General features: G+C 40.1%; 1 protein-coding gene across 6 annotated transcripts; it reads right to left on the bottom strand.

Moving 5' to 3' along the window:
* Positions 1-17,186: 17,186 nt before the first annotated feature.
* grhl1.S (grainyhead like transcription factor 1 S homeolog) lies at positions 17,187-46,017 on the bottom strand. 6 transcript variants are annotated; one of them, XM_018265933.2, is made up of 16 exons: positions 45,854-46,017; positions 36,740-36,926; positions 36,439-36,509; positions 35,979-36,336; positions 34,044-34,120; positions 33,063-33,219; positions 32,611-32,722; positions 30,868-30,962; positions 25,232-25,390; positions 24,696-24,783; positions 23,318-23,457; positions 23,046-23,086; positions 22,471-22,559; positions 21,253-21,338; positions 20,208-20,272; positions 17,187-19,885 (listed from the first exon to the last, which is right to left on the bottom strand). In XM_018265933.2, exons 1-16 carry the CDS (start codon positions 45,871-45,873, stop codon positions 19,771-19,773), a joined length of 1,860 nt encoding a protein of 619 aa, XP_018121422.1. In that variant the 5' UTR covers positions 45,874-46,017; the 3' UTR covers positions 17,187-19,770. The 6 variants fall into 6 exon arrangements, with proteins under 6 accessions (XP_018121422.1, XP_018121425.1, XP_018121427.1 ...); XM_018265936.2 differs by having other exon boundaries at positions 24,732-24,783; positions 45,854-46,016; XM_018265938.2 differs by having other exon boundaries at positions 36,282-36,336; positions 45,854-46,016.
* Positions 46,018-63,252: the final 17,235 nt, after the last annotated feature.

Raw genomic sequence — 63,252 nt, 5'->3', positions numbered from 1 at the left:
CAGGTAAGTAAAAATAGTCAATGGGGGTGCCTAACTTTTGGCACCCCAATTGTAAAATACTATTCCTTCTCCTTTAACTGATAATCAAGTTGAATAGTCTCTGAATGCTGTTTCCTATGGTTGGTGAAAAAAGTGCTACCCACATGAGCTCACGCTCTGTTTCCTACTCTCTCCTCCCTGCTGTATGTTTTATTTTTCCTTTTACGTATTGCGAAACTTTCTAGTGCCACAGCCAACTGCTATGTTTTTTTCACGCCTTGAAGATTAATGTGGCAGAATTGGGTTAGATGTTTCTGCCCTAAATGAGCACCTTAATAATATATGTCACTGCACTCCATGCACAAAGAGCAACCAACTACTTCATTGCTTATTTAAAGAGAATTGTGAGCTTTTAGTAATGCTCAGAAGTGTCGGCACCCAAATTTTTTTTGTCACATCAGATTTTTCCCCAGCAAATTTTTGCGTGAATTTATTCACTGGCTGCGAAAGGCGGAAAATTTGCCACAAATTCGCACTGCCGAATTTATTAGCCCATCACTAGACTTTACATGAGAGATGTGTTAAGGCAATGGGATGTTAAAATGAATTCAAGTCCATGGTATTTAAATGAGCAGCTTCTTAGGGGCTCATCGCTCAACTGCTAGATAATGTGGCCATAACTGGAAGGTTATATTGCACTGATATATATTATAGCCCTTTCTGTCTACTGGTCATATCACTACTTCAAAGTAGTGGCCCAAAGAGCGATAGGCTGACCAAGAACCCCCATAATGCACCAGTAGAGGTCTCCAGCCACCATGTTTTTTTTAAAATGTTCCTTATTTTTTTCAGACATTGGTGCAACCACATGAGAGTTTGGTTATGTTTTGATATGTATGCATTAAGGTGGCCATACATGACCTTTCGATCATCCCACCAATCATACTATGTCCCCAAAAGATGAATATTGTGTAATGTGGCTAGAGCTATGGCCAGCTACCACTGTTCTGTTTGCTATGGCCAATGGTCTGAATGATTCGAAAGTAAGACAGGTATTGGTATATGAAGATTCTTTTGTCTAGAAAGAGAAGACCACCACAGGACGGCATGTGGAAACTGGTTCTGCTCCTTAATGGTTGCCCAATGTGGTTGAAATAGGCTTAACTGCACTACCAATTGAGCCAGCTTTAGACTGAAAGATGCATAAGAAGTCTGCTATAACAGAGAAACAGGTCAATTCGCCCATCATTAGTCACCAGTATGCACCAAACCCAACCTGGTGTAGAGGGCTTAGATGCCCATATCCGGACCCAGCAGTAGCCTAGAAGGGGAGCCTGTGGCTGTAGCCTAGGGGCCCCACATCTCATTAATCTACCACTGCCTGCAGCATAAGGTAGTAGGGTAGTAGAATGAGGGCTCCAATATGTTTATCAAGGACCTGCACTGAATAAGGCAGATAGAAGCAATAGGAAAAAGGAGAAGATTCCCATGCAAACAGAATAATAGCAGGGCCGCCATCTTGGAACTGCGCTTTGATGAGAAATTCAGGGAACTCTGAAAAAATTTGCAAAGTGGTGAAAAATTTACAATGCATACAAAATAACTCCAGCACACGTAACATGCTCAAGGGATTGCTCCCGTGTTTATGGGCGTCTGAATAATTTTGACGTGCGACAATTTTAACGAGTGACTATTTTTTTGAGGCAGTGAATATTCCCACTTCAAATTTTCGCGGCAGTTTCGCTAAAGCATTCACCGTCTGCGAAATCCAGGAAATTCACCTTGAATCCATGCCTGCCAAATAAATTTGCCCATGACTACTGGTGACGTCTCTAGATCTGCTGACATCCAGACACACGCACACCCCTTGCCTGCCTTCTTCTCCCATCAGATCTGCCCGACCAGACCCATCAGTGCAAATAAAAATAAATATTACAAGTAAAAGAGCAAATAGAAATCATATATCGAAAAAAGCTAGATGGGCCCCTGATCACATCGGGCCCCTAGTCTATAGCCTAGGGGAGCCAGTTAATTTATCCACCCCTGGCTGCAGGGCTGATCAGTTCTAAGCAGTTCTGCATCATGCATCTGAACTGGCTATTAATTTAGCCCTAAATTATGTGCATAAATATAAAAACTCCAGTTATAGCAAGTATTCTTTTTTCTTTTGCCAATCAGCTCTAGGATATTGGTCTTGAAAATATTTAAAATAAAGTCAAAATATATTGTTTTGTCTTTTAGCATTTTTTAACCCCTCTAAAAACAGCAGAGCATGTCATGGCAAGTAATGGTATGCAGGCGCTCGGCATATGTATTCTTTGCATTGAGTCCCAGCCTGGCAAATCAGTCTTGTTGACATATAGAATGTAGGTAAAAGTTCACTGCAATGGTGAGTAATGCTCTTAATAATACAATTATAAATCAGATTGGTAAACACAGGCTCCTATGATTATATAGTATATTCCTGAAGCAGCAAGTTGGTTTTGGCAGTCACGAAAACACCAGTGTTTTTCCAAACATGTACAAACCTTCCTCCAAGGAGCCTGCGTGCCTTCCTGCTATGTGTTACATAGTTTAGCAACCAATCAGAATGCAGGATTATGCAGGGATAGGGTGTTTGTAGTGCGTGTAGCCCCAGGCATTGTCAGCGGCTTCTAGGAACCCAAACATAAATAGGTTTAACATGCATTGCAACCCACAGCACTCTTGTGACAAATAGCCATTACAGGGAGAATTTGAGAACACAAAAACATTTCGTTATCTGTTATAGCTTGCTTCTGAAACCACAGCAATTCCACTATGTGATTCTTTATGATTATGTCCGTGTCCCACTTGTTCTACACTCCGTTTCATTTTATGATTTGCTTTGGGGTGTGAGATTCCTGTAAATCACACACAAGTCAATGCCTCGGCCCATCCAGACAGCTTATAGGTCTGTGAATGGTGCACTCCTGAACAATATCTGGCCAAAAATTGACCACTTATCCATCAGTGAGTCTAGAAAAATCCCTCTTGGCAAGGGCTGCATCGACCCATTGGTGTGTTTTTTTCCAGATGGGTCTGCATAGGCTTACATTATGATCTAATCACTGTCCCATGGGACATTATTAATTATATTTTACAGTTTTATTGGCTTGTTCTGTCCCTACTGCTCGTCTGATGTCACTTCTTTCCATAAGCAGAATGAAATCACTTTCTGCATTTTTGTCAATACCTCCTAAGAGGACTGTATATATATATATATATATATATATATATATATATATATATATATATATAAATAGCAAAAAAGAACCGCACTCACAGGACTTGATTTGGTGCAAATAAAGTGGTTTTATTCCGACGTTTCGGCTCTAACACTCGAGCCTTCTTCAGGAAATGAAATTGGTTCATTTCCTGAAGAAGGCTCGAGTGTTAGAGCCGAAACGTCGGAATAAAACCACTTTATTTGCACCAAATCAAGTCCTGTGAGTGCGGTTCTTTTTTGCTATTTATAGTATTACATAACCAGCACCCAGGCAGTTGACCCAGTTTTCGAGTGAGTGCTCCAGCTTGCTTGTTATATATATATATATATATATACTGTATAAGTGGGACTAAAATGAGAACTATGGATTAGCCTGCTGAGGGGTTTATCACTTCTGCTATTTATTCTAGCTATTAAAGCTATTCTCTGTTAGATTGATCTGATTGTTTCGGCCTTGGTCAACAACAAGGTCTTTGTAGAGACCCATTAGAAGAGAACCAAATGGGCGTGTTATTCCTTGTTCAATGAATTCTGCCTAATAGATACATAATTGGTAGATAGGTACATAATGAAACATTTTATTTTAATTTCATTTTCATATTAGGAATTTTCTATTATCTTCTCTCCAAACCCATGGGAGCATGTTGGTTTTTTGGGCTGGCTGGCCATGGAACTTCTGAAAGGAAAAAACACAGATAAAGAAAACCAAAGAAATAAAAATAGTACTGAGCAGTTAATTTTCTAGGCAGTTATGACACACTTCCAGACAGGCCTGATATATTTATATATATTTACATATATACAGTATATATACAAACTACAAAGGAGTTTTGGAACTGGGTTATGTTGTTTCTGCAGAAGAACTTACAATTCTATAATGATGGGAATCTTCGTAATCTGCCTTTCTTGGCTTTCCCTTTGGCGGCTGTGACTGCTTCTCACTGCATTGCTGGACCCTGATGCATGGCTAAGGTAGAAACAGACTATGGAGTAATGCTTCTTGGGAGGTGCAGTTATCTGCAGATATACTGTACACACATAATTTGTTCTTTGCAGTCCCACGCTCTCCTTTAAATATTCTGTTTCTGAGCCGGTGTTGCAAGGATAAAGGCCCTAATGTCGGTCGAAAATGTTGGGCTATCTCCTACATTGCAAAAGACTAGTCGTTATGAAACATTGCCATGCCTGATTCAGTGCCAGTCTGTAAAACCACAGACCACAGGGCCTATAGGCGTCCTCCTCTCCATCATCTTGTGTGAAATTCAGAGGTGCACAGTAGGAGCAGAAGGATGCTCAGTGCAGAATCCAAGGAGGGCAAGTTCTAAGGAAATGGGCACTAAGTGATCATGAGCCCATGACCCCTCACATGTTTCTCGTGATTAGCTTGGTGTTTAACCTCTTTATATAAACTCATATAGATCACTGCTGGATACTAATGAAACTGGTCCACTGGGAAGACCACAAGGGCCTGGGTCTACAGTAGCACAAATTAAGGGGTGTCATGTGGCCCATCTGCTTCTACTTTTTAATTGGGCACTCTGGAGATTTTTCTGCTTAAATCTCTTCTGTTCATGTCCCATGATGGCCCTAGTGTGTGCTTTGTGAATGTAATAGGGACCTTAGATTATAAACACCACTGGGGCAGAGACTGATGTAGATGTTTACTAGTCAGCACTATATAAATAAAGGATAGATGCAACATTTTTACTGTTTTTAAATAGACTCAGCTCCACAAATCTTTCACAGCACCTTCAGAATCCCATAAATAGCTCCCTGGCTGTGATTGGCCAGTGTTCCTTGTCATTCGTCATTAGATGTATGAGGTTCCTCTGCTGAAACATCCTGTCCAACCTAAACATCCTGTACATCCAGGACACACAGCAGGGCAGGAAACCACACAGAGACAATCCATCAGGGAGAGGTCACTTCCCTAGACCTACAGCCCAAAATGCAACAGATTGTGCGCCTCCTCGTTACTGAGCTGCATCATTATGTTCCTGTTCCTCAATGCTGAACAATGTGCAAATTTATAACTCCAATTATTCTCATGTTTTACTAATGTGCAAATTACGTTAGAAATTAACAAGGATATATAAGAAAAGAATTTTAGAAGTTGCGCTCAGGGGTAGCGTAAGGTTGCGAAGTTGCGCTAGCGTTGATTCGCTAAGCGAAGCAAAGTTACGCTAGCGATGGTTAATTTGCATACGGCGCCAAATTCAAATTTCAATGGAGGAATATGGAGCAGCACTACAAATGCCTGGGAAACCTTCAAAACATCAAATAAAATTTTTATTTTGCCCTACACATGTGCCCACTGTATAGTTAAGTTGCCATGAGTTAGGAAATGTAGGGGGGAAGGAGGGGAGCCCCAAAAATTTTTTCGATCTTTTTCAGCCTATCACCCATAATATAGAAAAAACGCCAGCATTTTTTGGGACTTAAAAAAATTTGAACTTTTTTTGAAGCAATCCCTATCTACTCTATTGCGCTTCGCCTGGTCTGAGGTGGCGAAGGAAGTCTAGCGTAAAAGGTAGCGTTCAGTACACTGCGCGCGTTAGTGAATTTGCGTAGTTACGTCCGTTGCGCAAATTCGCCAGGCGTAAGGGTGCGAAGTAACGCTAGCGAAGTTACGCCAGCATTTGTTAGTGAATTTGCGAAGTAACGAAAATGCCCAATGCTAGCAAATTGACGCTAGCGAATTCTAAGCAAGTTTGCAATTTACATTGATTACACACTTTCTATGGTTTTTAAGTTATCTTTATTAGGGATGCACCGAATCCAGGATTCAGTTTTGAAATCAGCCAGAATTTGGGCTTTTTCAGCAGGATTTGGATTTGGCTGAATCCTTGTGCCTGGCCGAACCAAATCGGAATCCTAATTTGCATATGTAAATTAGGTGCGGGTAGGGAAATCACGACTTTTTGTCACAAAAGAAGAATTTTTTCCACTTTTTCCTTTCCGGACCCTAATTTGCATATGCAAATTCAATATTCTGCCAAATCTTTCACTAAGGATTCAGGGATTCGGCCAAATTCCAAATAGTGGATTCTGTGCATCCCTAATTTTTATATGTGCATTGCTAATGAAAGCAGTGCTTGTCTGTTAGTGATGTGCAGGCCGGCCCAACACCAACAAGGTTTACCCGTGGGTCGGTCAGGTTTGTTCTGACTTTGGCACACCATTGTTGGGTCGGCTCAGTCAGTAACCAATCAGTGACTTAAGGGGGGGGGGGCATATGGAACATAACTGTTGCTTTTGAATCTGAGCTGAATGCTCAGAATCAATTGCAAACTCACTGAAGTCACTGACTAACTCAGAGTTAGAGAGCTGAAAAGCAGGAAGTAGTGTTCTGGCTATTATGTTAGACATCCAGTCACTCCAGCCTTTATACATTACATCTTTGGCTAACTAACTATATTAGAAACATTTTTTATTTTGCACAGCCTATTTACCCAGTTTTTATTTTTACACTGAACTGTTCCTTTAAAGCCAAACATGATGCAGCATCTTTTAGGTGCATGCCTATTGACCACATAGTGATCCATCCACAAGGAGGATGTGAACATATCATTATTTAGACAGGAGGCCTACTGGATACATGAGCTTGATTGTGTGGCCCCCAGGGGCCTATATGGCCAGTTAGCATTAAGTTGCTTCCTGTGGTGGTTTTTTTTCCCATTTTTTCATCCTATGATGATATATAAGGTATTTGTTGGAATTAATTTATATTGTATGAAATGATTTAACAAGTAACATTTTCTTAACAGGGTGAATTGGTTACTGTATCTTTCGTTTTGAAATGTATCAACCAGATGGACTGAAAGACTTTTATTTTGAACTCTACACTTGTAAATGCACAACAGTGACACCTCATGGTGAGAATGTTCTATTTATTTGGGAGAATTTCACATGGTTAATTGTTAATAAATGTATTTACTGAAATTCTATTGGCTGTGGAAAATGAGATTGTATACATGGATTTGTGAACACATGCACTTTATCCTTGATAAAGGTCCCAGACGGGACTGAAACGTTGAATGCAGCATGAAGTAAAATAAAGACAAAAGCACATTGAGGGCTTTAGCACACGGGCAGATTCGGGGAGATTTAGTCCCTGGCGCCTAATCGCCTCTTCTGCGGGGCGACAATCTCCCCGAACTGCCTTTCCCCTGCCTTCCGCCTGCTATAATGGGAAAACGCCAGCGCCAATGTACTCGCAGCTCTTTGATTTCCGAATGTCGCCCAAAGTTTCCTTATGAGGCGCCGTGAGTGAATTGGCGCTGACGTTTTCTCATTATAGCAGGCTGAAGGCAGTTTGGAGAGATTGTTGCCCCGCAGAAGAGGTGATTAGTCACCAGGCGAATAAATCTCCCCTAATCTGCCCATGTGCTAGCTCCCTTAATCACAAAACCGGAGTGCTCGTTCTTCTATGAACTATATACACATTTATTAACCGTGCACCCAGGAAACGAACGGTTAGAGTGCAGACACTTTGCAGTAATATATATATATATATATATATATATATATATATATATATATATATATATATATATATATATATATATATATATTCCACACAAAGCATTCAAAAAGCGGGGTGCTCAGTCCAAATGTTTGTATAGAAGAATAGTTTCAGAACGGCACACCCTATATATAAAAATGTACAACTTTTATTATTAATACAAAAAAAAGCTAACGTATTAGTAATTAACGTTTTATATATATATATATATATATATATATATATATATATATATATATATATATATATATATATATATATATATATATATATAGTCATATTATTAACCGGCCCTCACCATCAATTAATCAAATCCCGGGTGCTCCTCGAAAGAAAGCAAATAGATACAGTTAGGAGCACTCACGGGTATCGTGATAAAGAAGTATATTTTATTGGAGTGTTACAAACTACCCCACATCAACGCGTTTCGGTTCTCTCTGAACCGTCGTATATATAAAGCAAAAAAACTTCCGCACACATAGGTCTTGATAAGTGAAAAAAAGCTGGTACATTTATTTCAACATTTCGGCTTACAAACTCAAGCCGTCATCCTGCCGAAACATGACCAGCTGCCCCTGGTCATGTGACTTGTGCCTGCACTTTAGGAGAGAAATGCTTTCTGGCAGGCTGCTGTTTTTCCTTCTCAATGTAACTGAATGTGTCTCAGTAAGACATGGGTTTTTCTATTGAGTGTTGTTCTTAGATCTACCAGGTTATCTTGTGTTAGGGAGCTGCTATCTGGTTACCTTCCCTTTGTTCTTTTGTTTGGCTACTGGGGGGGGTAAAAGGGAGGGGAATGATATCACTCCAACTTGCAGTACAGCAGTAAAGAGTGATTGAAGTTTATCAGAGCACAAGTCACATGACTTGGGGCAGTTGGGAAATTGACAATATGTCTAGCCTCATGTCAGATTTCAAAATTGAATATAAAAAAATCTGTTTGGTCTTTTGAGAAATTGATTTCAGTGCAGAATTCTGCTGGAGCAGCACTATTAACTGATTCATTTTGAAATTTGTTTTTTCAGTATCCGTTTAAACAACAAATTCTGAGGATACCTCATCAGGTCACCAAAACGCCACCTCCTTCTATAAAAAAAAAAAACAGGAAGGATTATCTGAAATAATCTGAACTCCACCTCCTTTGTATGCAAAACAGCAGGCTGGGAAAGAAGATACTTTTTTCAATCTACCCTGTAGGCATATGTTCACCCAATGGGCTGTAGGTGCTGATTATTATGTATGCCAGTTAGTGATTGGTTTGGCTTTGCTGGGGTGAAGGTGCCAGGAAAATAACCCCACACACTTTCAAAAGCAGAAACAATATTTATAAATAATTACACATGGCAAACAATCCAGGATTATCCACTATATACATTTATATTGCAACACACTAAGTTTCTGTGTCAAAAGCAAACAAAGCAAATTTCCTGAAAATTCTGTGTTTGTTTTCCTTGGCATTTGTTTAATTTCCTAGATTACAGGTTTACTAGTTATCAGTGAAGGTTATTGCCCAGAGATTACAGTTTGGGCATAGGGCATAGTCCTTATTTCTAGTACACAGTAAGGCTTTAATGCTTTGTTCTGCTTGTTGCACCATGCCCAGTATCTCTGTGTCCAAGATAAAAAAAATAAATTTCACTGACCTTAAAGTATATCCCTCTTTATAGCACTAGTTCAATCTATAGGGCTTGTGCTTAAAGGACAAGGAAAGGCAAAAAAATAAAATCCCATTTTTACATTCTTTAATGAAAAATAAACCTTTCTCCAATATACTTTAATTAAAAAATTTGTACAGTTTTTATAAGAAACCTGTATGCAGTGAAATTCTCCCTTCATTTACTGCTGTGGATAGGAATTGTCAGATGGTCCCTAACTGCTCTGCAGGGAAACAATCATACTTATGAACAGCAGGGGGAGCCCCCGCCTTACTTACCAGCCATGCAGAATTCAAGCAGCTTTGTTTATGATGATCCCTAAGCAGCCCAGACCACACTGAGCATGTGCAGGGTCAGGCCAAGATGTTTAACAAAGTTACAAGATGACAGCCCCCGGTGGCCAACTTTGAAAGCATAAATCATTTGATTAGGCTTGTGGTGCAGTAAGTTCATGCTTATGTTTAGTATACAAAATACAGCATTTCTAGCCTTATTCTATTTTAGACTTTCCTTGTCCTTTAACATACTGTACTTTTTGCCAGTTGTCTAAAATATCTATGGTTTTTTTGTGATTTCTTGCACTAAACACAGCAATGTCTGAGATTGAAACTAAAGTCACATTCTACTTCCTGACGAAGTACGAGCACAATTAAATCAATGCAAAGTGAGAAGCCTCTGTCCTCTCTGTTATAAGCATAAGCTAACGTGCTGCAGCTGGGTTACGGTAGGGGTTTGTTTATACAGGGCTTCTCAGTGGACATATGATTTGTTTTAGTTGTGCTTGTACGTTTGAACAGGAAGTCGTTTTCAGGTTTTACCCTGTTTTGAGCAAGAAAAACATAGATATTTAATTGCATAAATGTTAAAATAGGGCCCCTTTACCAATGCACTGGGGAGGAGGGTGGCATTTCCATAGATTTTGAGCCAGTGCACAAAACTGTTTTATTATAAGACAATTCCTGTAGAATCATATCAATACATCTAAAGGGAAACATATCTATACATCTGTAAGCAGAAAACAAAAGTGTACCCCAAGTGGCCCAGTCTAACACTGCAAATCAGCACCAGATTCATTACACTTCTTTTTAGTGGGCTCTAGTCTATTATACTGTTCTTGTACAGATTAAATGCATACAAACTTCATCATCAACAGAGACCAAATAAGCTCAATAGTGAAGAGAAATAAAATGTTGGCGACAGTGGCACCTAGTGGCTAAGAGAGAAAAAACTTTCAAACGAGTCTATAAATAGGAATTGCTGTAGTGAATTTGTGAATTAACTTTAGTTACAATCGTTCGCCTGAGAAAAAGAAAATTCAACTGGCAAAAGGGAGCAAAACGTCTTTAGTGCTGAGTCCTTTCGCTAGCGAATTGTCCTATATGCCTGTTAGTAAATTGGAGATGTCCTTGCAGATTGTCTTTTTGGTGAATTTTCGCTAGTGACGGCCACTTCGCCCTTTAATAAATTTCCCCCAATGTCTTAGTTCTTACATCTGATATGTTGTCTTTGAGCTATTTGTAATAAAATAGACATGATTTGCAGATCACCTCTTTCTCTTTTTGATTTGTATCCCAACTGCTTTGGAAAAGCTTTTTTATTTTATTTGTTTCAGGATTTATGAGGTGACTGATTAGTGGACTTCTGATTTCTGAATAAATCTGTTACCAGATGGGTAAGTAAATTTGTAACATTGTAATATTTATGAAGTGCAGTACATGCTATTTTAATTTCAACCACATGATGGCAGTGTTTATTAAGCTAAAAAATGATGGAGAGCCAAAAGAAGCTGGAAACATGGTCTGAAGAACCACTGTTGGATGACATTAAGGGGTTTAAAGTGAAATTTCCATGTGCTGTTTTAATCAATCTCATCATATAGACATTTCTTTAGAGAGACTCGCCATGTGAATGAGGAGGCTCAGGTGCTCTGCCCCAAGCCTTTAGCATAAGGGAGCGGACACCAATCACTGTATTGTTTTGTAGGGTAGGCACTCAAAGAGCAATCCTCCAGGCAGTAGTAGTAAAAAACAGGTCTTTTTATTGAGGTTCAAGCGTGGATCACAGCCTTACGCTTTTCGTGTTCTCACAACACGCTATCATAGGCTACTGATGAATTACATCTACAAGGTAAACTTATGTGCACCAATCACATTTGAATTATAATCATCTAATCAGAAGATATCCTGAAAGGCCTGCTAATCTGAGTGGTTCTTTTGTTAAAACATGGGAGGGAAATAGGAAGGAGGGCAAAGACAGCTGACTATAATGATGAGGGTATTCAACAAAAATAACTTTAATCATAGTGACACAAAAATGACAAAAATACAAAACAACAACATTAAAAACCAATTGGTCACATTTGGTGTTTTTGCTTACAAAGAGAATAAATTATATCTTATCAGAACTATTTGTTGGTTTCCTTTTTTGCACCTGTATGTCATGTCATATATACTGAGCTTCATTTAGAAACAACAGGATACGTCTTATTCGTTTTTCATTCCGTTTGGGAATCTTGTGCCCAGAATAAATATCCACTTAGTTTCCTGGTGTAGGATTTTTTTACTTAGATCCCTGCCTGTTTTTTGCATGAAAACCCTCTCAATACCTTGTATTGAGAAGGAATTTAAGCTACCTGAGTCACATTTAGAAAAATGTCTAGCTATATTAGTTTCAGATTTTGATATTATGCTATTGATGTGTTCCCGTGCTCTTTCCTTAATACACCTACTGGTTTGACCCACATATTGTTTCCCACATCTTGTGCAGGAAATTACATAAATTACATTCTTAGTATTACAATTTATATATTGCTTTATTTTATACTGGCGTTTTGTAGTATTAAGAGAGAAAGGTGTCTTCAACCATGATGTATTGGCAGGTAACGCATCTCTGAGCTCCACATTTGAAGCAACCTACTGTATTTAGACAGTTCTTATTCTCATGTTTAAGGAATCCTGCTAGGCAATAAGATGTTTTTCAGGCTCTTAGACCTACGTGATACAAACTGACACCCTCTTTTTAGTATTACAGGGTCTGTTTTTAAGATCATCAAATTTTTCTTAATGATATTAGTAATCTTTTTGTATTGGGGGCTGTATGTTAGGACACATGTAACTGTTATTATGTGGTGCAAATTTTTTCTCATAGGTAGAGAAACTACCTTGTTCTTTATATTTATCAAAAAGTGTTTCTCGTGGTGTATGGCTTATAAAAGCCATTTTTAGATTGTCCATTGTTTACCCACGGGCTAAAAGTCTATTTCTTAATTCACAAGATTTTATATTAAAATCAACATACTCAGAACAAAGGCGTCAGAGTCTGAGAAATTGTCCTGTAGGTATATTCCGAATCAGATGCTGAGGATGAGATGAAGAAGCACATAAGATTGTGTTTGCAGTACATACATAGAGGTGATAATATTGCCTCTTGCTGCTGATAATTTTAAATCTAAGAAGACTATACATTCGGGATGTATACATTGTGTGAATCTCAGGTTCAGGTCATTTTTGTTCAAGTACTGGAAGAATGTTTCAAAATGATTGTTATCATTTGAACATATCATTATAAGATCGTCTATATAGCAGCCATAGAATTGGATATCTTTATCAAAAGGGTTGTTCTCATGATATATTACTGCTTCCTCCCACCATCCCATATATAAGTTGGCAAAGGTGGGTGCGAATTTCACTCCCATTGCTGTGCCACACTTTTAGAAAGTATCATCAAAAGTGAAATAATTAAAACTTGTATAGATTCCAATAAAACTTTTAATGAGGATGAATAAGTGCTGTATTTTTCAAGGTGATAGGAAATTGCTTTAAGTCCCAAGTCGTGTGGAATACACGAATAAAGGGACGCTACATCTATAGTCACCCAGGAGTAGATGCATTTCCAAAGAAAGTTATAACTAGTGTGATCATGCGAGAGCTGTAGTGGCTGTAAAAAGTAATCAATCAATTCTAAAAGTGTCTCTCCCATGGATACTATCCCTGATATGATGGGTCTTCCTAGAGGTGGATGATCTATTTTGTGTATTTTTGGTATGTGATAGAAGATTGGACAGAAGTGAACTCTCAAAAAAGTGGCTGTGTTATCATATATCAATTCTTTGTCCCTGGCTTTGAATCCTGAAACATTCTTTTTAGATTATATGTGAGACACTCATAATTAATCTCATATTTTAGTTGTCTCTCTGCTTCTTTCATATAGTCACCTTTAGTAAGAATTACAATACATCCTCTTTGTCTGCCGACCTAATTACCATCTCCTTGTTTTTCTGAAGATTCTCAAGTGCATGCTTTTCTTCAAAATTTAACTTGTATGTAATGTTTTTGTCTTAATCCTGTTGTAATTGAGACAGCTCTCTCTATATTTGTTTCTGGAATAATTGTATTGTGTTGTCTCGAAGGTCTACAGGAAAAAAGTATGATTATTGTTTAAAGGACCAGGAACACTAAACATGTTTATGGAAAAAATCCCTTCTACCCACCTCCCCTAACACATCTGGCCTTGATAGGTTCAACAATCTTTTTTTTTTACACCTAAATAATGTGACGAAATTCCTCTTCCGGTTGTACTGCTGTTTCTGATAAAGGTGATAGGGCGACGAGCACTTGAACCAGCTGTTATATGCGTGCTACTATCTCCTGATAATCTGCTATTTCTCTGCGAGCAGTGAAGGAGTGAGTGCATTCGCACTGACTTTGTTAGGGCTTTCTGCAGTCCCTGGAAACCAGCGGAGTTCACAGGCTCCATCTTCTCCTCTTCGGTACTCTTTGGGAAGCAAGTGCCGTATCAGCGCATGCACAGTTGGAGCAGTCTGCCGGCCCCAAACAACTGCACATGCGCGTAAGTCACAGATATTGCGCCAGAAGAAGACCCAAAGAAGATGGCTGCCGTGAACTCTGATGCCCTGAATCTGCACCGAGGGGTAAGTAAAAAGTTTGGGGCATTTACACGGGGTAGCAGCTAGGCTGGTGGGGGGAGGAGGTCTATATGGGGTAGGGTTTTTGTTTTTTAATAAGGGGTTGAATTCTCCATTAAAGCGGGTGAAGCTATCACTGATGAAAAGGAGAAAGATTGCATGCTTAACTTTAAAAGTTGTACTGAACACCAATTTATTTAGGATCCCCTACACCCGACTGAGTGGGTCTTACTTTCAGCAGTAAGCTTTCCGTAACTGTTCCAACTAGGTCTTTCAAAGATTTGGACATCGACTCCTTGAACCAGTCCTTCATAGAACTCCATTGGTCCTCCGCTCTTTTGCCAGACATAGCCTCCCAGCACTCTAAGCATACTTTTTTTGTTATGCATTGCAGGGTTGTTACATATGGAACATTCTCACTCGATGGACTTCCTGGAGTGATGACTTCATCTCCTTGGTGATCTATAATGGACACTATAATTAGTACTCCTGAAGAGATCACAAACACCCCCCCTGGAGGATGACCGAGATCTGCGGCTCTTCAAACTCATACTCTGCAAGAGAAGAGTCAAAATAAGTAGCCTTAGGATGAAACCCATAAGTAAGACAAACTACTTACATATAGGCTCCCCAAATAGAACAATCGGCTCAAGCTGTAACTCCTTATGCGGCAGAACCAACAGTACACTTCTTTTCCGGCTCTTTAAGACGCCAGATGATGTCACCGCATTGCCTCTGCTTGTTCTTTATGGCGTCTTACCGCAGACCCGACTTACTGCGCCTGGAACATCTGACTGCGCCTCCACATGCCTTAATGCACTCCCATGCCTGGCTACAAGGCCCGCTGGCTAAGTTGAACCGACAGTTTCAGTGGGAAGAGAGACCCCACCGGAACCAGGGGCCCTATCCATCCTATGCGAGGACAGGAAAAAAAATAAATGGGGTAAGGGGGTTGGGAAGGTGTTTTTATTGCATTTCCTGTCCTTCTGCTTTGCGAGGGATTAACCCATTAGTAAATACTGCCATGCAGAACACAGGAAAATGCTGTTGCTGAGAAAAAAACAAGAATTGTGTAATGTAACAGGTGCCAGAAGTTGGTGGACTCCATGCAACACAAATGTGCAGTAGTTCTCAGTAACACTGATTATACAACTCAATATTAGTTCAGTCATTCAAAGGAAAGCAAAATTTTAAAACATTTGTCAGTTAAGGGCAGAGACACATGGGAAGATTCAAGGAGATTTAGTCGCACGGCGACTAATCGCCTCTTCTTCGGGCAACTAATGTAAATCGCCAGTGGGATGGCACTCTGAGTGCTTTGTTTTTCCGATGTCGCCAGAAGTTGTTTGACGAGGAAACTTCGGACCACTTCAGAAAATGAATCGCTCCTAGTGCCAGAAAGAAGAATGCAGACACTGCTATTTTTGGAACAGCCTAATATTCGCTTTTCTTAATTTTCTGTAAAGGAAAGACACAAATTTGCTAAATTTTTCTTCATGTTTTGATTTGGAATAGAATGTGCAATGTTCCCAATTGAGCGTATGGAAATAAAAACGATTATAAGGATTTTGAGCTGTATTAATTTTTTTAAACACACTGCTATTATTCTGAACACAACGGTGACTTATCTTATTCCTTATCGAATATTGACGTGAAAATTCATAAAGAGCATTATTGGTGTTATAAAATGCATTGTGAACCCATAGTGATGGTGCTAGCTAGCCCTGATATTCAATATAAATTCTTTTATACATCTCAAGTGACCCCCACAATGCAGCTACAGGTTGCCAGTCACCAAATGAAGCAGTGTGTGCCATTTTCAGCTACTGTTACATTGCATGTAAACACAGTTCTGGCCTTTGTTTACCGAGCTTTCCTTCCATACCACCTTCTAACTGTAAAGTATTTTACTTCCTAATGTAAAAATACTTCAACACCCAATTTAATTTACTGAAGTTTTTTTTTTTTTATAAATAATTGTTGCGCACCCGATTGAAAATCTGAACGACTTGCAATTTAAGGTGGCCATACACAGGCGGATAATGCTGCCGATATCAGTCGTTTAGACCAATTTGACAGCTAATCTGCCCGTGTATGGAGGCTTCCGATCGATATCTGGACATGATATAGTTTGATATTTCTCTCGACCGACCCATTGGAGCCCATAGCGCTCATCGTAATTCGATCGTTCGGCTACAGGGCCGAATGTTCAGATTACCCCAAATATAGCCCTGCCATTCGTGGCATATCGTGGGGGAAAAGATCCGCTTGTTTGGCAATGTCGCCAAATGAGCGGATCTTATAGTTTATGGCCACCTTTAGGGCAGTTAGGGAAGGGGCTACATCACCCCCTGGCAAACTTCAAATAGTTCTCTGCCTAACACAGGCTGTGTTCCATTCAAGGGTCTTGCTGATGTTCTGGGTGCTACCCTTTGAACTTTGGCCTTTTTTCCCCCCTGCACTTTGAACACTTTGTTTGGCTTTGTGAATTACCTCTTTTGTGTTTATTAATAAGATTGAGTAGTACCAGGATATAGGACACATTTCACAATTTCTACATCTATATCACTAAAACAAGCCATGGTTTGGGGGCTATTTTATTGCTTTCTCAAAAGTTAAGTTGTTTGTAAGCAAATTGTGTGGCTACATTTAAAAGGCCGGCAGTGGATATCTCAATTACTTGGGTCAGGATTGATTTTTAGCATGTTGCCAAGTCTTTGCTCATTTTGATTGGACCAAATGCTAATGTTTTCTGTGTCTCTATACATTATACTCACATGTTTATATTTTAGTACAAATATTAAATGATAAAAATAAAGCATAGACAAGTGAAATAAAAATTCAAGACCTCAGAAAAACTGAAATATAAAATGTATTTTCGCCAGTTAAAATTTATACAGAACCAATAAAAATAGAACATGAAACAACACCTTACTATACATATATAAGCTAAGACTACAGACCCCCAAATCCACCGGCTCAGGAGTTTCCCTGAAGCCCCACCAACTGCTCAGATATTCTTGTAACAATGATGGTCCTACAACTGGAAAAGTTATCCGATTTATTGTTCTTATTCCCACTCTTCAAGTACTAGATATAAAGAGATCCCATCATAAGAACAGGTACATTAAAGCAACATGATCAATTACCATATTGCCATGTGTTTGCTTCCTTAGTGTTCAAACAGCCAAAAACCCAGCTTTGTCTGAGGTTAAATAATGGGTTAAAAAACACTGCGTTCGGAGACTGATACAATTACTAATCATTATTGAAAACCTCCTTCCCTACCAGTAATACATATAGATATCTCCCTAGCCATTCCTTACTTATTTTAAGCAGCTTGGAAAAGAAATTATATTTGTATATAGAACATTTTCAAGTTCTGTCCCTGAAGTTCAAGAAAGTAAAAACTTGCAACTTAGAGTAAACTAAATATATACATAAAATATATTCACACACAATTACAAAACATTTTCCAGAACAAAATAAGTGTTTTCAAATGTTTTTACACTATCAAGGGAATATATTACAATAGATCTGCCCCCTGGGACCATTTTTGGGGATAATCAGTTTTAAAACATGTTCTGTAAAGACTTTCTGCAAATGGGTCAACACCGTAGAGGAAAAGTAAATGTGAAATATGCGAGGGTATTTTTGAAGAGTCCTATATTTTTAGTTAAATTCCTATGTATTGGTATTAAAAGTCAATCTGCCAACATGATTATCAACGTGCTGATCCACCCGTGGGTTTCTCCATAAAACACTCACAGCGGACAAGGCCTGGGGGCTGATATGGGTGGCAACACAAGTATTATTATTATCAACATGTATTTATATAGCGCCAACATATTGCGTAGCACTGTGTATGTCCTACCTGGGAACACTGCTTTTGCTTCATACAAATTTGTTGGCAAATACCAATTTTAATGAATTATGATGATTGCAAACTACTATAATACGACAGTAGCCTGCAGTATGGATCAAATGCATCTGTAAAACAGAGCTATGGCTTCTATGACAGCAGAAAAAATAAAATAAAGGTACTTTGTAAACATTGCTCTTCCAGAATTGGCTTGGTAGCTTTTATATACAATAGGAAAACACAAGAGGTCAATGGTTTCTATGCATTCAGGCAAAACCAAACATTATGTTTAATGATGCAGAGTTGTCCATGATTAATATGTTGGAAATCTACTTTACTAATTAATTTATAATGGTCTTTGCCACTTTTTTTTCCTCTAATGAGGAAATCATTCAGATGGCAGCAAGATAAAAATGCCCCTTCCCACCACCCCCTGAAATAATTTAATAAAAAGAAAGCTATATGTAAAATAAAAGCATATTTTCCCCCTTAGACTTCACTAGATTAATACATTTTAAAATTAAAGGGAAAAATACAAGCAAGACTCTATCAAGGCTTCATACTTCCAATAGTGGAGGTTCCCAGTGTGTGGTTTTAATGAGGAGCATCAGCACAGTAAGGTCTACCTAAACCACTGAGCCATGGAAAGAGACTGACTGGTGGGTTCTTCTATGTGAAAGCAGCACACCTCCTTATGTTATCATTGTAACCATACTTTAGCAACATTGAAATAAGCCAATCAATGCAGAGAATCTCTTCCCCCTCCTTCCCAAAACAGGAGTTTCCCAGAAGGCATGCTGTTTGCCAAACTTATCACAGAGCTTGCCTATCTGTGTCCTATACACACACATCCCAAAACTTCTATATATTATTTATGAAGAATATGAAAATATATTTACACATTTACAAATACAAAAAAAAAAAAAAAAAAATGTATTGCACGTTCTATTTACATTGCAGCTTCATGGCCACCAAGTTGCATCACAAAACCCGCATTTTTGTTCTTCACATACAAGGCACTTAGTTATAAGTTGCATAGAAAAAAGAAGGAACAGCCTTGGCTTCCCTGACACTGCAAGACATTGTGGGTGCCTCTGACAGAGCGAGGGCCCCATCCTGGCATGCACAGATGGCATTCATTAGACAAAGAGAAGGATAGACTGAATCGTTAGCCTGACTTGGTTTTCATTATAGGAAAACAAGATAATGCATATTAAAAGTTCATAATTGTAATATGCCAAGAACTGCTGCTCAGAGGAAAGTCAACTTCCTGGTTGGGAAATACTCTAGTTGATAAGGTCTCTTCTCTTCACCAGCTCACCCTATTCTCACTGCCTGCAACCCATTTCAGCAAATCTCAAGTGACACTGAATATTCTCAGTCTGATGGTGATTGGTCACTTTTGGGGTAAGCAGTTATGACATTGCCCGGACTTGGTTTCTCCCAGCAGGCAAGGTCCATGAAGCATTTGGAGGCTGTGGTCAATGGTTCAGCTTATATCACCAAGCCTGGCTTTTTCCCAAAAGCAAGTCACTTGTTGGTTTAAGTGTCGGTCCATTGGGGTCCTTTAACGAACGCCTAAATCTCAGTGAGTGTCAGTTTGTAGGATCCACCTGACTCTTCAATCTGTAGCTGGAATGTGTCTTCATTGGAGTAGTGCTTTATTATATTGTCATCCATGTTGACCAGGATTCTAAGAAGAGATGATACTATTAGACCTAAATCTTCCATCTACTGGACCCCACCATCTCCACTGTACAACTAGGCAAGTTACTTCAATCAGCCAACTGGGGACCTAGATTAATATGCCAGGCAGCCTTTTCCTTGGCAGAAGAATTAAATGCCTTCCTGCAGCTTTAGTTTTTTATAATCACCAGACCCTGCATCAATTACATATTTATTTCATACAGAAAACATTCTGCCTTGTAATATACTAAAATAACTTAAATCAATATTTAATGGTGAAATCTACATATTTACACACATTCGGCAACAGGCAACACGGAGTCACTTACCCCTTTTTACATTTTTTAAAAATCTTTCCAATTTTTTCAATGGGAACTTCATACTTGTCAGAGACCTAAAATACAAATATAAAAAATCAAGACTGTAACTCCAACACTTTCATTCTAATAGAATGGTGTTCATAGTTGGAAAATAATAAATAATGTGGTGGGGTGTTGGAACCCAGTACCACTGAACGCTAACACCCCACAGAATGGTGTTCAACTGCAGACAAACTCATTCTGATGAATTGACACAATGTAATGAAGTGACCCATTTATTAAAGCAAGTCAAACGTTGGCAGAGAAAATGTTAATAACCTGGATACAATTACAACTGCCTTCAGGATTCGCCAGCTCGATATTTAATAAACCTTTCCCAGAATGTTCACTTAGTCTGCACTTTTGAAAATGCTTCACCCATTCGAATTCTGCAAGATCATTTTATTTATACAATATTTGAGAGTTTCCGTAATGGCACATGCAGAAGACACTTAAAAAACATCTCATTGACCAATATGTTAAATGCTTTATCTCTGTGCAATCTGAGCCACTCAAAATAAGCACCTGAGAACATTGCTCCTAGCTGGGCATTTTGGGGCAGTTCCTGAATATCTAAGGATTCATTGACTACAGTAAGCTGGGTGAGACTTTGCCATATTAAATTTCTTTTCCCCACAAAGATCCTGCAAAAGGTAGCTATAATGCACTGGCAAGATTGGCACAAATTTGACTTAAAAAAAAGTAACTAATCAGTTATCTTCCCAGGAGAGGAGCAATGTATAACCATAATGAAAATTAATAATTGTATCTAAAATTGAAAAGGTGAACTTTAGAGCAGGTTTATAAACGGCACTTGCCAATATAAACCAAGCCAAACAATTACTTTTGGACAGTCTACTACAAATCATAAAATAAAAGCAGTTGCTGATTGGATGCTATTGGCAACTGCACTTGAGCAATGAAGTAAAATCAGCCCCATGTCATTGCAATGGGAGCAGTGAGTAAGTGAAGCAAGTGAGCGGGACATCACTATATACTGTTGGCCAATACTTACAGCCTCCATTAATCCTTTCAGTGTTGGTGTTTTGAGCATTAGAGCATCAAAAACTTCCTCTGTCTCCCTCCTGACGTAGAGCAAAACTGAAAGAAAGTGTTTAATTAATATCAGTTATAAAAAGTCTTCTTACCCAATTACAAGATAATGGATGCCTGGGTTTTCTCGTAGCCTGTATTGATACCATAAATAAATAAATAAATAAATACACACACACACTTTGAGAAAGGCTGAAGTAGCAGCCGAAACATTAGTATGTGCCAAATAAAGCTATACTTATAAGTCCTGAGCATGCGTTTTTTTTTTTCTAAAATGTGTTAATGGAATTAATTGAAAACTGCACCAAGGCACCGCAATACTTGTTTTTGTCGTGAATGCCGAAATTCCCAATATATATTATATTATATATTTTTATATATATATATATATATATTTATTTTTATATATATATATATATATATATATATATATATATATATATATATATATATATATATATATATATATATATATATATATATATATATATATATATATATATATATATATATATATATATATATATAATATATTTTTATTTTTATATACATATATATATATATATATATATATATATATATATATATATATATATATATATATATACACAAAGTTTGTACAGTGAACGCACTCCTCCCGGTTCAGATTCTGTTGATGGTGGTGCGTTGGTCAAAATTCCATGTTACAATTCAGTAAATGGACCCGCACTCGTTCTTAAAGGTGAAATAAATGTGCTTTTATTCACAGGTTCATTTCAGTGAAATAACCTGTGAATAAAAGCACATTTATTTCACCTTTAAGAATATTTCCCTTTAATATATATATATATATATATATATATATATATATATATATATATATATATATATATATATATATATATATATATATATATATATATATATATATATATATATATATATATATATATATATATATATATATATATATATATAAAGTCTATAGTGGTGCACTCGCAATATAGGCAACTGCCTGGGTGCTGGTTATAACTGGGGATTTAGAACCTGTTCTAAAAGCTAAAGACTTACACACTTCTTATGTGATGCACCTCTATACAGCACACAGTAAACATATGAACTGCAGCCCAAGTGTCCCAGCTGCCGTATCATTTGCAGCAGTAGGTTACTGCAGGTACATTGAAGAGCAAGACAAAATTACCTCTTTTTGGTTCATCAACCCGGGGCAGCTTAGCAGGGGGTGCGGTGAAATCCTCTTCAGGGGAGAAGGGAAGTCTCTTCATTCCAGGGCTGGTAAGACAAGAAAACACATAAATTGCAACAGAGCTACAACCTGTACAATGAAAGAAACAACATTTCTATAGCTGCCTTGTTATAAAATGAGTAATTGATTTTGATGCTCTCTCTCTCTGTGCCCCAATGAATTAACGGAGGTTACGGTTAAATGACACAGCGTATGGCTCTCTCCTCTCCTAGCAGAAGCATATTCTGCATTATCAGCTTAGGCTCAATCCTTCAAATCAGTCATAAATAACCTGCAGCCTCCAGCTGTAATGAACATCAACTTCCCAGCATCCCCTGACAGCCTGGAGCTCAAACGTCACCTGGAGGCCTGCAGATTGTAGATCTCTGCTCTAAGCCTCAACGGCAAACATATATGCCAAAACTGGAATTCCAGCCCACATCTGCAAGGCTATGTGACGGATATCCCTTCTCCAAAGAACTCCAAAGCCAATTTTAGAGCTACTGCTCTGGAAAATACAAAAGGGTTATTACCTCAATTCTCCTTCCATGTCCTCAGGAGAAATAGGAAGAACCTTGAGAAAGAAGAAAAGGAACATTATTTTTGGTACAGTTTAAGAAACAATTAGGATCATGTACTATAAGGTGGTCCAGGTATGGAAACCCACAGCAGCCAACAAGATGTCTTTATTTATACAGCAGACCAGTAAATGTTGCCTGCTGATTGGTTGCCATGGGTTAATGGAACTTATGACAGGCAAAACATTTCGGTGTGGAGTGAACATATAGAAGAAATTTACGCTTACATGGGTGGTGCGCTGGAGGTTGGCAAAATGGACGTCTGGGATAAACAGGACAGGCTGAGTGTCCAGATCCATCATGGGCTTAAACACAGTGAAGTCGGTCCTCTTGTGAGATGGTAGAAGCCCCACCTTAACTTCTTGAACTGTACGAGAAAAGAAAAGGCTCTTGTTAACACGTTCTTTATAACAATTACTAAAAAAAAGTCAATCCCAATGCTGTCCCTACAGGCCATGACTTCAAGCTTATCAAAAACTTTGCACTGCAGATGCCATTAATCCACTTTAGTGTACACCAAGCACAGACATGGATAAATGTTCATTGGTTAGGGAAAATGACCCGCCCCCTCTTTTTTTGGACATTCAGTTCAGTTGTTCCATCGTGCAGAGATGGATTCTGGCACTTGAAGTTCCTCCGATTTCCATAGGTAGGGTGGTGAACAGATTCTGTGGAAAGCAGAGTGCATTCAAGACCCAAAATCCATTACGTCACAGTGGAACAAGGTGAGGGAGTTGTGGGGAAAATGGTTCCTACAAGCCAGAGGCAGACCATCATGGCTTCCATTCAATCATCTCTCAAATGGTTTTGGAATAGCATGCACAGCCTCAAGTTAACGTAATAATAGTCTACAGAATAAAAATGGAAAAATTAACAGTTGTTGACTCCAAACCAAGAAACGGACAGGATGAAAACAAATATTAAATAATCCAGTTTTGTAGTTATAACAGTGTTTTTCCCCCATTAATAGATTTCCTTTAAAAAAAATGAATCCTTAAATGAGGATGCAAGCATTCTGAAGCTGCTTATATTGTATACATGCATGGAGCTGTACTGGCATGTACCATATACAACTGCAAAACCAACAACGGCCACTAGGGGTGCTATGTATTTTCCCAGGAGACTTGTTAAATCTTTAGGCAGAAGTTGTGCATTTAGAGTAAGCTATAACCTATTTAAAAGGAAAAATAAACCATGTTCAGGAACGGGGTTTATTTTCTTCTCTAAGGCTTCCTATACACATACAGTACTGTAAGTCTCTTTAGTATTATTTCTGGATTCACCTTCAGTTATGTCTGTCTTCTGTGAAACAAGTGGATTCATATATTGATTATTTCTCATTACTTCCATATATTCCAAGTATTTATTAGCAGCCAGGGTATCAGCGTGACAATAACAATTCCCGTACATACAGAAATAGATCTACCTGGAGAAACACAACCAGGCTATAAAAGGAACACCTCTCCCTCCCATACTGTGAGCAGCTCATAGGCCTGGGCCCTATCCCTTCAAACTCTGCTGATATTGGCGCTGCCCACATTAAAGCTGAAGAAATAATTTCCTGTAAGTGAAATGATTTCCAAAGCTTCAATCATTTTTACTTACAAGTATTGATCTGGGAGCTGGGCTCAGAACACTTGCCTTTTCGCTTGCTCTGTTTACGTTCTTCGTCTCTTATTTTACGTTCTGCCCCCTGCAACACAGAGAGATACAGGTGAGGGATACAAATCACACAGAAGGGAGGATAAAGAAACCCCTGGATGCTCATAATCTTCCCTATAGTCAATACAATTGAGTTTTTATTTGGATGGCACTTTGGTTCCTCCATTACTCCAGTAGAGCAGACAGTGCACAGTTGTCGCCAGACCTATTTCCACAGGCAGAGATGGGCACCCTGGAGCCTTTCAGAGCCACCCATGCCTGCTGAACATCCTGGAAATGGATATTTAACAAGAAAAAGGCTAAAGGTAACGTGCCATTTTAAGATGCTGGAAAGAGCTTACATGGCACAAGTAGTAGTAGCATAACTATAGCAGCCGTCACTAAACCCAAGAAGTCTCTACAGGAACTACATTGGCTCCAGTTGGCTTATAATAGTACAAAATGGCAGCGCGGCCTCCAGGGACCAGCAGGAGCCTCACCTTGTCACAGAAGACTTTAATCTGGCAGTAGGCTCTGTGCACTGGCTTGTTACTCCTATTGTTGTAGCTGTAAGTGTCAATCTGAAGGTTCAGAGGCAACCCTTTCACTCCTTTCTGGGAGGAGAAGTCTGTACTCAGGCAATTCACCGATATAAACACCTGGCAAATAAATAAATACAATTGGCAACTATAGCCAGCATAGAAAATAAAAATAGTCTGTATACATTCTTCCAATGGGAAAGGCAAATACAACGGGTATGGTTTAGGTCATAGTTAGCAAGGTTTAAAAGCGCCATAATGAATGTGCAACAACTATGCTAGTGAACTGTGTTATTAAGAATATATTATTTTTTTTAATTTAAAAATATATAAATATGATAACATATACAATAAATACACTTTCTAACTTCTTGAGTGTAATGCTTCAGATAGCTTTAATTTGAGGGGGGCACGGTCTCCTTTTGGATCAGTCACAGAGCTGGCACCTCCATGTATAACTCAAAGCATTGCAAAACACCACATGAAAGGTTCAACCTGTGTACAACAGCGTGTATACCTTACAACAAGTGTAATGTGTACCATGTCAAATATAGAAGTGCAATTCATTAATTAATGTCTGGCTAACCAAAATGGACTCCATTATTTTACACGATCACAGACCTTGAATCAACTGCTCCAGGCAACGGGACAAGCTCGAATGGAGAAGAATTTGTGGGGTGTTAAGTGGCGTGAAAAGCGCTCGACACCTACATTACAAAATATTTATTGTACATCTTTATAACTGAGCAGGATATCACTGGGCGTACTGTGCCATTAAAGCCGAGATATTCATTGTATTCTATATACACAGCTTTGTAAACTACTAGGTCTGTTAGGAGATGCTGGGATTTATAAACAGAGGTTGGATATTCTATTCGAACTTATAGCTATAATATTTTATTAGAAAGGCATTTAAAAAAGGTGCCAACATGTATCACAGAGCTGTACAACAGAAGCACATTCATGAAATATTAGAAATCGGTTGGACCAGGCACAGATAATGGACTCCGCACATCTTGTGATTAAGCCTAGCGGTGGGCGGTGTTTCTGGGCACGAGAAACGAATGAATGGCCGGACAGAGGAAGAGCGATTGTTTGGAAACAGATCCGCACACACTCAACTGAATGAATTCGGGGAAGATACCCCTTTTATTATGCCACCAGTAATTCAACGTTTGGGGGGGGGGGAACCCTCACTTCATCAGGATTCAATTTGGACAGAGGAAGAGCTTGATACAAAACTATGGGTATGAGACAGAAAAACAAAGGCCCAGATGTATCAGCATCTAATCATTGTCCTCCCTGGCACAAATTACCATATAATAGGCTTGTTGCTGCATCTCTGAACATCAAGACCTGTATTTCAGAGAAAATACCGCAGGTGTGACCCACCCAGATGAGAATATTAGGCGTCGCCTGCTTCTGTGGAATTAACAAGTCAGGTATTCACCTGACTCCGACAAACACATATGGGAGAGGCAGCACTTGTGTGACTGCATGGGGGCGAGACTACAAAGGCTCTGGCAGGAGGATACATAGTGGTGAGAAAGTTAAGGGAGTTTTGAAGACATCAGCCTCTAAAAAAAAAAAAAGTTAAAAAAAGCACTAAATGGCAATATAGTAATATCTAAATATATATATTACACATCAGGCACATCAGCATTTTAGAAAGCCTCTGCCAAACAGAGCACGTGGTCTGAAACCTATGGTTTCTGTATAAAGACGAGTTAGCAAAGGGACTGGGAAAAGGAAGCTTAGTGAGTTAGATGAAACAAATCCAAGGCACACCAATGCATTACGACCAATATCTGGAAGACCATAATGACTAGGGAATAGTTGGGTGATCTCGTCAATCAGGGGGACTCTGATTTGCCCCAACACAAACACATTCCAAGCAACTACTACAAAAGCTAAACGCCAGGTAGACAACAATTTTTTTTTCTTGGTCTACGTCGCCTTCCCAGACGCAGCATTTAGCAGAAATAATGTTTTGTTTCAGTTCGGGACTGAAGAATGAGGAGGAACCGGGTTATATTGTTTTGCTTTTGTTGGACAGGACAGAAAGAATCTGGTGGAACCAGATGAAGATGCTTTAACAGATTGCTCCTTTGGGTTGGGCCTACTTCAGGCCAATGGCTTCATACCTGTAAATGTCATTTTAAAAAAGTGACTTCACTAACCAGTTTTACCACTTCTTGGAGGCAATTCAGAGGTTAGATATGTCCAAATCTCTCATCAATATCATGGATATGTACAGCAGGCTTCAAATTTCGGCAGGCAGATTTCAGAAAGACAACATGTTCTTTTGGGGGGAGACCTGAATTGCTGTCAGGTGGCCTATTTAAAAGAGCCACATTCTCTACTGAAAATGCTTATGGTATTGCTGGTGGTACAGCTACTGTGTTGTGGAATTACAACTCTCAAACCAACAAACCGCCAACAGTCTTAGCGACCCTGCATGGAAGATACAGAACTAGTTTGTTCTTACTCATGCGTCAGGTCTATGTAATACAAACAGAGCCCCTCTGGTCATAAGAAAATGGTAGGGAAGGTAGAAAGCACATCTTTGGTGGCTGCTCTTAGTAAACTGTAACACACCGAAAATATACAGTGCTGCTGTCCCCCGAGGCAGGGAAGGGTCGGGTTATTTGCTTTGCTTAATCCTGCAAGCATAATGTGTTTTGGCATAATTCCACGCTGGAGGTAGCGTTCTGCTGAACTCTTCCACTGAATCCTGAAGCATGCGATTATGGCCTTAGTGTGATTTGGTTTTTCTCTACAGCTCACGATACAGGGCCTGGATACTCCCTATTAATTGCACTTTCCAAGTAGCTTGACTTTAGGATGAGGGAAAGGATTACAGTCTTACATAGTAAAATTCTGCTCAGTGCAGTAATTTTGTGTTTCGGGGGGGGGTTTATGGGCAGAAATAAACCCTAGAGGGATCCCATCACCAGAAAATAAAATCCTTGGCCTTAGTACAATTATATATTTAGTTTGTAAAATAAGCGCATTAATGTTCCATCATCTTGCGGACTTTGTTTCTATGGACTGGTTATCCGGAATGATCGGGACCTGGAGCTTTCCAGATAATGGATCTTTCTGTAATTCGGATCTTCATCCCTTCAGTCTACTAGAAAATCATGTAAACATTAACCAAACCCAATAGTCTGGTTTTGCCTCCAATAAGGATTAATGATATCTTAGTTTGGATCAAGTACAAGTTACTGTTTTATTATTACAGAGAAAAAGGAAATCATTTTTAAAAGAAAATTGGAGTATTTGGATTAAATGGAGTCTATGGGAGATGGCTTTTCCGTCATTCGGAGCTATATCGTTTCAATCTCATGGGACGGAGGCTTGGGACCCAATATGCAAGACAATGGGCACAGCTGAACTCTGTACATGCCTCGCTTCACCTACCCTTGCCTCCTAGGACATTACCCCAAATGTTATTTATTTAATTTGTGTCATTCTCCGGACACACCTGTGTCATAGCTGTATTGATGCAGACCATATTTTCACACAGTTTACCAAAAGAACGTAAATGCAGTATTTGCACGTCACTTGCACCGAGCAGCAGATTGGTTAAAAACCATTGTACACTGTCAAAAATGTCCCACTTAGCCCAAAAAAAGTGAGCTTCTCCTTTAAAAAACGTGCAGGCGCTCCGCCAGGATTTCTTATGCACTTATCTGCCTTTTATTCTTTCCATAGAATAAAATAATGGGAACCGAAGCTGAACAAATCTTCAGTGTGTTTGCTTATAAATTCTCCCAGACATTCAGCTTGTGGCTTTCCTTACGTAGAGCTGTCAACATTGGCTGCCGCCACTAATTGTGAGCTTTATGCCACCATTCATGGGCGACTCCTTTTCTCCCAGGCCCCCGGACTTGGTGTGTGTTCTACCTGTTCCATTGTTAGAAAATATTCCCACCAGGTCTATCCAGAGCAGCTTCATTCAGGGAAGAGTGAGACGCATATTCTGGCCCCTGTGTACATAGCCGGCTTGGAAGAATATGCTTCATTATACCTCAAACAAACCAGCTCCATGTGAAAGAAAGAAATACAAACAAGGAAAAAGAAATATTCCAAAAGGACTGGTCTGGGAAAAAAAAAAGATCTTTCTGTTCCGTTGTATTAGGGGAAGGTGTTTTAGGCAAATGCCTTGTTATCGCACAAAAGGTCTCTTCATTACAGCAAAAGCCCACACATTGTTTCTTAATAGCCACATCAACAAGGTAATGAGATATCTTCCCCTGCGTTGGCTCAAAAACCTCCATTGACTGAAAACCTTCTACAAGGTAAAAGGTGGCAATTAACCCACTCATGAACGTTCATTTTCAATGTTGCCGAGTTCCCCTGGAATAAACAGATGTGGCAATGGGGCAACAATGCTTTCAATGGCTTCACTTGCATCAATGCCCCTTTAAACCAAGACACATATTGAATCCACATTCTGCATGGATAATTAGCAATCAATTTAGATGCATGCTGCATGGCTTCACAGAAACCAATGCATCTGAATGTACGCATGTATTCTGAATAGTGAATTCAACCTCTGCCTAGTTTCAAAGTGGGTGAAAAATTTTAGCCCAAAGGGTATTCCAAGAAAATTTTAGTTAAATTTGGTTTCGTTCCCTGATCTAATGTGGTACAGGCGGCCTGAAGTCCATGGGCCAGTGCAACTCTTTTCTAGCAGGTTGTGGGCCTGACTTTTCCCACAACCCTCCCAGTCTGTAACTAAGGTTGCCAACCTTTTCTAGAAAAAAATACCGGCCTTCCTATATATTTATTCTTTATTAATAACATTGGGTTCAAACATAATTTTTACAGCCAGACCCATAAATTACCGGTGGCTCCGTGGCAACCCTGTTTGTGACCTCAACACACACCTGCACCCCCCCCAAATGTCTGCTGACTTTCCTAGATATACTCGTACCTACCCGGGTAACATCAGCAGGTCTTGCACAGGATTTTAAGGGAGTACTACATGTTGGGTCAGATCAGAATTGGTACCGATTGTGGGCCGACTATTTGTTGACCCACAAATTACTACTGGATTCTGTCTGCTGCACATACAGGGAGAGGTTTGACAAGCCGACGACAGGCCTGTTGGGTGTGTCACCATGAAATCTACACATTTATTAGCTGATCCACAATTCCCAGGATTCTCAGTCAGACTGTCTGGCTAATTCTTATGCTTAGGCCACCGCTGTGCAGGGGGAGGCATATGGGCTGATAGCAGGACATTTTTGATTTTTTGGAAGGCATCATAGATTTCTTTGTATAACATTTATACAACCTGTCGCTTTAATTACGTATATTGGATAAATGCGCTGCTGCTTGAAATAATATTAATATACATAATATTTACCTCCTTTTTTCCCCAGGGCAGTGAGGTGGAGGTTTACGCAACTAAATAGTTAATAAGCATGTTGTTTGTAATTAGTCTGAAGCTGGATTCTGATTATAGATTCATAAAGGGAAAACATCGGAGATAATTACAGCGTAGGCCGTTAATAAATGCAGCACGCCCAAATCTTTCATTTCACAAGTCACAGAAGTACAAATAATAAAGGAGGCTGAATGCTTACCTTTCCTTCATCATTCAGGTCCCAGGTAAAAGAAATGGCGTTATAGGCAATCTCCTCGATGTTACTGATGGTGTTAAAACTCTCTTTGTAGTCGGCTGAAAAAAACAAAATAAAAGAGGGTTAAGACCAAATGGGAATCTGGAGGATTCCACATGCTGAAATACAGGATCCCAGACAGCTGAAACAGGAGGGTTGAATATTGCGGTTAGCAGAGCAGGGGTGATCACTGCTGCCTTGGTCCTGACCCCTTGCACTATATTATATAAATTATATATTTTGCCCATGTCTGTGTGGGTTTATTCTGGGTACCCTGGTTTCCTCTACACTCCAAAAACATATAGGCAGGTTAACAGACTTCTGATTAAATTGACCATACTGTGTGTGTGAATGTGATAGAGACCTTAGATTGTAAGCTCCACTGGGGCAGGGACTGATGGAAATGATAAATTATCTCTGTATAGAATATCTGGCACCTGTACTACTTGGAGTGAGACTTAAATTGAATATAGAATAATGGACATAGATTGCACACAGTATAAGAGACTTTAACCTTTAAAATTGACAGGACCCCTTCTATTAAATCAGCACGGAGAACGCTACAATATAGAGTTGTGTTCAGAATAATCGCAGTCTGACATCACTAACCTGATCAATCACTGTATTTGGTAGAAATTATATTTCTACATGGCAAATAATTAACTAGTAGTAGTAGCAGAGTAATAGAAACCAACAGACCCAACAGTCATGACATGCTGCGGATTCTGCGTCATTGAATCATTCATTGAGGTTTGTTCCAAATAATATCAGTGTAGAGTTCAATTAGTGAGCTCATTCATTCTGTGAAAAAACAGGTGTCAATTTCAGCTCTTATTTAAGGAAGGAAGGAGCAAATCCCCTGGATCTTAATCCAATAGAAAACTTGTGGGATGAAATCATAGATGTGGTTTCTTAGGCAAAACCAAGAAATGTAGAAAAATTGTGGAATGAAACAGGTGCCAGAAGTTGGTGGACTCCATGTAACACAGATGTGCAGCAGTTCTCAAAAACACTGATTATACAACTCAATATTAGTTCAGTCATTCAAAGGAAAGCAAAATCTTGAAACATTTGCCAGTTTATGCAGTGAATGAGTTTGTAAAGAAGAATGCAGACACTGATATTTTTTGGAACAGCCAAATATTCCCTTTTCTTCACTTTTAGACAAATTTGATAAATGTTTCCTCATGTTTTGATTTGGAATAGAATGTGCAGTGTTCCCAATGCATTTGCATGTATGCAAATAAAAGCCATTACAGGTATGGTATCTATTATCTGGAAACCCATTATCCAGAAAGCTCTGAATTACGGAAAGGCCGTCTCCCAAAGACTTCATTACAATCAAATAATCAAAGTGATTTCTTTTTTCTCTGTAATAATAAAACAGTAGCTTGTACTTGATCTAAACAAATATATAATTAATCCTTATTGGAAGCAGAACCAGCCTATTGGCTTTATTTTATTGTTAACATGATTTTCTAGTACACTTAAAATATGAAGATCCAAATTACAGAAATACCCTTTATCCGGAAAACCCCAGATCCCAAGCATTCTGCCATTTCCTTATTCAATCCACATACAATAACTGGGTTTTAGATATTTAATTAAATATGCATTTGGTCTGATTTCAAGGACTGGTAACTTTCTCCCACTCAGGCCAACAACTTCAGAAACTGCAGTAAAGCAATATCTTAGTGAGGGGCTTACCTATGTCTATGCATCGTTGCTTTGCCGTGTGCTGCCGTGAATGCCAGTACTTCCAATGGCGGAGCTGATCCTCTCTGCTCTTGTCATCAGCAAACACAACCATAACCACACTCTGAAAGGGAAATACAAAAAAGTGTAAGGATATAGAATATTTTCAGTGTACACAATATTGCTGCTTTACATTTACAGCTAGAAACAGGAGCCGCTATATTGTACACCTACAGCCAGATTCCCGGGCCCCAAACAGTAGACAACTGGATAAGGAGAGGTGTCAACTGTGTAGTTTAACAATTCCTGATTTTAAATTTGGGGGGAAAAAAAACACTTCATGCTTTATCCGAAGCGATCACAGCTGCAGGACAGTTTATGACATATATGTACAGTAAATTATACCTTTTTACTATTTCCATCACAAAGAAAATAAAAAGGAGACAGAGAAAGCAATCACTTACTCTGACTTTACTGATTGGATGGTGTATTCCTTTGTTGCCGCCAATCTCCTTTAGGGTTATGGGGTAAAACTGGCCTTTGTTCAGATAGGTCATCGTGCTGTCCCCGGGTTTAGGCCTAAGGGATTTCGACGCCTCAAGGGTATATTCAAAGTTATTCCTGGTTAAGAAAATAAAGGATATCATATTAATGGCAACGGCTACTGCCCATCTAGAACACACAATGCCCAAACCCAGAAAGCAATTGTGGGGATAATATTACTATATTTTCATATATGGCGGAACAGGAGTATTCTTCATAGATCTACAGATGTATGAATTTCTCCTTTAATGGGCGGTTCACCTTTAAAAGGAACTTTTTAGTATGTTATACAATGGCAAATTGTAAGCAACTTTTCAATTGGTCTTCATTATTTATTTTGTATAGTTTTTAATTATTTGCCTTCTTCTTCTGAGCATTTCCAGCTTTCAAATTGGGTCACTGACCCCATCTATAAATCAAATGCTCTGCAAGGCTACAAATGTATTGTTATTGCTACTTTTTATAACTCATCTATTCAGTCCGTCTCCTGTTCATACAACAGTCTCAGTGCATGGTTGCTAGGGTACTTTGGACCCCTTCAACCAGATTGCTGAAATTGCAAACTAGAGAGCTTCTGAATTAAAAGCTAAAGAAAACTACAAATAATAAAAAAAAAAATGTATATTTTAATTGCAAATTGTCTCGGAATATCACTCTCTACATCATACGCAAAGGTGAACAACCCCTTTAAAGGTCAAACTTAAAACATACTAAACAGAACTTAATTTTGGATCATCAGTGGGTTCCCATAACCATAACCCCCTCCCTTAATGTAAAACGAAAGCACCCATCAACTTTGCCTCTTGTCGACATACAGGGGCCGAGCGGTTGCTACACAATAAAAGTGAAAGCAAAACACAATGATTACAGAGACACGCGTGAAACAGGGTTTAAAGCATTACCCAGCAACAGAATCAAAAACATAGTCTTCTGAATTCATGCTGCCCATTCGTAGACTCAGGTCAGGTGTAAAGAAAACCTGGAATAAAAAAAAAAACACTTATAAACTCCACCAGAACAAAAGAGAAATGTAAAGGAAATAGAGCAAAGATTAGGCATTACTGTGTTTGCTTTGTGCTGCCACCAGGATTTGGAGTGTCAATAAGGTACTTCTCCAACCACAAGGGGCTTCCTAACTGCCTATATGCCCACATTTATCCCTGTTTATATATAAATTGAATATATAAAGTGGATTAACCAGAACGTTCAGTATGAGGAGGCAGGGAAATTCTAGGATAGATTTCTACTGGCTATATATGCAGGTATGGGACCTGTTATCCAGAATGCTCGGGATCTGGGGTTTTCCAAAAAACAGATATTTCTGTAATTTGGATCTTCATACCTTAAGTCTACTAGAAAATCAGTAAACATTAAATAACAATAATCTGGGTTTGCTTCCAATAAGGATTAATTATATCTTAGTTGGGATCAAGTACAAGCTACTGTTTTATTATTACAGAGAAAAAGGAAAATTTTAAAAATTAGAATTATTTGGAAAAAATTGAGTCTATGGGAGAGGGCCATGCCGTAATTTGGAGCTTTCTGGATAAAGGGTTTCCGGATAATGGATCCCATACATATACACAGGATATATATATCACGTAGACATATTTCAGATAATTTCCCTGCCTCATTAAACCAAAATCTCAGAATAATCATCATGGAAAGTGAAAAACACATGCACAAAGGAATTCTAAACGTCATAACTGCAAGAGACGAAGTTAAAACATAACCCAATGATTATTAAAGTAAATTCAGCCTGAAGAAGGAGCACAAACAGAGGGTAACAGTTTGGCCGAGGATTATGGGAGCAATGTTGTGTTTTATACAGTATTGTGGGGGTTTTTTTTGTTATAAAAAGGCCAAGAAGACAAGTGGAACGCTTTGCCCAGTTTGCAATGAAAAGGAAAATAAAGTAGATAAATGTAAGCCAGCTAACAGAATAATGATCCTATTCATTAGGCAGTGCTATGGGCACATACATAGCTCTTTTGGATGAAACACCTGGGACTAATCCTGTGTGCACTAAACCTCTTGCTTTTATGGCGGGTTGGACCATTAACTACTCATTTCTGATAAGGCTTTCTAGAGATTTTTCTGTGCATCTCAAGTTTTAAAAGACAAAACCACAGAAACATATTTATTTATTAGCCTTGTGTCCCGACTCCTGGCTGGACTATACCAATTCAGAAACCCAGAATCGGCAGCCAATCAGATGCCTGCTTTCAATTTTGCCCTGCACTAGACAAGTAAATCCTGAGTGCTGATAAGTCACTATAGGTTAGGGATCCCCAACCCTTTGAACCTGTGAGCAACATTCAGAAGTAAAAGGAGTTGGGGAGCAACACTAGCATGAAAAATGTTCTTGGGGTGCCAAATAAGTGCTGTGATTGGCCATTTGGTAGCCCCTATGTGGATTGTCAACCTACATTGAGACTCTGTTTGGCAGTACACCTGTTTTTATACAACCAAAACTTGCCTCCAAGCCTGGAATTCAAAAATAAACACCTGCTTTGAGGCCACTGGGACCAACATCCAAGGGGTCGGAGAACATCATGTTGCTCACAAGCTACTGGTTGGGGATCAGTGCTATAAGTTATGGATCCAGTCCATGCTACTTTATAACCCATCAATTATCCACGGGAAGTGAAAAGTTTTCTAAATACATGATGCTTCAAACTATATTTTTAAGTCTTAGAATGCCTTCCGACCCTTTGGAAGATGTAGGTACAGTTTTAGATGGTATTTGGGAGAAGGTATGGTGCAGCCTTGGCTTTACATTGCACAAGCCTCGATTAAGGGGGTAAATAAGCCATAGTATGATAAAGATCTACCACCTCTGGAACATCTTCCTTGTATGTTTCGGAGAATGTGGAGTCAGGGGTGCGCCTCTGGGAATTAGGGGGCTGGCTGTTAGGGGTGAAGTGATCAGAAGGGACATTTCGGTCAAAGGCGACAATCCGTTCTGTCGGTTCCGTGTGGAACACACTCTGAAGGCCCACAGAGAAGCAATGGCTCTGGGATTCGGTTTTGATGGGGTGAGCAACAGAGACTGTAGTGTCCGGCGTGGTCAGGTGACCTCTTTTATCCACCTGGTTGGCCAGGGGTACCACTATGTTAAAGGGCACCGTTTTCAGTACCTGCACCCTGTTCTCTGCAAGCAGGGCTTGTTCATTGATCTGATGCAAACCATTCCTTTAAAAAAACAAAAAATACAAAATCAGCATTTCACAGAAGACAATGAGATAATCGTTTATTAAAAACAAGGTTTTTCCTATAAGTGAGAGATGGGCAAACCTTTTGCTGTGCTCCTGCTCCACGTGGTCGTGCTCCTGCTTTGCTGCCGACGGCCTCCTTTCCCTTGGAACCTGTCACAGTCAACATTATTTCATTAACCCAATGCAAAGAACTTCAAGAACACTGTTACAACATGAAAATCCCACGCTAAGTGCGAATTAGTCTGGCAGCCACGCTAATCTAAAACAACTGCAAGAACCCCAGTTCTGTTATTGCTGGACAACTAAACTGTATTTCATTTTCTGTTATACCATGGCTGGACAACTGGCAACAACAGAAACCTTGTACAGAGGGTCAGTACCTTGTAATAATCATACAAAAGTCCCAAGGCGGCCGCGCTGTCTTCATCTCCATTTATGCTCATCATGGCTTTGGTGGCCGCTGTTAGGGGATTTTCAAGAAAGGACTTCCAGGCTTCATCCTCATTGGTGTAGGATCTCCTCTGCTGATACAGCCCATCGTTCTGAAGCACCAACACCGGCCGTTTACTTTAACAGGAGAGAAGAAAGAACTGAGCTCTAAGGAGAATTGGTGCCTTATAAATTTGCATTATGACTGGACAAATGTATTTTAGCGATATGCAATTGGTCTTTTTTTATTTCATGGTTCTTTTATTATTGGGCCTCTTTGGACCCAGTGGTTTAGACAGTACAGTTGTAAATTGGCGATACTGGCTGGTCAAATAAGGGCATGTATAGTCAGCTAAATACAAATATGAACCAGAAAATTCCATAGAACCGGCTGCTAACTATAGCCCATGACTACAAAAAGAGGGAAAGGACATTCATAGGAAAAATAAAAATACACCTTTAATCAAGATGAACAAGAAAGCAAATACAGCAGCAATCTGCCAACTGTGCCTGTGTAAAGTAATTGTCTACACAGAATACTAAATACAATAAAGTATTATACCGACCAAGTCATGTTTGTTTCTTTTTATATTTACAGACTGAGATGCAGTGGTGTTTACCCGTTACCTGCAAAACAAGTGCACATCTCTTCCCCTTAGAAAAGAACAGCTGCAACTATAAAAGCATTGGGAATAATGATATAGTAGTGGGAAAAATTAAACAGGGTCTACATTACTCTGGTACATACTGTATAGTTTCAAAAGGCTCTTGCATAGCAGGTATAGTAGGAAGAGATGTACCTATAGTAGGGATAGCAGGTATAGTAGGGAGAGATGGTGTCTATAGTAACAGTGGATAATAGTCTCTGGGAAGGGAGTGTGACTGTGGGATAGCAGGTATAGTAGGGAGAGATGGTGCCTATAGTAACAGTGGGATAATAGTTTCTGGGAAGGGAGTGTGACTGTGAGATAGCAGGTATAGTAGGGAGAGATGGTGCCTATAGTAACAGTGGATAATAGTCTCTGGGAAGGGAGTGTGACTGTGGGATAGCAGGTATAGTAGGGAGAGATGGTGCCTATAGTAACAGTGGATAATAGTCTCTGGGAAGGGAGTGTGGCTGTGGCATAGCAGGTATAGTAGGGAGAGATGGTGCCTATAGTAACAGTGGGATAATAATCTCTGGGAAGGGAGTGTGACTGTGGGATAGCAGGTATAGTAGGGAGAGATGGTGCCTATAGTAACAGTGGATAATAGTCTCTGGGAAGGGAGTGTGACTGTGGGATAGCAGGTATAGTAGGGAGAGATGGTGCCTATAGTAACAGTGGGATAATAATCTCTGGGAAGGGAGTGTGACTCTGGGATAGCAGTTATAGTAGGGAGAGATGGTGCCTATAGTAACAGTAGGATAATAGTCTCTGGGAAGGGAGTGTGACAGCAGGTATAGTAGGGAGAGATGGTGCCTATAGTAACAGTGGATAATAGTCTCTGGGAAGGGAGTGTGACTGTGGGATAGCAGGTATAGTAGGGAGAGATGGTGCCTATAGTAACAGTGGGATAATAATCTCTGGGAAGGGAGTGTGACTGTGGGATAGCAGGTATAGTAGGGAGAGATGGTGCCTATAGTAACAGTAGGATAATAGTCTCTGGGAAGGGAGTGTGACTGTGGGATAGCAGGTATAGTAGGGAGAGATGGTGCCTATAGTAACAGTGGATAATAGTCTCTGGGAAGGGAGTGTGACTGTGGGATAGCAGGTATAGTAGGGAAGAGATGGTGCCTATAGTAACAGTGGATAATAGTCTCTGGGAAGGGAGTGTGACTGTGGGATAGCAGGTATAGTAGGGAGAGATGGTGCCTATAGTAACAGTGGGATAATAGTGTCTGGGAAGGGAGTATGAGATAGCAGGTATAGTAGTAAGCTTGGTACCTATAGTAAGATCATTATCCAAAGGGTAATACAGGTTTTGAAAACTGTAGTTCACAAACAGCTGAAGAGTCTGGACCCTAAAGCCCTCAGCCCCACCAACAACAAAACATCTTGGAAACTCTGATCTTTCACAAACACTAACCTTCTAATAACAGAACACACACCAAATCTCCGTGTTTCACTTACACACGCCTGTACAACAATTTCCTTGCTGCAATAGTTCACCAGTTATGTCATCTTAAGGACATTTACACATCAAATACACAGCGCCCTGCCTGAACCATAAAAGTCAGCAAGCTGAAAGATGCCATTCTTAGATAAATTAAATGAAATATAAATTCCACTTTATATGCACTTGCATGGCAATAAACCCTGTATTACAATGTATTGACTCTGGTTAACATACATATGAAATAGAGCACTAGAGCCAAAGACGGGGAGTGGAATTCTGGGAGTTTATTTCAAACACTTCTTGAGCACTGTTGCCCTGCACTGGTACAACTGGTGTGTTTGCTTCAGAAAATCTACTATAGTTTATATAAACTAGGGATACACCGAATCCAAGATTCAGCCTTTTTCAGCAGGATTCGGCTGAATCCTTCTGCCCAGCCGAACCTAAATCCTAATTTGTATATACAAATTAGGGACGGGGATGGAAATCAACTGAATTTTTGTTACTTTTTGTAGCAAAACAAGGAAGTAAAAATGTTTCCCCCTTTCCACTACTAATTTGCATATGCATATCCAAATTAGGATTCGGATTCGGTATTCAGCCTGAATCCAAAATAGTGGATTCGTGCATCCCTAATATAAACAAGCTGCTGTGTCGCCATAGGGGCAGCCATTCAAAGCTGAAAAAGGAGAAACGGCACAGTATACACAGCAGATAGAACAGAAAAGCTCTGTAGTATACAATGGGATTCTTCAGAACTTATCTATTATCTACTGTTTATCCTGTGCTTGAATGGCTGCCCCCATGGCTACACAGCAGCTTGTTTATATAAACTATAGTAGTACTTATCTGTTATCTACTGTGTATCCTGTGTTGAATGGCTGCCCCCATGGCTACACAGCAGCTTGTTTATATAAACTATAGTAGTACTTATCTGTTATCTACTGTGTATCCCGTGCTTGAATGGCTGCCCCCATGGCTACACAGCAGCTTGTTTATATAAACTATAGTAGTACTTATCTGTTATCTACTGTGTATCCTGTGCTTGAATGGCTGCCCCCATGGCTACACAGCAGCTTGTTTATATAAACTATAGTAGTACTTATCCGTTATCTACTGTGTATCCTGTGCTTGAATGGCTGCCCCCATGGCTACACAGCAGCTTGTTTATATAAACTATAGTAGAGTTTCTGAAGCAAACACACCAGTTTTACCAGTGCAGAGCAACACTACATTATTCAATCATTTAAAACACAATTTTTTGGTGTTACGGTTCCTTTAAGAAGAACACCTTCCTGTCTTTTACTGCTCGGAAGTTAATTCCGGGATCATGATGAATTCTCCTGTTCCTGAATATTGAATTTTCCATAGAGAAAAAAAAAAAAAAAAAAAACACATTACAGAATTAGCTGAAGGCTTAAGGTTCCCATGTTATTAGCAGGATCTCTTTCTCTCTCGTGTAAATCACACAATTCTCACCTTTTATTTTTTTCATCAATAGCCCTTGGATTAGGTTGCTGCTGCATTCACCCAGTAAGAAAGCTCTGTATATCAGCTGGGGTGTTGCCGAGACTGCAGTGATACGTAGCAGCTTCTTACTGCCAGAGCCAATGTTGTAAAGAAGGGGCAATGCAGGGAAGCACAGAGTATAGTTTCTCTCATTTCCCCCCAAAACAATTATATTAGAATGGGAGACATTAACGGAAACTCCACAGTAAAACATTTTCCCCCCATAATTACATTAAAAAATTTTAAGCAACTTTCTCAATACATATTCATTTTTTTACAAAGTGTTTCTTTGTAAATTTAATTGTAATTGAAAGTACAGGTATTGGTTTTTTTTTTTTGTTTACCCTCTTTTACAATGTCAGTTCTCTTCCACTTCAGTAAAGGGGTTGTGCACCTTTAAAACAAGTTTTAGTATGATGTAGGGATGCACCAAATCCACTATTTGGGATTCGGCCGAATCACAGAATCCTTTGTGAAAGATTCGGCCGAATACCGATTCCTAATTTGCATATGCAAATTGTAGGCGGAGAAAGAAAAAGTGGAAAAAGAATGTTTTACTTCCTTGTTTTGAGACGAAAAGTCACATGATTTCCCTTCCCACAACTAATTAACATATGCAAATTAGGATTCGGTTCGGCCACACACAAGGATTCGGCTAAATCCGAACCCTGCTGGAAAAGGCCGAATTCTGAACCGAATCCTGGATTTGGTGCATCCCTAGTATGATGTAGAGAGTGATATTTGGAGACAATTTGCAATTGGTTTATATTTTTTATTGGTTGCCAGGGTGTAAGATTGATTTGAATAAGAGACTGGAATAGGAGAGGGCCTGAATAGAAAGGAGGAGTAATAAAAAAAAGTTGTAGCCTTCCAGAGTGTTTGGTTTTTTAGATGGGGTCAGTGACCCCCATTTGAAAGCTGGAAAGACTCAGAAGCATAAGGCAAATCATTGAAAAACTTTAAAAAAAAAAGAGAAGATGTAGGTCAATGAAAAAGTTGCTTAGAATTAGCCATTTTAGAAGATACTGAACATTAACTTAAAGCTGAACTGCCCCTTTGAAAAGATGGCTACATCATGTCAGGAGTCAGAAGCAGAGGTGCAAACAATATATACAGAATCAAAGTAAATCAAAGTAGTGAAAAAGAGGCTTAGAGTTTTTTTTTTTTTTTTATAAAGCAAAGTAATGTTTTTGGACAGTTATGGCCCTTTAACATGCCTTAAACTGTTCTCCAAGTGACTCTACAGCATTTGAAATCCCTGCGACCCCCTGTCCACTTTAAACCAAAAACCCTACGCCCTTAATTTTACTGTGAATTTACAGTAAAGAAAAAAAAAAAAAAATCAAGGAAACACTATTGATGTCGAACGTAAGATAAACGAGTCCCCGGTATGAGTAACGTTAACCCCTCGCGCTCTCGGGCAGAGACAGGTTTGCTCGGTGACTGTCAGAGCTTCTGCTCTACTTTCCCAGTTGCAGGTACAGGTAAAAGACAGGTGTTTGAGGCAGTCCCTCCCCATTGCAACATTCAGTTGAAATTCATAAATGCCTGGAAGGGAATCTGCTGTCTTACAAGGCGTGCGAGGAGCCAGCGAGATCACGCAGACAGAGCAGCACAGTCTCAGGTTTGGCAGAAACTTATTTCCCACACAAAACTTTAGGGAGGGTTCCCTTTTTTTTTTTGCCATTTATTCAACACTGACTGTTGACTAAAGTGATTTTTTTATTGCCTATCTTAATTATAGAGTGCCGCGCTAGGCTGATGGATTCCAACATTCTTTGTAGCCTAATAAATGTGAGCTAAAGATTCATCAGCGACACAGACAGCCTATGAGAGCTTTATTGTGCGCTTGTTAGCTGAAAGCACAAGATTATTTTGATACATCATTATATAAGGAACAATGCATCCAAACGAATGACATGGTCCTTTAAAATGAACACAGCCGGAAACTCACAGTTAATATAGGAGTACAGTATAAGCTTCACAGAGTCATGTGAACACAAGTGACATCACTGATATTAACCAATGACATCATTAAGAACAGTTTATAAGCAACAATTTACCAGTTATTCATAAGAAGGTGGAATACATGGCATATACTGGGTACCAATAAAAGAGAAGCTTTATCCAGCAAGCACAGTTGTTACAGGTATGGGATCCGGAAACCCCTTATCCAGAAAGTTCCAAGTTACGGGAAGGCCATCTCCCATAGACTCCATTTTAATAAAATAATTAAAGGGGTGGTTCATCTTTGAGTTAGCTTTTAGTATGAAGTAGAGCGTGACATTCTGAGACCATTTGCAATTGGTTTTCATTTTATATTATTTGTGTTTTTTGAGTTATTTAGCTTTTTATTAAGCAGCTCTCCAGTGTGCAAATTCAGCAATTTGGTTTCTAGAGTCCAAAGTACCCTAGCAACCATGTATTGATTTAAATAAAAGACTGGAATATGAATAGGTGAGGCCTGAAAAGAAAGATCAGTAATAAAAAGTAGCAATAACAATACATTTGTAGCCTCACAGAGCATTTGTTTTTAGATGGGGTCAGTGACCCCCCCATTTGAAAAATGGAGAGAGTCACAAGGAAAACACAAATAATTGAAAAGAAAAAAATAAGCGAAGACCAATTTAAAAATTGCTTAGAATAGTATAACATACAAAAAGTTAACTTGAAGTTGAACCACTCATTTAAAGTTTTTTTAAAATGATTTCCTTTTTCTCTGTAATAATAAAACAGTAGCTTGTACTTGATCCAAACTAAGATATAATTAATCCTTATTGGAAGCAGAACCAGCCTATTGGGTTTATTTAATGTGTTTAAATTATATTTTAGTAGATTTATGTTATGAAGAGCCAAATAACATAAAGATCCCTTATCTGGAAAACCCCTGGTCCTCAGCATTCTGGATAACAGTACTTGATTAAAACTAAGATATAATTAACCCTTATTGGAAGCAAAATCAGCCTATTGGTTTTATTTAATGTTTAAATTAAATTTTAGTAGATTTATGCTATGAAGATCCAAATTACTGAAAGATCCCTTTTCTGGAAAACCCCAGGTCCTCAGCATTCTGGATAACAGATCCTATAAATGTAGTAGTAAAACACATATGGCAAGAAATATTGCAGGATAAAAATAAATTATATATATTTATTAGGGATGCACCGAATCCACTATTTTGGATTCGGCCGAACCCCCAAATCCTTCGCGAAACATTCGGCCGAATACCAAACCAAATCCAAATTTGCATATGCAAATTAGGGGTGGGAAGGGGAAAACATTTTTACTTCCTTGTTTTGTGACAAATAGTGATGCAATTTCCCTATATATCATATTCACAGTCTATAATTATTTCACACTTCAGGGATAATGTAACAAGGGTTCATGCTCTGGGGTTTCTGGAGCAACTTTGTTTCGAGGATATATTGGGGATGCCAATGGATGGGGTATAATGGGAGATAATACGAAATAGAAATAAATCAGATTTACATTTTCACTTTCCCGTTTGCATCGGGGAGATCACTACAAAGTAACTCCAGGTGGGATTATTTCATTACACCCAATGACCGTTACTATGATCTACATCAACTGGCTGAACTGATACCAGGGGCCGGGAACCTACTTAATGATTACGGGTGGGATTTAATGATCCCCTATTAATTTTGGCTAATCCACACTTCTCTTAGGCTCCCAGCAGGGAAGGACAAACAGCCCCATTCTCATGCACTGCGGCAGTCGATCACTTGGCCGGACAGGGAATTTACTGAAAAGACGACCCTACCCCTTTTCGTGTTTGTGTCAGTTTCTAAGGATTTAAAGAGACTGGGAGCTGATGGCAGACGCTAATTGTTCTGAGACTATTCTGCTTAGATGGCCAACGCCTTACAGGTGTCTAGTTTCACCCACATTCACTCTACTCGCCATTTTCTCAGCTGGGACATAACTTTAGCCAGGACCCTGACATCAGATCCATCTATTTACTGTAGTTGTGTTACTTTATGTTACCGAGTTACCCGCTTGTGCAAAACACCCTGACGCAACAGGGGCACATGTTTAAACAATACAAACTTTACAGTAACTGTGTGTACACACACACACATATGTATTTATAGAATACAGCAGATGGACTATACAAACGTATAAGCATAATCCATTATAGAGTAGAAAGCTATAGATGCCCAGGTAGCTGTGCACCAAAATATAACTTTTTTTTTTTATATCCATCATAACATTATCTTTGAATGCTATTTATAATGTTGCCATAAAAGTATTTGCCCAATGCTTTTATATTTCCTTTCTTACCCCCATGTTCCTCTATGAGGGGGCTGCCATATTTGTGCAGCAGGAGTCCATTAGCATTAGAAACTAAACTGACAGACTGAGAAGGGACAGTAAGGTTGGCAAAAGTCAGGTTTAGAAACTTCAAGTAATAATTCCTTACAAAAGCAGAACGATCAGCAAAAAAAAAGATCAACGTGACCTGTAACTTTTAATGTAGACTAATACTTTGAAAATATTTTTTTGTGTCAGTATCACTTTAAGGGAAAGTTTGGCTTCAACTAGTGGGTACCTGCCAGTTGAGCTGACACATTGTAGGGTCTAGGGAGGACACACAGACAGAGGCAGCAATATTCAGTTAGAAGTTTAGCTGTACACCAATTTTAAAGACATATTCCTGCAGTGTCGGACTGGCCCACCAGGAAAACTCCCGGTGGATTGAGGTGTCAGTGGGTCCTCCTTCTTCTAAGCTTTTGTAACAATTTCATGTTCATTTCTTAATTCTTTATGGAAACAAAGGTTTCAAATAGATGGAAAATAGACTGTATTATAAAAGGTTGAGCGAGAAGTGGAAGAAAATTATCTTGGCGAATGGGCCCATGGTCAATCCCAGTTCCTAAATCCCTAATCCAATAATTAGCAGCATTATAGGCTTCAGCAGGCTGCCTACATGTCCGTATAACAGATACTATCGCTTTAACCCTGACGGGGTGCCCCTATATTAACCTGAGCCCTGACACACACACACACAAAGGTTAAGAATATACAAAAGAAACAGATTAAACTCCAATTTGCCCTTGGAATCAGGGATGCTGAGTGAGTGCAGCAGGTGCACCTACACACACCTGTTCCTTGGGCTCAGCTCTGTACCTACCTATTCTGGGGGGGAGCTGCCATATCAAACTCACAATCCCAATAAAGACACCGATTCCATGGACTGAAGGGGGATGAGGATAAGCAGAGAGGCTATGGGGGCGCATTTAAAGCAGCAGCACTACAGAAATAGATTGAGAATTTGGCTGGATGCTGGGAGTTGCACTTTAACATCCCTGCTATATAAATGGGTTAATGGGGAATAAATGAATATAAGGTGCAGGGAGTGTAAGAGAGATCCCCCAGCTGCGGCAGCGATCAGGAGGCCACACACAGACACACACACCGGTTGCACCGGACTCGCTTACTTGTCGTAGTCTTGTGTCATGATGCTCTGGCTGCTCGGGTCGGTAGAACTGGACTTTCTAGTTGGGACAGTCAATCCGATCTGCCCGCGCGTGTGTCGGGGGAGCCGGAGCGCACAAACCCGTTTAGTCGGCTTTTCTGGCTTTTTGAGCTTGGCTCTGATTGAGAAGGAGGTTTAGGAGCTGCGAGACGCCTGATTGGCTACAGCTGCGCCCCTTGGGAGGGGCGTGGACGCGTTGGGAGCAGCTGATTGGTCTACGTTCCATAGGTGAGCCGTTTCCTGGGTCGACTGTCAGCGAGCGCGGCATTCCTGTACCTGCTGGGGAAGAACTACAACTCCCACAATCCCTCAGCAGCCCGGCTCTTTCATTAATACAGGCTCACCAATCTAGGGGTTTACAAATGATTGGAGCGGGAATATAGACGGAGGTGAAATAGATGGGTATTGGCCATGGAGCAGTCATAGACGTCCTTGGAGTGGAGGCAGATTATATTTTGCAAACATATTTTTATAGTGTGTATATTAGACATGTCCAACCTACAGCCCTTAGTATTAGTGCAGCGCAACTGCCACTTTCCCACTGAACTGACAGCTGAAGACAGGGGTGTCCAACTAGAGGGGCTGTACACTGGAACATGTTATGTCATCTCCATCCCAACCTTCTTACATTGCATGGGGCCCTTTCTCTTTAACTCTGGCCCTGGACATAACAGAACTGTCATTTTGTTTTTTACCATTGAAAGGGGTTGTTCGCTTTTACCTTAAAGAGATAATGTCATGGGAAAAAAATGTTTTTTTTTTCAAAACGCATCAGTTAATAGTGCTGCTCCAGCAGAATTCTGCACTGAAATTCATTTCTCAAAAGAGCAAACGGATTTTTATATATTTAATTTTGAAATCTGACATGGGGCTAGACATATTGTCAGTTTCCCAGCTGCCCCCAGTCACGTGACTGACTTGTGCTCTGATAAACTTCAATCACTCTTTACTGCCGTACTGCAAGTTGGAGTGATATCACCCGCCCCCAGCAGCCTAACAACAGAACAATGGGAAGGTAACCAGATAGCAGCTCCCTAAAGGTGGCCATACACGGGCCGATAAAAGCTGCCGAAAGACTGTGTCGGCAGCTTATTGCCCCGTGAATGGGGCCCCCCGACGGGCTTCACCGATTGGGATCTGGCCGAAAGTCGGCCAGATCTCGATCGGATGGGACAAAAAATCCTGTTGGATCGCGGGCACATCTATTCGTTCATGCGGCCCCGCGATCTGACCTCCATTACTATTCATTAGGATCCGATCGTTGGGCCCTAGGGCCCACTATCGGATCAGCCTGGTATTGTATGGCTACATTACCAAATGAGCGGATCTCTCCGTGTATGGCCACCTTAACACAAGAGAACAGCTGCCTGGTAGATATAAAAACAGCACTTAATAGTAAAATCCAGGTCCCACTGAGACACATTCAGTTACATTGAGTAGAAGAAACAACAGCCTGCCAGAAAGCAGTTCCATCCTAAAGTGCTGGCTCTTTCTGAAAGCACATGACCAGGCAAAATGACCTGAGATGCACCTACACACCAATATTACAACTAAAAAAAAACACTTGCTGGTTCAGGAATGAAATTTTATATTGTAGAGTCAATTATTTGCAGTGTAAACAGTGTCATTTAGAAATAAAAACTAGTCATGACACAATCCCTGTCTTATAGAATAGCCAATTACAGTGGTGTAACTAGATGTTCCTGCTTCCTGGGCCCCCAAAATATCCAGAGATTATCCAGTTTTACCAATATATATATATTCAAATGACTCATTAATTAGGGCTTCGTGGAGGTCCCTATACCTCCTGGGCCCCACTGCAGCCGCAGGGTCTGCTTCCTCTGTATTTACACCCCTGGACAATTCTAAGTAATTTTTCAATTGGTCTTCATTATTTTTAAAAGTTTTTAAATTATTTGCTTTCTTTTTCTGACTCTTTCCAGCATTTAAGAGGGGATCAATGACCCCATCTAAAAACAAATGCTCTGTATGGCTTCAAATGTATTGTTATTGCTACTTTTTATGACTTCTTTTTCTATTCAGGCCTCTCCTATTTAAATTCCAGTCTCTTATTCATGGTTCAATTCAGTGGTGTAACCAGAAATGACTGGGCCCCACAGCAAATTACTTTTCAGGACCCCAAAATGTCTAGAGATTGACTTGTTTTACCAATATTTATTGAAATTGTATATGAATTAGTGGCCCGTTACTTCTTGGGCCCCCCTGCAGCCGCAGAGTTTGCTTCCTATGTAGTTATGCCCCTGGTTCAGTTCATGGTTGCTAGATTAATTTGGACCCTAGCAACCAGATGGCTGAAACTGTTACCTGGAGAGCTGCTGAATAAAAAGCTATATAACTTAAAAAACACAAATAATAAAACAAATTAAAACAATTGTCTCAGACTATCACTCTCTACATCATACTAAAAGTTAATTCAGATGAGAACAACCCGTTAAGATCTCAGCTGCTGCAGAACATCTTGTGCACAGTAACCTTCAGCAGCACAATCTCAAGAATGAGCCTATAGCGGGGGGCTGCTATGCTCACACTCTTGTTTCATCCAAATGTAAAACGAATATGAAATAAGAAGGGCTGAGTAAATGGGGGACCACAAAGACGTAGCAGAGCTGAAGCCAGAGACTACTGCCATAATTTAGGACATCACCATAATTTTATGGCCTTTGTGGATATAGAGAAGGAAGAAGGTATTGGAAATTGGATTGCAATCCCAACCTTGTATTTCCATGGCATGATAATCTCACAATACGCCCTTCATTGCCAGGGCCACCCTATTAACAAGCTGGGCAATTAATTGCTATATAATTTATTCCATGTGCAGATAGAGGACTTCCAGGGTATCCCCTCACCCTCTCTTTCTCCCTCTCTCTGCTTTCGGGTATTGTCTGGGTGTCTCTGTTTGTGTTTTCGACCAGCACAAACAAAAACAGTCAGTCCCTTAGATCCCTACCGGCTCCACTGAAAAATATATCTGTGTTTTCTCCAAAGGAGTCTATGCAAAGTGCCTTGTCACTGCAAATAATGCCTGGGGTGCTCCCTGGGGGAGAGGAGGGTTGTTTTGGTTACAAAGTTTAACTGACCTTTTACTTGACAATACTGAACTGCAGCCTCTCTGCACGGAGAAACATTGGTTTACTCTAATTATTTTAATGTCATTTTTTGTTTGCCTGTTTTTGGGCACTTTATTGGATAGTCACATTCAATAGTAACTAGGGATGCACCGAATCCAGCATTCGGTTTGGGATTCAGCCAGGATTCTGCCTTTTTCAGCAGGATTCGGATTTGGCTGAATCCTTCTGCCCGGCCGAACTGAATCCGAATCCTTATTTGCATATGGGTGTTTATTGCAGTTCTGCAATGTTTCGGGTAGGGATGCATCGAATCCAGGATTCGGTTCAGGATTCGGCCAGGTTTCTGCCTTTTTCCAGCAGGATTCGGATTCGGCCAAACCCTTCTGCCCGACCGAACCAAATCCAAATCCAATTAGGGGCAGGGAGGGAAATCACGTGACTTTTTGCCACAAAACAAGAAAGTTAAAACATTTTCCCCGTCCCACCCCTAATTTGCATATGCAAATTTGGTTCGAATTCAGTCGAATCTTTCGCGAAGGATTCGGGGGTTCGGCCGAATCCAAAATAGTGGATTCGGTGCATCCCTAATAGTAACGGTACCATATTCAAATTGGAAAAAATGTGCCTCCCAAATAATTCTCTGGAATATTTTTTTTTTATTTTTACATTGCAGGAAACACGATAAAGACCTAAGACTCCATAGACCTAAACTTGCCATTGGTCAGGCGTCTGCATGTGCGTAAAATACACAGATATATTTTTAACCATTTTTTAAATTCTAGGGCCAGAAATTACCATTTTTATTATCTAAAAAAAGTTCTTTACCTTCACCCCCTTCCCCCTCACATCTTTATAGCACTAGTCAACTAATAACAGAATCAAACTTTAATGGCAAAATCATTTTGGGCCCTCAGAATCCTTAAGAAGGGGTATTTTGGGGGGCTTTGGCAATGCAGTGACCTAAATCACCCCTGTGCCTTTACTCTGAGTTCAGGGTAGTGTGAAAAACAAAATGTTACTATGTCCAGGTATATCATCAGTTGAAGCAGGTCTAGGTATTTAGATAAAGTATAAGGATTCTTATAACAACCTATGGTCTTCCTATAATAGTACAGCGGATGCTGCTGCATGATTCATTCCACATAACACACATTTTTCATCTCCTGCAAAATGCATTTAACTATTGATTATCTTCCCACTGGCACTTGTTCTGCCTTTATATTATATCGGACATTCCCTTCTTCCCACTTGTTCGACACACACATCCCATCAAGGTCACACAAAGTTGACAACACAAAACCATTAGCACAAAAGCATGTGGCATTTCCAGCACACAAGAAGAACAAGACTCGTCACCTTGGTCCAGACTTTACAAACAGGTCAAACCAGCCGATATATTGCAAAGTAGTATAATGACTTATGATCTTTAGCACACTGACACTTCTACTTGTGGGAAAAGTTTCATTCAACTGATGTGTGTGATTTTCCAGCACAACCAGTCCTGTGGGCTCATAGTACAACACAGGCATTTATATCATTGACAGCCGCAATAATCTGTTGACTGGGCCTAGAGAGACAAATTCGTCAGCTTTTATCAGCCGGTGTATGATCAGCTTACAGGGCTTCTTTCATGATTTTTATGATGTAGTTTTTATTTATAAATTACACTGTTTACACCGCAAATAATTGACTTTACAATATAAAATTTCAGTCCTGAACCAGCAAGTGTATTTTTTTTAGTTGTAATACTGGTGTGTAGGTGCATCTCAGGTCATTTTGCCTGGTCATGTGCTTTCAGAAAGAGCCAGCACTTTAGGATGGAACTGCTTTCTGGCAGGCTGTTGTTTCTCCTACTCAATGTAACTGAATGTGTCTCAGTGGGACCTGGATTTTACTATCGAGTGCTGTTTTTAGATCTACCAGGCAGCTGTTATCTTGTGTTAGGGAGCTGCTATCTTCCCATTGTTCTGTTGATAGGCTGCTGGGTGGTAAAGGGAGGGGGGTGATATCACTTCATCTGGCAGTGCAGCAGTAAAGAGTGACTCAAGTTTATCAGAGCACAAGTCACGTGACTGGGGGCTGCTGGGAAACTGACAATATGTTGAGCCCCATGTCAGATTTCAAAATTAAATATAAAAGAATCTGTTTGCTCTTTTGAGAATCAGATTTCAGTGCAGAAGTCTGCTGGAGCAGCACTAGTTTTTTGAAAAAAATTTTTTTTCCCATGACAGTATCCCTTAAAGTCATAGTGCTGGATTATTGGCAAAAATATATCGTTGGGTACAATAGGTGAACATTGCCAACAAGAGCTCGCTGTTCATGGTGCTGTCCAATGTTTCCCAATGTTTCCTCAAGAGGAATGACCCCCAAGAAGGAGACAATACTGCTCCTTGGAGGTCACAATTTGTTAATCCACTTCCTACGGATGCTCCCAGTTGTAGTTTAACAACAGGTGTAAAGCCCTGTATATTTTCCTTCCAGCATGTTATGGCCGGCATAGGACAGCTTGTTTGTTTTATAAACAGGACCTTTTCATTGTTTTGTCCAGAGTAGATAAGGTATCAAAGGAAAATAACAAACTCTGAAGATGATATAAAATAAACAACGGTGTTTTGTTGACAGTAAATTTGGACTTTAGTGAAGGTGTGGGCTGAGAGTTGCAATTCTGTGGGACCAACTGCCTGCTAACAGTTCTGCTAATGGTTTCTCATTATGGTCTCTTTATTATATTGCCAGGGTGTCAACTGCTCTCCAAATAGCATTGTTTGTATATTTGCTTTACTTATTGTAGGCAAGCAATTAAGAATCGTAACGATGGAAAATGACACCCTCTCCCTCTCTCACCATCAAGTACATAATCACACCACTGGAGACTAATAGAACAGGCAACCATGGCTTGTGCCCTTATAACTTGCTTCCCTAGGCAGAGGTTCTTATGTAGCAGTGGCCATTGAAGTGCTCTGTAGCCTCTTTGACTGACTTCCTATTATCATAGGGGCATCCCAGACTGACAACATGTTAAATTTGATGCTTCTCGGCAGCTAACATTGAAATGGCCTCTGGGATTAACATACTCTGTGTGTCTACTTTCCAAAGTATCCCAAAGTTTCTTTGCAGGGAAACTTTGGGCAACTTGCACTGTGTATGTTTCCCAGTGGAAATTTCCCTGTACATTTTTATTCTATGCTTGTGCAAAAATATATTGCTCCAGAATAGTGATGGGCAAATTTGTCCCGTTTCGCTGACAAATTTGTGAATTTCCAGCAAAATTTGTGAAATGGCGATAAACTTGCAAAATGCATTGAAGTCAATAGGCGTCAAAATTATTTTGGCTCGCGTCAATTTCAACGCAAGCAACAATTGTTATACGCGTGACTATTTTGGCCAAATGCGTTAAAGTCAATGGACGTCCGAATAATTTTGATGCATGACAATGTTTATGTGTGTGACTATACTGACGCGCGTCTGAATTTTTCCAACGAGGCTGATTTTTCACCAGCGAATTTTCGCAAATTTATTCGCCAGCATGGAAAAGTGGTAATTTGCCCTGAATTCGCGTTTGCCAAATTTATTTGCTCATCGCTACTCCAGAAGGTTAAAACATTTTTTTTTCTGGAAATAACATTGTTTGTACTTGTGGATCTAACAGAACCTGTATGGCCCCAGGCTCCCACTTTGCATAGCAAATAACTGATAAGCAATTTCAAATACGGTTGTTTTAGTATTTAAATGGTGATAAACATGGGTCTGGTGGGGTCAAATACCATTCTACAGACCAACAGGATGAAAAACATCATTATGCAAATATAACAGTTTACATTGCTACAGAGAAAGAATTTGTTCCCACTATTTTACAAAGCTAAATAATATTTGAAATTATAAAAAACATAATACATTTTTGTTACTTTCCCTTTAGCAAGCAAATTTTGTTTATATTTACAGTCAAGTTTGTATGCTACAGTGATGACGAACAAAGGTAAAATGAAGGATGCAATTCAAACAAAAGAATGAGGAAACAAGTTAAAAAAATGTTTGTAAATATTTTCTTTTTAATATGAGAGGTTGTTAATAAACCATAAAATTCTCTTCTCCACACACTCTTAGGTCAGGGCACACGCTCAGATTCGGGGGGATTAGTCGCCCGGCAACAAATCTCCTCTTCTTTGGGGTGACTAATCTCCCCGAACTGCCTCCCGCCGGCTAGAATGTAAATTGCTGGCGGGATGGCACTCGGAGTGCTTTGTTTCCAAGTTGCCCCGAAGTTGCCTAACGAGGAAACTTCGGGCGACTTTGGAAAACGAAGCGATCAAAGTGCCATCCCGTCGGCAATTTACATTCCTTTTCTTTGGGGCGACTAATCTCCCCGAACAGCCTTAGCCCTGCCTTCCCGTCGGCTAGAATGTAACTCGGTGCGATTCGTTTTCCAAAGTCGTCCGAAGTTTCCTCATGAGGCAACTTCGGGCGACTTCGAAAAACGAAGCGATCCGAGTCCCATCACGACAGTGATTTACATTCTAGCCGGGGAGATTAGTCGCCCTGAAGAAGAGGAGATTTGTCTCCCCGAATCTGAGCATGTGCCCTCACCCTTAGATATAAGGCTAGTAAGCACGGAGTTTGCTACTTGCAATTGTAACGCTGGCAGCCTGTTTTAGTACAATTGGGCACATTTTCCTGAAACTGCAAGAAACAGAGGTGGAACTCAGATAGTGAAGTAACAAAGGGAAGGACAAAGCAAATGGATCAAGGGTAACCAGGACTGGACTGGGATTCAAAATAGACCCTGGCATTCCTAGTACACAGAGGCCCAAACAGCCCCCACCAGCCCACTTAATAGTTACTTTCTATGGCATCTTACAGCAGCCCCTCTGGCATTTGCCAGAACCCACAGATTACCAGTCCAGGGCTGAGGGTAACTATAGAGCATTGATCCCCCAACCAGATGCTCGTGAGCAACATGTTGCTCATAAACTAATGGGATGTTACTCACAGTGGCGTCAAAGCCATTGCTTATTTTTGAATTTGGAGGCTTTGGTTGCATACAAACCAGGTGTACTGCCAAAACAGAGTCTCCTGTAGGCTGCCAGTCCATATAGGGGCTATCAATAGCAATCACAGCCCATATCTGGCATCCCCAGGGACTTTTTGCATGCTTAGGTTGCTCTCCAACTTCTTCCACATCTGAATGTGGCTCACAGGTAAGAAAGTTGATCCCTGGTATAGAGGAAGCAGGCCCTGTGGCTGCTGGGTCTAGGAGGAATGATGGGCCCAGTGGGGGTCTGACTAGTCATAAGCTTTAATATGTACTTGCGAACATGACTCATTCCTAAAGCTTAGGTGAGCCTAAAAAAATATTCTTATTGTGGGGATCAGTATCTATTACTTACTCTTGTGGATTTTCCTGTAACATAGGCGCTCAGGTCTTGGACATATACTAGAATTGATGGACAGACAGCTGGAATGGTGTTAGATTAAGGGGGTTATTTATCAAAATCCAAAATTATCGGAGTATTTTCTGAAAACTACTCCAACCAAATCTGCATGGGTTTTTTCCCCCTTATTTATTAATACATTTTTCTGAAAATTCTGTGTGATCCGAAAAAATCTTACAAATTTTTTTGGATTATCCACTCGAAAACTCGGATTTCGGATTTTTGCCTGAAATCCACAAAATCTTCAGATTATTGGACGAAACCGAACACAGGTCAGGATATCTTCGGGACTTCTCCCATTTACTTATATGCAACCTTGGCAGGTCTGAGATGCTGGATTTTCACATTAACTTTTTTTTTCCAATCCTCGAGGTATAATGAATCCTAAAAAAATTTTGATTTTTTTCCACTAAAATTTTGGATTTTATAGTAAAAAAAACTCTTGGTGCTTGCTTTAAAGAACCTTGGGCAGGGCAGTTTTCTGTCAACAGGAAAAACAGCCCGGGGTATCACGTAAGTGAACTGGGGGGGGTGCCTAACTTTTGGCACCCCAATGTTTGTAACTTTCCTTCTCTTTTAGGGCCTTAAGCTATTTCAATTTGGAATTGATTTTTACTGGACAAGGAGAGAAACAAGGAGAAAAAGGAAAATATAAACACCTGTTTAATATTGGCTCAATTAACTAAGCTTAGGTTTAAAAGTGGCATAAATACCAGTGGTGAAGGGGGTGTGACCTCCCCCAGTCCGTTGATGATCAATGGGTGAGGGTAAGACCACAGAGCGAAAGGGTGGAGCCATTGTACCTGAGGGTGACGGTGCTGTGAGGACTGAATAGCGAGCGCCAGGCCAAGAAGTGTTGCCTTGGTCCTGCTCTGTGGCTCATAGATTAAAACTCCTACTAGATAAAATGGTAGAGCCTACAAAGTCTGTTATGCCTCAGGCTCCTCCGCCACTAAAGAAGGCCCTAGGAACATAGCTGTATTGTTTGCTAATGACACAAAAGGCACAAAAAGCTGTCACCAAAATTCCACAAAAGCTGTACTGTAATTTACTGTTGTTGGTATAAATTTGTACCCTTAGCAATCAGTAGGCAATTAGCCATACTTATCTAGTGTAGCTGGAATAATGAAGACAAATGTTTTATCCACAACTATGAGTATATATTTGTTTTATGGGGGTCAGGAGGCCTGCTTTCTTTTATCAGAGGCATCTGAGCATAGCATCAGCCCAATTGGCCATGGTAACGAATTGGGGTCTTTGGCCTAAATAACCTCCTTGGAGTTGTCACCATCAACATTTAACTACAGACAAATTCATGGCTAGAGACTAGGAGGAAAGTAGCTCCCCACCAATTTCCTGCATTTATGATGCACCGTATGGAAGTCGGTCCCTTTCAGTGAGGATTCTTAGCAACTGCTTCCAGTGCTCCAATTGCCACATGACTCCCCAGAGTGACAAAGGACCCTGAATACCCCAAAAGGTTTTTCATCCATAGGTTTCCCAAAGAGAAATATTGTAATATATATTTATATTTATACACATAGGGGCCGCTGGAATTACTTTGGGTAATATATGCAGAGTAAAATCGGATTCCCTTTGGATGGATTTTTTTCTCAATTTTGTTAGAAAATAGCTTCAACAGGGTTCAAAATGCAATCCCAAGCACCCCATGGCCACTCGCAAACCCCGTCCCCCACCTCCCACACACTACCACTCCCTCCCACCAACCCAGCTCGCACACCTACTGTTGACCTGTTCCCTGTTTCTCTAGAGCCTAGACAGTTAACATGAGGAGCATACACAGTGGCGTAACTAGATATTACTGGGCCCCACAGCAAATTATTTTTCAGGCCCCCAAAATGTTTAGAGGTTGACTTGTTTCTCCAATATTTATTGAAATTGTATATGAATTAGGGCCTCGTGGGGCCCCTATACCTCCTGGGCCCCCTGCAGCCGCAGGGTCTGCTTCCTCTATAGTTACGCCCCTGAGCATACACCAGATTTTTGCTGCCCTTGGTCGGGGCCTTTGTGGCCTGCCCACAAATCAGGTTCTACTTCTTGATCATAACAATGGGAAAGGGGATTTTCAGATGAATTAGAAGAAATAGAGCCGTCTCACTTTAAGGTGGGTGGAAAATTTAGAGGTTGAACTGAACACTCCTTTTCCATTAATTCCCTAAATTCACACTCATCAGAACAGTGAAAGATAAACCGTTCTACCTTTTCTCAGGTGGGACAAATACAAATCAGCATTAAACCCTCAAATCTCACCCTAATTCTGCTTTCATCTAGGCTCTACACCTGCTCCTCTGAGACCCCCTGAGGGTCAGCCCCACAGTTTGGGATCCTTAATAGGCTAGAGCGCAGTAATCATAATGTGAAATTGAATGTCAGCAGCTGCAAGGTGGAATAAGGTCTTTATTCAAACTGTCACAGGAATGCACAGATGTGCTATGATCTGAGTATCCAGAATAACCGACTCTAAGTATGGGAGAATCGGGTAACAACTGTGAAAAATTCTGTAGCTTGTGAGGCCTTAGGGCTCCTGCCTAACAATGAATTATGTTTGTGTTCTGTACAGAATATATCTTCATACTGCTTAAATGCTTTTGAGAAGAAATAAGCCCACCTGCCCAATCTCTTTTCTTTTAGATTTAAATAGATACAATTCCTGTGTGCAACACCATCATGTGGGGGGAAAAATCCATTAAACATTAGCACAGTGATCCGATATTTGGGCGATACTTACCTGTGAGTCAGATGGAACAGGCCATCAAATCAGTTTCTCTGCTAATTAGGGAACACCCTGTTTTAGCAATGATGATGCTGTAAGTTGCTCCATGAATGACTGAACAAAAGCACAACCAACACATAAAAAATGGCGAATCCCAGCAAAACCCACAATGCAGTTGGTGTGATTTTATTACACTTTTTATTCTTTGCATGCATATTTATCACTCGCTAAAAGTAACAGATCACAAAGGTGCCAGCACTGACAATGTTTGCCAAATATCTATCAACTGGTTTGTAAAATCAAGTCAGATAAGGACATCATTGACATATTGATGTGATCAGGCCTAGACTTGTAAATTCTGGCAGGCGCTGCTGTAAGATGCCATATACAGTTGTTATTAAGTGGGCTGCATGGGGGATTTGGTCTCTGTGTATTTGAAATGCCAGGGTCTATTTGGATTCCCAGTCCAGGCCTGGATGTGGTCCTTATCTGATACGTCGATGTAGACCTGCCTTATGATCAGCACGTGGGTATCCTCACCAAAGAAGCAGCTCTCACCGCATATGGCCAACTGTCAGTGGTGGATTAATGAAATGTGAGGCCCCTAGCCTCCACTTTGCACAGCTCTCTCCTTATAGGCCATTCCCACTCCAAAAATATACAACAATTAATCAGGGTCATGGGTGCACCAGGAGACACAAGGGGTTTGTGATCTAGCTTTTTTCAATTATTATTTGTATTTACTTTTCTTGCATAATTATTTTTATCTGTGCTGGGTCTGGTCAAGATGGATTCATGGTCGGTTTCTGCTGGGAGAAGATGGAGGCCAGACAAGGCATGTGTGTGTGTTTCGTGCACCTGAGCTCTCTATGAAGATCTTCTGCCAGCATGTACTGTGCACCCATCCCAACCAGAACCAGGCCCAGCAGCACAGATAAAAATAAATAAAATAAAAATATTAACTGAAAAAAGCTAGATGGGACCTTAATCACTTAATCGCTAGCCTAAGGTAGTCTATTCATTAATCTGCACCTGACAACTTTACTCCCATCTTGCCTCTATCTAAAAGCTTTACAGGTCTCCAAGTTTCCCAAATGAGCGTATCTTTTTTCCCATCCAGGTTGCAGCTGGGCTATAGAGACCCTCAGGAAAAAGACTGCATCGACAACCACCAAGATTGATTCTGTAAGTAAAATCAATAAATGTGGGCATGTGAGTGGTCAGCTAAACAGCTGGGTTGGCCTTACTAGATGGGCCCAGGACAGTGGATTGGGAATCTCTTTTGACTGTAAATAGGAATACTATTTTGGGCGATTTTGCTCTACTGCAGTGATCCCCAATCAGTGTCTTGTGAGCAACATGCTGTTCACCAACCTCTTAGATGTTGCTCCCAGTGGCCTCAAAGCAGTTGCTTATTTTTGAATTCTATGCTTGAAGGCAAATTTTGGTTAAATAAAATCAGGTCTACTGCCAAACAGAGCCTTCTTTAGGCTGCCTAAAGGATCTTCAACCTTTTTCACTCGTGAGCCACATTGTGTAAAAAAAGTTGGAGAGCAACACAAGCATGCAAAAAGTTCCTACGGTGCCAATTATGGGCTTTGATTGACTAATGGTAGCCTGTGTGTGAACTGGCAGTCAACAGGAGACTCTGTTTGGCAGTACACCTGGTTTTTATACAACCAAAACTTGCCTCCAAAATAGGAATTTAAAAATAAGCACCTGCTTTGAGGCCACTGGGAGCCACATCCCAAGGGTTTGTGATCAACATGTTACTCATGAGCCAATGGTTGGGGACACTGATCTAGGGGCTACCAAGTAGCCAATCTTATTTGACACACCTAGGAACATTTCTCATGCTTGTGTTGCTCACCAACTCTTTTTACAATTGAATGCGGTTCATGGTAAAAAAAAGTTTGGGGTCCCCTGCTCTACAGCAAGACAAATGCTATTTAAATTGAAATCAATTGAAATCTGTGCATCTGTGATCTTGTGCCTGTAAACAAACATGAGACCATTGGGGGCTTGAAAACTGTAACATTTTTCATGGCATGGCAGATCCATCCAGATATAAGCCATGTACATTTTTTCATCTCTTGATTCAACTGATCCCAGAAAAAATTGGGGGAATCCTCCCAGAAAGTAAATAATGCAGGAGGGAAATAGATATAAATACATGAAAATGTAGTCTTAATAGGTCACCAAATATGCTCTTACCCCAAATTTCACCTAAACTGGTCTCCAGGTTAGACCCCTATAATTCAAAATAAAGGTGTAACCATCAGGAATATCCAGAGCAAATACATCCTCATCCCAAACCTCACCGCCCCTTGTCTTACTGCTTTGGGGAACCCTTGGAGTCAGAAACAGCAACTCCAAAACCTGTTAATATTACAATTAGAAGGCACTTGTTTTTGTTTTGCTGTGGCGACTATCATCCTCAGGTAACCTGCTCAGTTGCTTCATTTACCTCTTTGGGAATCTCAGGTTATCTCCAGAAAATAAAAGTGCAACAAATTTAACGTGTCTATTAAATCCAAAAAGAAGTGAAAGAGAATTGCTTTTTAAGTGGCTTCTGAGAATGGGAGTTGTCCCTAATGAGCTTTACACCATTCCCACACAGGTATCAGTCAGCGTGCCTATTACATGCTGATGAAACTCTGGGTGTTTTACCGTGTACGTTCTCTTTCTTCTGACCTGAGAGAGATCAGGCTTTAAAGAAGGGCAGTCATTGCGTGGGGGGTAGGCGGAGACACTATCATTAGACAGGCAGCTATGCCTAAATAGCCCAAGGCAAGGGAGGCCACTTCAACGCACTCAGCGGGAACAGCCTCCCATTAAATAAGATAATATTCTATCATATAACAGCTAACTGGAAAGTAAAGTGTGCAGAAAACAAAAGATCAGCGTTGTAATGTGAATGTCATGAAACCAGACGTACTGACTGAGGCCCAGTCGTTAAGGGGGGAAGCATAATAGGGGGATTTGCTTTTTTTTTATTAACATGGCATTATAGGCCTCATTTACTAAATATGCATTGTACAAAAAACAGCACGAGCGACGCTCCCTGTTTTCTTTAGACTTTGCCTAACCCTCTTCTGTGCACAGCATTCTGCCTTCCTAAAATTGATCACAAAGGCTTACACCTCATAATGAAAGCAACACTGCTTGTAGCCTTCAGTGCAGTAGTTGGGTGCCATGCAGACTCTCTCACCCTCTAGCTGGTGTTTCATTCAGATGCCCAAGCAACGGCATGCCAGGGGTCCACAAGGTTCTGGGCAACCCTACATATACCGCTCAACTTTCTGACAGCGCGGGATTCAGTATTTAGTGTCCACAGGATGGTAAATGCCAAGGATTTCTTTAAAAAAAATAAAAATCCCTGGATTTTTGCTTATGAAGGTTCCACTTTTTGATACATTTTGGTCCAATGCCACAGTATGACTTTACCTACAAATATGAGCACAACGTTATGTGTGGCCCAGTTAGCTACTGCCCTGTAGAGGTTTGTAATTGAAATTCCTGCTGCATGAGATGTTTGCAGTGACACTAAAACTGGAATTCTGAAGCAGCTTTGGAGCCTCCATGCACTGAAGTTATTGTTGTTTCTCTCCGTGGTGCATCTTCTCCATAACTCAAAGCTTTCCAGAATTTCACCATGTTTTCTAATTCCTAAAAGTATATTTTTACAGCTAATATGCCTACTGAATTCCTACAGAATCTGGCAGTTGGTCCAGGCTTCCTGTAGAGCTCCATGATGCCCCTCAAACAGTCACATTTAGGGTTACTGGGACAATGTTTCCTAACTGATCTCTCTTTCCATCTCCGTTCAGTAGAGCCCAGTGAGTGCTTCAAACATAACCATCGCCAGCTGAGCAATGCGGTGTTCCAGCTGCCTGACAACAGCTATTAATTTATTGCTAATAAAGAGCTAATGACTTGATCTGCTGTTGTTGAGGGCAATTCTATAATTATTGATGGCTGTATTCCTTTTAAAATGGACCATTTTTGGCTCAGAAAGTGATGGATCCCCGTGACCAGCTTCGTTCCTTATCTGGTTGCAACATAAAGGACGTTTATCGTAAGGAAGAACATATAAAAGTAATTAAAGATTGACATTATGAAACCCTCACCTGCCTTTACAACATTTCATGATCTCCCTTCACAGATGAATCACATCTTGAATACTGCCAAGTCCAAACCGTGGAACCTGGTAAAAATCTGTAGCACGTGGACTTGGACTTGCTGGTTCAGGAATTAAATTTTATATTGTAGAGTGAATTATTTGAAGTGTAAACAGTGTAATTTAGAAATGAAAAGTACATCATAAAAAGAAGCACCTACGGTTTGTTTGTAATCCAGTTCCACAGGTGTCTGCAAGATAGGTCCTGGCAATTCAAGGTTGGAAATGTCCAAACAGCCCCACACAGTCCCAATATAAAGCACCAGTCTATAGCAGCTTACAGCAGCCAGTCTGGCATTTACAAAACTGCCACTCCAGGCCTGACACTGTGACATTGTATCATATGTGCATGTTCATCTTCTGTTGTGAAGTTTGTCTTTGTGATTATTAGTGAATGTTAAAATTACCCAGTGGGAACCCGCAGAGCATACATTCCAGCCTGTGCCAATTGTTGACTCTCTACCATTCTAGTTTCCCAGTGGCCAGTATGTTCATTGCTGGGCACTCTGATGAATGCATGCCCGAGTCACTGACCTGTATCCCAGAGAAATAATAATGGTGGAATGATTGGCTGACATGGCTGCAAGTTCAGCTTGTGCTTGAGCTAAAAACAAGTTGTTGGTCGATATTGGCCATTGCGGGCAACACAACTCCCCCCCTTGGGGCTAATATTCTTTTTCTCAGAAAAGAACTTCTCATAGAAGCCAAGACTGTGAGCCACAGGCCTCTCAGCTTTGTGCACTGCTTGACATTTAGTGATGTTAGCACCACCCACACTGTGTAAATACTTGTGCCCCAGTGTCTCACCGTCACGCATCCCTTCAGCCTCTCCCTCCCCATATACACATATACACATGCACTGCTTGCACCTTCCACCTGACTCTGTGTCCCTTAGCCTCTGAATGTCATGTACCCGGGGCCCGTACCTGTTTGCTCCACTCCTGAGCTGCCAACTTCTAGTTTATACACTCCCCAAACTCTACTGAGGCCAACTGATGAGCTCATCTCAATAACCTCGTTCCTGCCACTTCCCTATAGCAATTCTACTATTCTATACTATTCTACAACTCCTGCATTCTACTATTAGTTCCATGTATAGACATTGTTCTACACAATATGCTGCTGTCAGGCTTATTTACCTAATGCACGGCATTTCATTTATCATTTTGCTAATCCTTTAACTGCCTTCCAGTTTCCTTTCAGATCAGAATCAACATAATACAAGAGTTTTCTGTAGCCATGCTATTTGTATAGTGATGTCCCCATGCTGAGGGATTATATTTCCTAGTGATACAGTCACATGGAATCCCCCACGGTCAGAAACATGTTGATCTGTTGTATTGGAGTGGGGAGCACATTAGCAGCAGTACCATCTTCAGCCAGCGGATGGCGTATAATAGGTATTGCACCTGCTGCATGATCAGTAGGCCGGTCCTGTAGACTATATTTTCCATAAATCATACCATTATTCCGGGGACATGGGTAAGGATTCTGTTAATGAGGGTGAGTCTGACTCAAGTTGGGAGGGAGGAAGAGTCTTTATGCAATACTTCATTTTTAGTTTGTGAACTGTAAATATTATACTTCACTATATATGAACTTATACAAGCCTTACAATGCTCTGCTTAAAGACATTTTTTTTCTGAAGGTGGTATAGGTATGGCATCTAGTTTCATCTATCTGAATTTCCTGCCCATAGACTCCTTTAGGTCAGATTCTGAGAAGTAATTGAAGACAATTTACAGCAAAGCCATTTTCCAAAGAAACTTAAAATAGTTAAAAGGTTGAACTTGATTGTTTGTCTTTTTTCAATCTTACTTACTATGTTACTATGAGCCATCGAGTGGGGGGAAAATCTAGTAATAAACACTTGTGTTTTGATGCTATTATTCCTGTTAAAAAATATATCAATGAAAGCTATTATCTCTA

This window comes from Xenopus laevis, chromosome 5S (genome assembly GCF_017654675.1).
Source record: "Xenopus laevis strain J_2021 chromosome 5S, Xenopus_laevis_v10.1, whole genome shotgun sequence".
Taxonomy (NCBI): Eukaryota; Metazoa; Chordata; class Amphibia; order Anura; family Pipidae; genus Xenopus; species Xenopus laevis.
Note: the sequence above shows the minus strand (reverse complement) of the source record. Positions and strands in the feature narration are given on the sequence as shown.

What these genes read in the sequence shown, in the direction of transcription:
- grhl1.S (XM_018265932.2), bottom strand. Translation starts at nt 45,569, where the DNA reads ATGGCAGCTCCCCCCCAGAATAG. An exon ending in TTTTGTATGATTATTACAAG is followed by an intron (nt 36,510 to 36,739) that starts GTACTGACCCTC and finishes TGACTGTGACAG; the next exon opens with GTTCCAAGGGAAAGGAGGCC. An exon ending in TGAAAGGATTAATGGAGGCT is followed by an intron (nt 20,273 to 21,252) that starts GTAAGTATTGGC and finishes TTTGTATTTTAG; the next exon opens with GTCTCTGACAAGTATGAAGT.